Genomic DNA, 60,948 nt, shown 5'->3' on the forward strand with positions numbered 1-60,948 from the left:
CTTCTCTGGATGGACAAGGGGGTGAAGACAGAAGGGAGAGGAGCAATGAAGGTATTGGGGGTGGGGGCTCCGAAAGAGCAAGAGAGCGCTGAAAATACGGATGGTGTGGGGTAAAAAGGGATGTAGGTACTTCAGAGGTGGTGATTTTCCTAGTGCTGTGGGGTCCAGGGCACAAGGAGGCCGGATGGTAGGAATTAGGAAGGGAAGGGAGGCATCGCTGGATGGCTTGAGTCTCAAAAGAGATATTTATTTATTTATTGTCTTCTAGAGAAAAACACTGAAATTTAGGTGTATTTAGACTGTGTTCTCTCTTTTTAAAAAATATATATTTTTATTGATTTCAAAGACGAAGGGAGAGGGAGAGAGAGGGAGAAACATTAATGATGAGGGAGAATCATTGGTTGGCTGCCTCCTGCACACCCCACACTGGGGATCAAGCAGCAACCCGGGCATGCATCCTGACCGGGAATCGAACCTCGGCCTCCTGGTTCATAGGTCACACTCAACCACTGAGCCACGCCGGTCAGGCTATGTTCTGTTTTTTTTATTCATATGTTATTTTTACTCCATAAAATCCCACCCAGTTCTCTTTTCATTCTCATCTCTCTCCTCTCCTACGGAATTCATTCTGGAACACAGCTCAGAATGCTTTACTCCCTGTAATCTTCAGCACAAAAGAACAAACCTCACAGACCGGCAGGAACAAACATCTTCAATCCTAATTTCCGTTACTCCCTTCAGGTACCCAACGTTCTGGCCAATCGACTGAAACAGAATTCCCTAAACACTCCCCACCCCAGGCTTTCCTATCTCAGGCATCTGTTCAAGATCTTTCCTTCCCTGAATTACCTCTCCCTCCCCAGCCTGCCCACATCCCCTTCTTCCTTTCAGATCCTTCTTCCTGCTCCTGAACGACTTCTGTGATCAGAAGTTTTCTGAGCTCCTCTAGTAACTAGAACAAGATAGCAATGACGGAATATCTGACACCAGCTGGCTCAAACAAACAATTAAGCAAAACGTAGTCCTGCGTAGATCCACGTTCAGACATGGTTGGATTCTAGGGACTGAACCAAGCCATCTAGATTCTGTACCTCTACCTCCATCTCTCACTTCCAGTGACCTCTCTCCTCAGGCAGGCTTCCCCCTCATGGCTAAAGATCAGCAGCTTTTTTGAGCTTCATCACTCCAGGGAGTGGGAAGAGAATGGGCGTCATTGTCCCAACATCCCTAGAAGAAGTCCTGAGACGGCCTCTGATTGGACCACTTTATTCCATCACTGGCCAGAAGGATGTGCAGGGCCTGTGGCCGCACAGATGGTGGTGGCTGCATTCACATGGACCAGCTCTCAGACTATGGAAGTCCCCTCATGCTTCTGGGTCTCAGTGTATTCATGAGTCAGGTAAAAAGGTCAGGTTCCTGAGGTTCCTTGAGTCTTACAGATCTACCATGCCCTTGTTCTGTGACTCTCTCAGTTGAAATAACCTTTTATTGGCTTGGCTATGTTTCCGTGAAGAGCTCATGCAAAGCCTCTTAAGCTCTTTCTGGTCTATGGTCGTCCTCTTCCAGAAAAACAAATGGGTGTGAAGTCTTCTTTAAATAAAGCAGTCGAGAAGCCCAAGCAAATTAAGATGCGAAACTAGTACATTCTGAAAATTCTCAGTTCCATGTGGCCACTGGTTGTGTTCTATTTGGGGCAACAAGCTACAATGTGGCCACAACTTGCTGTTTATTATGTGCTCGGTGCTCAATGTTCTGGGTTTATTATCTGATCTGATTGCCCCTATCGACCCCCATGGCATAGATCATGCCGTACTTGTTGCTTCTTCCCATTTTATCAATGAAGACAAAATGAAGTCTGGAAAGATTATGGAAGCTGCCCAGGGCCACACATTTATTGAATGGCAGGTCTGGATTCAAACCTGTTTGCTGGGGCCCAAGTATTTGCTCTGAATCAATATTCTGCATCACCCATTCGTCACTGCTGGAGCTCCTTGGTTCTCAGCCAGAGCTCCCAGTCCCAGGGAGGAATACTTTCATGTGTGCAAGAACATGGACGCTTTAGAGAAAGATTCAAGTTCATAACAGTTTTATAACAAAAATATAGAAAGTAAAATTCAATAAAATATTCTTGGCAAATGGGGATACTCAGATAAGAGATGCTTCTCGATGAATCAGAATCTTTTTATTTTTTTTATTTTTCGCTTAAAGTATTACAAAGGGTATTACATAAGTGTCCTTTTTCCCCCCCGCCCTTGACAAGCCCCTGCCCTCGATGAATCAGAATCTTGGGTGGGGAGTGATCTTCAGATTTTTATGGTTATCCAAAGAAGACATGAGGCTATTTTTGTTTTGTGTTTTTTTGTTTGTTTTTGTTAATCCTCACCTGAGGGTATTTTTTCCATTGCTTTTTGGAGAGAATGGAAGGGAAGGAGGAAGGGGGTGGGGGGAGGAGGGTGAGAGAGAGAGAGAGAGAGAGAGAGAGAGAGAGAGAGAACATTGATGAAAGAGAGACACATCAGCTGGTTGCTTCTCTGGTTGGGGGTGGGGAGGGATCCTGCAACAGTGGTAAGTGCCCTTGACCGGGAATCTAACCAGTGACCCTTGGGTCTGTGGATCGACACTCTAACCATTGAGCAACACCAGCCAGGGAGTTTTTTGGTGTGTTTTTTAAAGCTAAGAAGCACAGATCTATACAACTAGAGGCCTGGTGCACAGGTAGGGTCCTAGGCCTGGCCAGTGATCAGGGCCGATCAGGGCCTTCCTTCCCCTGCTACCGGCTGCTGACTGGGGCCTTCCTTCATTCCATGCCACTCCCTGGTGGTCAGCGCATGTCATAGCAAGCAGTCGAACTGTAGGTCTGTTGAACTCCCGAAGGGACAATTTGCATATTAGCCTTTTATTATATAGGATTATTGCCAGGTTTTGTTTCAATCATTGTGTGTGCTTTCCTTCCATCTCTATTTCACTGCCCATGGCTGTATGTACTCTACCATCCTTTCACAGGGAGATCTGGTTGACCAGAGGGGTCAGCTGGAGATTTGGGGGGAGCCTGGCCTCTGAAGCAGCAGTGGGTGAACTGTGATTCAGGCAGCTTTTCATCACAGCCTCACTTCCTGGTTCTGTGTTCAACCCTGATGTGACAGGAAGCGCACAGAGCAATTGTGATCAAAGAGCCCTTCCTCTGGGACAGGAACTTTTCATCTGAAAGCATTGCATTAAGGAAGGAACACCATGCAAGTCAATGGATGACTATTCCTGTGGCAAAGAGGAACCAAAGTAGCCCACGGCCGGGGCGTGTGGCCGACCTCTTGGTGATGATAGAGGCATGGGTAATATGCCTGTATTCCGGCTGGTCAGTGGGTGGCTCGCTGACCTTTTTATTTGCAGGTCTAGATTTTTCTTTTGTTTTAATTAATCTATTTATTTTTTCTGTAATTTTCACCTGAGGATATGCTTTTTTAAAATTTGACTTTTGTAGAGAGAGAAAGGGGGTCAGGGAGAGAAACACCGATTTACTGCCTCCTGTATGTTCCCCGACTGGAGATCAAACCTGCAACTCAGGTATGTGCCCTGACCAGGAATTGAACCTACAACTTTTTTGGTGCACACGATGACACTGCAACCAACTGAGCCACCCCCAGGGCTGCAGATCTACATTTTACTTTTTCTTTTCTTTTTTAAATATATTTTATTGATTTTTTTACAGAGAGGAAGGGAGAGGGATAGAGAGTTAGAAACATCGCTGAGAGAAAAACATTGATCAGCTGCCTCCTGCACACCTCCCACTGGGGATGTGCCCGCAACCAAGGTACATGCCCTTGACCAGAATCGAACCTGGGACCCTTCAGTCCACAGGCCGACGCTCTATCCACTGAGCCAAACCGGTTAGGGCAGATCTACATTTTTCTGTGTACTGATGGAGACTTTATTCTGGCCTTGGCTGGAACTGATGCTTGCTACTGGTAAATCCCACCTGATTCTGCCTGTGAATTCGGTGGGAGTCATTAGCGTGGTTCTCCAAAGGCCTTGTTTGGAACTAAGCCTCACACCTGACACTTGAACGTCTTTCCCAGTAGTTGAATGTCCTGGGTAAGTGCATGTCTTCAGAGTCAAGCCGCACTGGGTCCAACTCCCAAACCTACTCAGTAGAACCTTATGTAGATGATACAATTGGACTGAACCCTGGTTTCCTTGTCTCTAAAATGGTAATAAAAAGGTTTACCTCATAGAATTGCTGTGGGATCGGTTACTATTGTATCTCTGGCACGTAGCAAGGAGCCTGGCACATGGCAATGACTTAACTAGGTCAGAGCTGAACACACCGGAGGTGCCGAAATGCTGCTGACTGGCACCCTTGTTAGCAAGCTCTTCTAACTTGGGCTCAGGATCCATAGAAACTTATAAGTCTTCCCTTTCAGTTGACAAGTCCTCAAGTATTTGGAGACAGTTCTCATGAACACCCTTAGTCATGTTCTTTGAACATAGCATCAATCAAGGCCACAGTGAGCTAGCACTTCACACCTACTAGCATGGCCATAATAAAAAAAGTCAGAAATAACAAGTGTTGGCAAGTATGTGCAGAAACTGGAACCCTCTCATGCAGTGCTATAGGAATGTAAAAAGTGCAGTCGTTTTGGCAAACACCCAGGTGAGTCCTCAATAAGGTATTATATGACCCAACAATTCAACTCCTAGGTGTACTCATGGCAGAATTATTTATAACAGCCAAGAAACAGGAACAATTTAAATAACATCATCATCCTCAAAGCACAGGTGTGCATGGAAGGCTTTTCCAGCTGTAGAACATGTAGATATTCGTGGAGCATGTATGGTTAGAAGCTTACACCAAAAGGCAGCAATGACTTCTGCAGACATGGGGGATGGGGTGAGCAGCACTCTTCTGGGAGAAGCTGGCTGCCAGAAAGGCCAGTTCGGAGCCTCCCAGGAAAGGTCTGCAGAGAGCAGCCGGGTCCTGAGGTCTCCAGGCACTGAGAGGTGGATTCAGTGGCCCCTCAATTGGAAATCTGTGCGAGCACATTCAGAAGGTTCAGAAGCCAGGTTCTCGTGTGGGCTAACGAGGAAGGCAGGTGGGCTGTAGACGTGGGAGGATGGCAGGAAGGGCAAAGGCAAACGAGACACGTTAGCCACACTGAGGTTGTCTCTGAAAGTCAATGGCGGCCACTCGATGAATAAGCCAGTCAGTGTTCAGTGAACTCACCCCTCTGTGTATTGCAGAGGTATCAGGCAATGCTGGCTGCTGGCAGTTCTCAAAGTATGCTCCTTCGTCACCAGCATCAACTGGGAAAATGGGGGTGGGGACAAATCTGAGATCTAACAAGCCCTCCAGGTGATTCTGAGGCACACTAAAGTTTGAAAGACACTGGTTTATAAGCCTTCTGTTCTCATGTCCTTCTCACTAAGGACCCTGGTTTTGTTTGCGGTGACAGGTGCATGGATTGTCTTGCAGCTGGAGTTACCACATCACATAGTTCTGCCAACTGAAATGCAAATTAAGGTCATTGAGTGAGGTTTCTGAGAAAGCTCTGCTGGCCTGTGGCTTTTCTCCATTGTCCCTCTTCCTCTTCCTCCCTGGTCTGTGGACAAGATGCTGGAGGGTGTGCAGGCACCCTGGGAGCATGAGCATGAGGGCCCACAGCGCAGGGTGGGGAGCAGAAAGATGGAAGGAGCCAGGGCTGCCTTGAACATGAGGGGCCGCTGCCCTCACCTGCATATCTCTTATGCAGACGTGCGAGGCTGGAAAACTGTAACCCCTCATGTTTGTGAGCCACTATTTTTCAGGTTCCTATACTTTGCAACTGAACCCGATCTCAAATTGGTGTACCTGGGGACAGGGAGTTCTGAAAACACCCTTGTTGGAGAAGATGCGTGAAACCTCTCTTGCTGAAACCAAGCACGTGGGCCGTTGTATGGGTGAGGTGCCAAGGTGAAGAGCTAGGTGTCTGGTTTTATTTCCCCAATACCTGCAGTTGGCGAGCTGAAGGCCCAGGAGAGCTGACGGTGTAGTTCCCACCCAAGTCTGAAGGCTTGACAACCAGGAGGCTGGTGGTGTAAGTTCCAGTCTGAAAGCCAACAGCCTTGAGGCCCAGGAAGAGCTGATGTTTCCGTTGGAGTCCAAAGGCAAGAGAAGACCCATGTCCTAGCGCCACCAGTCCCTCAGAAGGAGTTCCGGCTTACTTGTGGGAGGCTCACACAACTTCTACGCAGGCCTTCATCTGATTGGATGAGGCCACCCATGTTAGGGAGAACAACTGTTTCGAACAAACAATGGGTCCGGGCTGCCTGTCTCTACTCGAGCCAATGAAGCAGAGACAGGGTTGAATCATATATGAGGGTTTATTCCAACACTGCTGGCAGTATGGGAGAGCAGCAGGTCAGCCACAGAAATCTGCTCTGCACCCCACCATAAGCCGGCTGCTTATATAGTAAGAGTACAAAGAAAAAGTAGGCAGAAGGGCAGTTTACAGATGTGCAAGAGAACTAGGGGTCTTCCAAGGGCTTAGTGATATGCAAGGACTGGGGTTACATGGGGAGACAGCCAAAGGCGTGCCAGATGGGCAGTTAACAGGTGAGCGGGCTGGAGGTCTGCAAAGGCCTGCAGGTGTGCAAAAAAGGCTGGGTTTCTTCAAAGGGCTGGCGATTCTGGTTTCTGCAGGACAGTTGTTCATCTTTCCATGATAACGGGCAGCACCAAATGGGGAGGAAGGGCTGCATCTGCAGGTCAGCTCCAGCCAGGGTGGAATGTGCCTTCTTTAATCAGAATAAAGCAATCATGGTTAACACGGCATGATTAATATTCTTACAATACTAGCTGGTCCCCCAAATTCTATTGCTGCCCCCTTTCACAACCTGCTTTACTCAGTCAACTGATTCACATGTCAGCCTCATCCAAAAAGACCCTCACGGACACACCCAGAATACCGTTTGACCAAACACCTGAGTACCCCATGGCCCAGGCAAGTTGACATATAAAATTAATCATCACAGTACCTCATGGGTTAGCAGTGATCCATGAACGGTTCTGCCCTTCCTCCACCAAAAACCTGGCCCTCATTCAGACCTTTCTGTCAGCAATAAAAATATATTTTCAAAAGTGTCTAGCCCTGGCCGGGTGGCTCAGTTAGTTGCAGCGTTGTCCCATACACCAAAAGGTTACAGGTTGGTTGCCTGGTCGGGTTTATACAGGAAGCAACCGATTAGTGTTTCTCCCTCTCTCCCTCTTTCTCTAAAATCAATAAAAACGTCCTTAAACGAGGATTTTAAAAAGGAGTTCAGCTTTGAACCCAGCCAGGCCCAGCGGTTAGCAATTGCAGCCGATGGCCCCTCCCATTTCTAACTTGAGGCCGTGCAGGGAAAGCGCGCCAGGCCCTCAGCTTCGAGGCAGGGAGCATACAGCTTCCTCTGATTTCCAAGGCGCGGTTCTAAGCAGAGGCCCCTAGAATACAGGCTAGGTGGGACCTTCAGGAGATCCACCCCATCCCTGGCGCACAGGAGACTGAGCTGGAGGGCTGGGGTGATGTCAAGACCAACTTATGGTTTGCTCTTTCCCGTTCCCTAGCCCAAGCTTAAATTTGACAGTGAGGAGTGCAAAAGCCGTTTGAGCAGAGGCCTGGCACCACCCGACTGGGAACATGTTGCTATGAAGACAGTAATGGAAAGAAAGATGCGGTTCATGGCCCAGCCCTGCCCATGCCCGGCTGGAGCCCTGCCTTGGTGATGTCAGCACCCTGGTCACACTGGCGAGCCTGGCAGCGCTTGCTTGCTTTTTGCCTTAAGCCCTGCCATCCTGCTTGCTGCCATGCCGACTGGCTCCTGTGTGCCCACCACTCCCTGCCACCTGGGCTGTTTCTCTAGTGCTCCTGGCCGTACCAGATACTAGTCTGTGGTACCAAAGACCCAGAGTGGAGGCAGCGGGAGAAGCTGCATCCAGCCCACTGTTTTTCAGATGTGGAAACTGAGTCTCAGAGAGATGCTGTGACTTGCCCAAGATCTCAAGGCTAGTCGGTGGCAGAGCCTAAGCAAGGCCCCCATCTGTGGTTTCTTCCTCCTTGTCTGACTATTGCCTTCTATCCAGCTCCCTTCTCTCCCTAGATGTGGAGATACCGCCCCCCCCACCACCATCCATGCCCAAGGCCCCACACTCGTCCTGCCCACCATCCCTCCTGCTCAAGGCAGCAGCGACCTCCCCAATGCCTCTCAGCCTCCTCTCTGCCCCCTCCACTCCATTCTCCACCCTGAAGTCGGGTGAGCCACTGCCCTGTTACAAACTCCCGCTCACCCTGTGGATGGGTCCTTAGCATGGCATCTGGTCCTCTCCAGCCCCGTCCCAACTACCGCAGCAGGTTCATTCCCGGAGCATCCCTTGTGCACACCTGACATCCCAGCCACACAGCTCACCTAACTTCAAGCTGCCATGAAAATTAAATGCTGCCCTACTGTGCACAGCACCTGAGCCTAGTAAGAGCCCAGCAAACATAAGCTGCCCTGGTAGCCAGGCACTGCCCCACCAGTGTGGCTTCTAGAGCCCACAGCACTGGCTGAGGGGCGAGCTCTGCTCTGCTCTCCAAGACAGGAAAAATGCCCTTCCCTGTGACCCTGGCCAGGCCCTCGACTCCCAGATCCAGGTCATACCCTCCAAGACAGAGGCAAATGAAGAACACCTGCCCTGTCCAGGTTTTCTCAGGGATTTGGGGGGGCGGGGAGGAGGGAGGTGGTAGAAAAAAGTTAAGGTAATGCATATGGATGGTCACACAGTTCATTGTTTCTCATGCCCTGAGAGCAGGAGAGACACATCTCCGTAGGCCCTCCAGCCACAGCTGCCTGTCTCAACTCAGGACTGGGGAAGAAGGATGCCAGGAATGTTCACCCCGAGGCCCCAGGGGGGATCGGCAGTAGGTGCTCTTTGTGTTCTAACTACTTTACCACATGTAGGTACTTGTAGTTTCACAGGAGAAAGCTCAGGGGCCTAGCTTCATGAATGCATTGCACTGTATTACATCCAGAGGTGAGCAGTGAGCAGCCCATAGCCACGGGGGTGGCCTCTGTGAGCCTTCCTGATGCGGGCAGATTCCAGCCTGCACCAAGAACCCGGCAGCCATGGCTCATTAGGTTGTTCATCCATCCATCCACCCATCCATCCATCGGACATTTGGCTCTATCCCTGGTTTGTTGCCAAATAAATTATAAACCGAATATTTGTGTCCCCACAAGTCCATATGCTGAAGTCCTAATCCCCAAAGTCACGGTATCTGGAGGTGGGGCCTTTGCAAAATGACGAGGTTAAGATGGGCCATGAAGGTGGAGCCCCCATGGTGGGATTCCTGCCCTGATAAGAAGAGGACACAGTAGGATGGTGACCATCTGCAAACCCAGAGGAGGGACCCTCACCAAACAGGGACTCTCTGGCACCTTGATATTGGACTTAACTACGTGTTGTTTAAGCCACCCAGAATAAGGAAAATCAGAACAGCAAACCAGCTCTCCCAAACTCATTTTGATCCTTCCTTCCTTCCTTCCCTCCTTTTTTATACCTGGAGGATATATAGGGACTTGCTATAAGATGATAAATTAGAAATAAGGTAAACGTTTACATTTATTGCAGTTAATGAGTTTATGAAATGCTTTAAACATATGGAAAATTATGAAGAATAACGTAACAGTCGCCCAAATAACATCACTCTCTCCAACGGACATTAACCTTTTGCCATATTTGCTTTGAGGTTTTTTGTTTGATTTTCTTTTTCCTCTGAAACAAGATGTTACAAACCCCGTTGGAGTTCCCCCCTGGACTCGGCGGCGCCTCCCTTCTCTAACAGCTCTCCCCACTAGTGTGTAGTGTTTGGGCAGGTCTGGGGCTTTTACGACCTCGCTGTAGCCCCATAAACAATACATAGTATTATTTTTTAATAGTTTGGGATTGTATATACATGATATCATTCCACATACATCCTTCTGCAACTTGCTTTTTAATTTTATTAGATTTTTAAAAATTGTGTGTTTAATAGATACTGGTTGCAACAAGTCAAGCAACGCAGATGGGGATAACGAAAAAGTGAATCATCCAACAGACGCCGCCCGCTGGTGCCCCAGAGTGAGAGGAAGGGCGTCCGAGGCTGCAGAGGGACGTGTGCAACTTCCCTGGCTGTTAAGCCACAGCTGCAGGTTTCGTCACTGCCCCCACCCCCCCCCCACCCCCCCCCCCCCGGCCCCCTTCTCACCCTGTGGCCTGACAGGCCTCCAGGTCAGTTGATAAGCAGTGTCCCTTCCATTCAGTGTCCTTGGGCACCTGGGCCGTGGGAAGGGTCTGCCACTGTCCGAAGGGCAAGCCCCGTAATCTGTGATGAAGGGACCACAGGACCTCGGGATCGTCCCCCAGGTTGCTCTGGCCGAGAGCTGAGCTGCCGGCGTCTGATCACGGAGAAGCTTTTGGGAGGCCGAGCGGCCTGAGCTGTGGCCGAGGGGGGTGCACAGATGATTTGCTTGCTGACCGCTCCGTGAACCTGGAATGAGGACACAGCGGGCAAGAAAGTTTCCAAGTTGGTTTTTTCTTAAACTTTTAAAAAGTGAATAGGACCAGACATGTTATGCTCAGAGTTGGACTGGAATTTTTTTCTCTTGCCAAAAGAAAGAGTCAATAATTAGAGCTTAGGTTTCTTTGAAAAAAGAAGTTTCGGGCCACTGCAAAGCAGTAAGAGAATGGGAAGCCTGATGGAGCTCCATCGGGAGGCTCAACTTCTCCGCCCTCGGGGCCGCCATGGCCTGGAGAGAAGTACAACCGTTGTTGGGGCTTGGAAATCAAGATGTGAGATGGAACCTAAGGACCCCTCCAGATGTTAAACTCTGTAGTTCTATGCTTCTCCTGCCCGCCACACCCGCCCCCCCCCCCCCCCGCCACACACACACACATTTACTCATTCAACATTTTTTTGTGTGTGTAAATACCTACGATACTTGACTACAATAAAGGTAAAAGTGTACCTTATTTGTCATTTATCATCTTATAGCAACTCCCTATTCATCCTCCAGGTTTAAAGAAGGAGGGACGCAAAGAGCTGGGACTGTCAGTACAAAACCGGACAAAGCTGTGCCCTCATGGAGCTCAGGTTCCTTACAAACAATCTCAAAACACAAAGACTCCCACTCTGTGCCGATACCCCGCCGCCAAGCCCCTCATGCCTGCGGACAGGACAGGCATTCCTAGCCCCGTTTTCCACACGGCCAGACCAGGGCCTCATAAATATGCGAGAGGAACATCAGTGTGAACGTTGTGGCCTTTAAGGGAACACAAGCCGGGGTGGGAAGGCCCAGCTCTCACGTCCTGGAACATCTCTCCAGCTCCTCGCAGTCTGGGGAGAAACTTGAATGTGCACATAGTCCGGGTTAATGCCAGGAAAAAACCTTGTTTCCAGACCTGACTCAAGAATCAGGTGGTAAGTTCTAAAAAGTGATACTGGGGTAAGAGAGGCACGATTCCCGGCTCCTCTGGCAAATAACCGCTCCCTGCCCTGCTCCATTTTCCCAACATGTTTGAATCCTCATTTGGCATCCCAAAAGCTGGAAACGACTCTCTCTTCATTCTTTTCTGCCTCTCATTTCCCCTGGCCTGGTGTTGGCCCCAACGAGGCCGACCTACAGCCCCCACCGAGGCTGGGAACCAACACCTCCGCAGGCCCCACGGTGGCCCGGTGGCCATTCAGTCCCTTCCATGGATGCCGTCCAACAGCCAGCCAGGGTCTCCCTACACTGCCAGCCGGGCTGTCGCAGGGTGCTTAGTAACTTAGCCAGGGTTCTGGTTCCCAGCTCCAGGCTCCCGGCCAAGTTCTGCAAATCGTTTTCATGGGCCATGAAAGGGCTTCCAGTCTTGCAGCAGGAAGCAGGGGCTTCTCTCTCTGTTCCTTGCAGGGCCTTTCAGGCTGCTGCTCTGGCCCGTCCTGAATGTGGGCCTGCAGGGGCAGAAGGTGGCTCCCAACAGACTCCCCCGGCGGCCTCAAGTTGGCAGTGCCGCCAGAATGGGTTACCCGAATCTAATCTGTTCCTAAAAATATGCTGGAGATTTAGGATAGCAGGTGTCTAGTTCATTAGTTAAAATGGGGAAATGATAATGCATTTCCAACCTAACCCCAAACCCCAACCGATATCCTCCCAATCGCTAAAACATGCAAACACATAAGCAGCCCACCAGGGAGCTCTAAGTCATACACACCCGTGGTTCCCAGCGTGTGGTCCTGGCCCAGCAAACATCAGCATCTTGTGGGAACCGAAAATGCCAATGGTCAGACCCCGTCCTAAACCTGCTGAATCCGAAACTCTGGAGTGGACTCCAGCCATCTGAGTTTTAGCAAAACCTCCAGGGGATTCTGATGCATGCTGAGGTCTAGGAGCCACGGACATAAAGCACTTACCTAATTATTTAACATTTAATGAACCCCTGGGTGAGTATGTACCTTTGTATGTTAGACATAACACTGGATTGAATTTGTGGGTACGAATTGCATTTTTCTTCTCTATTACCACAATATACGGTAATATAAAGAAATAATGAAGTTATACGTAAAGATACAAAATTAATGCATAGAATGCACAGAAACGAGTTGCACATGTGGTCGACGGGCGGTGCCTTCAGGTCTCTGATGTTTTCACCTCTCACAATAGATTGTATCACTTCTCAACTTTTCTTCTTCTAAGTGTCAGGCTTCTTGGGATCACCTACTTAATTCACAAGCTTTTCAACTTTCTTACACGACATCTTCACAATACGTATGAACTGTAAGCATAAGAGGTGCTTCTACCAGGGGAAGAACTGAGATGTGTCTATAGCTCACCCTCCATCCGGGATTCCAGAAACCTTTTTTTTTTTTAATGTTTGTATTGATTTCAAAGAGAGGAAGGAAGAGGGAGAGAGGGATAGACACATCAATGATGAGAGAGAATCATGCTCCCTACTGGGGATCAAGCCGGCAACCCAGGCATGTGCCCTGCCCGGGAATTGAACCATGACCTCCTGGTTCATGGGTTGACACTCAACCACTGAGCCACACCGGCTGGGCCAGAAATCTCATTCTTGTTGAGCAACAACAATTCTGTAATGGAATGATTTTTTTATTCACATGGTGACTTTGAGCAAAACTGTTGCCAAGTCTTTATAGCAAAATCTAGAGAGTGAGAGTTCAGATGGTGAGGGACATCGAGCCATGGAGAAAAACAATGGGTCTCTCTTTGAGGAAACCTTCTCGAACCATTGAATGGATAGATGCTGGCCTCGATCCTGGGCCTGGCCGTGTCCAACGGGCTCATTTCAGGAGCTAATGCCCACTCCCCGGAAGGATGAAAGAACTTATTTGTTCACAAAAGTCTTCAGGCAGCTGTGCCTCCCTGGTCTCGTTTCAGATGCAAACATCACAAGGCTTCCTCCGCAGGCCCGCCACGAAATGTTGGGCAAAGGTTTTATCTTCACTTGGGCGCTTAAATGAAGAACCAGGAGTAGAAAGAAGTTAATTTGCTGAATCATGATGGAGGCCTATAGTGTATGGGGGAAGCGGGGGAGACACAGACAATTAAGACTGGGGACGCTGACTTCGTATTATAATTTAGAGGAGTTGTAACAGAAACTCTGTGGACTCAACTCTTTATCGCCTGGGGGAAGGGCGTACTCACCACACGATGCCTCTTATTTATTATATGTTAAAACAAATAACTATGGTTTAACACATAGTCACTGAGAATAATCATTATAAAGAATGCATTGCATTCTTTATCCAAAAAACTCCCGTGCTGACCACTTCCTGTAGGAAGCTGCATAGAGGTCCTTACCCAGACACTGCTGCTCTCAGGGAACCTCTGAGGTGAAGTACTCTGCGGGGGTCTGGGGGGCGGTCCATGCCAAGTCTGTGGTCTGTGATCTGGGTGAACGCCTCCCTGTCCTTTCTGGGGTAGAAACACTGTGAGGGGCTGTACACACTGGTGGCTTTGGCGGCTTCTCCTGATGACAAAATAAATGGTGCCTTAGTTTTCAAGGTTCATTGAGGAACAAATGGTACCCACCTTTCCACCTATCCCCACGCCCAGGCCTTGTCCTAGACATAGGAGCTTCTCTTGCCTCAGTTCATAGGTTTCTGTTTTCCTAAAGCTCAGGCTCAGGTTGCAGAGGGGTGAGGCGAGGCTAAAGGCTGAAGGACAGATCTGACCTGCCCAGCGGGAGACAGGAACTCTGGAGATGGAGGACCCTGGGGAAGAGGCGGCGCCACAGTAATGAGACTGCAGCTCACTGAGGTGCAGCTCTGGGGCCTTGAGCCCTGTGAGAGATTCTTGAGAGCCCCAGAAGTCATGCAGTGTTTCTCTGAATCCACTCAGGACAGCAAGTGGTGGGACCAGCTCGTCAGCTGTATCCTGCAGCAAAATAATTTACAACATAATTTTAAACATAAATTTAAAGATATATTTCTACGGCATGTGATGGTTAATTTTGTGTTGACTTGGCTGGGCCACAGTAGATGTGTGGCCAAACATTTTTCTGGATGTTTTCGTGAGGATATGGTTGGATGAGATGAACACTGTGACTTTAAGGAAAGCAGGTTGCCCTCCATAATGCAGATGAGCCTCATCTAATCAGCTGACGGCCTGAATAGAACAAATGACTGATCTTCCCTGAGCAAGAGAGAGTTCTGCCAGCAGACGGCCTTCCCACTTGAACTGCAACATTGGCTTTTTCCTGGGTCTCCAGCCTGACTGCCTTCAGATTTGAACTGCAGATTTTGGAGTGGCCTATCTCCGTAGTCACATGAGCTAATTCCTTAAAATAAATATACACACACACACACATCCTATTAGTTCTGTTACTCGGGAGAACCCTGACTAATACACCATGTCATACTTTTTTTTGGTTCATTTTGTTCTTTTCCTTCACAGCTAAACCAAAAAGTCAACCACCATAATTGAAACATTTCCAAATTGAGGTGAGCTATTCCCAGACTTCAGCATGGCTAACCGTTTCCATCTTTGCCTTAACTGAATCAAGCTTGAGTTCTTCCTTTTTTATCACTAGGATGAGCGTTTTCATTTTCCCACTTCACGTTTGTTTTATAAAATGACCGCTGCACATATAATAAAATACTTAACTGTCCCCAAACGGCCATGCTGACGCCAAGGATGAAACTGCAGACCAGAGCCGTGGCTGGCAAACAAGTCTGCTGTGTGCTGGCTGGAAACCTTCATTTTGTCAGCGGGGGCGTGAGAGTCTGGATCTGGGGAGTGTCAGTTAGAATGTAAAAAGAGGTCCAGGTGGTTTGAAAGCCCGACCATTAAAGCTGAGACTAACCTCAGCTATGCAGCCGTGACTGACGTATAGCAAGTACACACCTAACTCTAAAACCAAAACTGACAAGTGACTGAAGCAAGGCAACAAAGGACGGCAGTGCCTGGAGCCAGGACAGATCAGGTCTGATGTCAGGGCGTGGGAGTCTAGGCATGGCATTTGGCCTGGGACTTAAAGGCTGGGGAAATTTTTCATGCATAGATAGAGATTAGTGGGGCTTTAGGAAGTCAGAGAAGTACTACCCTTTTATTTTCTGCCCCCTGGGTCTTGAACTATTTGAGATGCAGACACAGGAGTCTGGCAGATGGAAATTAAAATACCACTCTTGCCCTGGCAGGTGTGGCTCCGTTGGTTGCAGCGCCAACCTGTACACAAAAAGGTGGTGGTTTGATTCCCGGTCAGGGTACTTACCCAGGTGTGGGATCAATCCCCAGTCGGGGCGCATGCGGGAGGCAACTGATCAATGTCTCTCTCACATTGATCTCTCTCTCTCTCTCTCTCATTCTCTCCCTTCCTCTCTCTGAAATAAATATAAATAAATAAATAAATAAATAAATAAATAAAATATCACTCTTATTACCTATACAGCTGTTGAGATAACATAGCTAAGGTCTGTGACCGGGTGGTTTTATGAATGGAGGTTTAACCTCTGAATTAGACACACTCCCCAGTCCCAGGCCCAGTTGGGTGAATGCATTGTACTGAGATGTGGACAAGAACACAGGTCCATCCCGAAACAGGAAGGGGCTAGGGCCAGCATCCCCAGATCTTTCTCTCGGAGCCACCAACCAGCTATCAATTCTGAAAGGAAAATGAAAGGAGAGGAGAAAGCCCAGGAGTGTGGCCCTGGGTAGATGCTTTCACAGGAAACGTGAGGAGTGGGGAACAGGGTCTCCATCATAGTACCCAGCTATTTGTTCTCTCTGCATGTTGGGTTTCTCTACTGAGTCCGCCAACAACCAGGGATGTGGCAATCTTCCTCAGGAAAGAAGAAACAGCAAACCAAGTAGATGCTCTTGCTCCTGCCTTCTGACACTGAATGATCCTCTGGCCATCATATAACAAGAGGGAACATTCCTGCCTCCACCCTCCCAGTTTGCCTGGCGGGGGTGGGGGCAGCCAGGTGGTGAGCAGCTCTGTGCCCATTGGCCATTTCAATGTAGACATTTAGGCAGGAAGAGCGCTGGCTCGATGGGGAAGGACCTGGCAGTGGGGAAGGGCGAAGGATTGCTGCACGGTCAGTGTCACTCTGCTCAGGGACACCCAGATTCCTACCTCCTAGAAAACCTGGCCTTGTCACCTGGAATGCCTCATTGGCAGCAAGGCAATGTGCCAAGCCATCAGCTCCCAGACTGAGATTCTACTGTGTGTTGCCCAGCAATTATCAACAGCACAGTCCCCAACATGTAGGTGGTGACCAGTGGACCCTGGGCAGCAGCAAGGTGTGGCCACCAGCCAGGGAGGCAGACTGGGAGCAAAATGGGGAACAGGGGCAGAGGGATGAAGTGCTAGCCGGCTCTAGAGGTCCCCACGGTGTAGGGCTGGATGTGGCTCACGGCCTGAGTTTGCTGGTGTTGGTAACCTGTCAGGTAAATTCTGTAGTTAGCAGGGGAGGTGGAGAGTTTAGATCTAGAATCAGATGGACAAGATTTGAATCCTGGCTTCATTATCTATTAGCTGTGTGATTTGGACAAGTTAATTTATCTCTCCAAGACTCACTTTCCTCATCCATCATATGATGATCTTAAAGGTGTCCATCACATAGGATTGCTGAGAAAATGAAGTCATATAAACCTCGATGCCTTGTACATTGTAAGACCCTAGTGAAAGGTAGTTATTACTATCAATAGCTTTGATATGTGGGTCATGTTGTAAAAATGACTACAGGTTTGCTGGTTTAGGGGATTCCATGTCAACATGAAATAATTTATGTGGTAAGATAACTAAATAACAAAGAAAAATAGGTTAGATGGACCTTTACCCAAATCTTATTATAATGGATAATAATTTGATAATAGTTGAAAAAAATGAATGGTTTGGTAGAGATTCATCAGAGGGGCTAAGAACCAAAATATCAGCAACAGAAATAAAAAACTTACTGGCTAAACATGCCATCAGTATTTTACAACTGCTAAGTAAAGAAATATAATGCCTAGTCAACATAAAACTCTGCTTAGAGTCACATTCCATCATCAGAGAAGTCTGATATTAATAATAACACTTTCTATGAAAGGAAGCGAATATGACACTTTTTCTCCATCCTTCACAAGCTCCCATGGGCAGGCTTCCACTTGCCTGGGCCAGGCTGCCACACAAGTGTCTGAAAGGCCCACGGGGCACAGAGCACTGGGGCTGACGCAAGCACTTGAGGGAGCCTGGGACTCCAATCTAGACCAAACCCACTGGCATGCTGAGCCACAAACCCAACCCCAACCCCACCAAGCTGCATTCACCTCTCATTCAGAGAAGGGAAGTGATGTGAGATGTAGTGTGGACACTGAGTCTTCTGTCTCCCTGTTTCACATGAGGGACCCTTGTGACCACACCTGTATACTCCAGGGAAACCTCCCTATTTAAGGTGAGCCAATTAGCAACCTAATTGCTCCTGCTACAATCACCCTCTGTCAAGAAAGGTAACATGGTCACAGGTTCTGGGGATTTGAACTCAGACATATTTGGGAGCCAAATATGATGAGCATCTTAAAGTGAATTTTTTATTTTAAAACAACTAGAAAATATAGTGAGGGAAGAGTGGAGGGGGACAACAATGCAACCCGTATTGGACCCCAGATGTTCTCATTCGTTGAGGCAGCTGTGAAATATTTTTGATTTCCATCAGGCACATTTTAGAATGAACTTAAAATAACAAGGTGCCTGTAAACCATTATACACTTTCTTATTTACTATTTTTATCTGATTTGGTACAGCTTAGGAAACCAGATAGGTTATTCTGGAAGTGTATCAAAAACGAGAATAACGAATATTTACACAATGCTCACTCGGTGCCAGGGGCTGGTCTAAGGGCTTTCATGTATTAGCTCCAGGCCGCCCAAAAGTCAGCAAAATGACCCACTCAGCGGAATTCTAAAAAGGCCCCAAATTAATCATGTAAGTGCTTATATATCAATATGGAAAGCCATGTAGGTATATTAAGTGGAAAAAAAGTTGCAGAAGTATCTATAATGTAGGCTGACCAGTGTTTCGGGTTTTTCAGAGACTACCACATCTCTTATATGTACATTTTTGCATATTAAAAATACATATGCATTTTAAAACTCGGTAAGAATATAAATGATGTTCATAGTTACCTATGAGAGGGAACCTGTGCTAGTTAAGATAAAAATGTGATTTTTATTTTTTTTACAAAGAGCTTGTATTATTTTTATAACAGGCAATACTTTTGCATAAAAAATGAAGTCATTCAGAACTGAATGCAGGAAAGGATTAACGTCACAAAGGACCTGGATCAGTGTAGGTGGAGGGTAAAAGAAGAATGACTGGGGCAGGGAAAATGCCGAAATAACAAAGCAGATACGAAAAGGATTCAGATTAACCGGTGCATGTTCACGCTTTTAGAAGAGTTTCCCAGGAATTGTACAATGTGCTACTATTTATCCATATCTGTCATTCAGAATAGGGTATTTCTATGAGTTAGGCTAGAATTTTCTAAATTGTTCTCTGTAGAAATTTAATATGTATTTCATGAAAATAATTGATGGTGATGCTATTTTTTCTAGCAAAATTTATTGTAGAAAAACATATATGTAAAAAATCAAATTAACAAATATTGATATTTTAAATATATAATAATTATATAATAACCTACCTAAATTTATTATGTAATTAATATACTTATATTAGTTGTGTTTATTAATTTTATTATACAATATGTAATTATAATATAAGTATAACATATAATAATAGTATGTAATTAAAATATGTCAATTATGGCCCTGGCTGGTTTGGCTCACTGAATGGAGCATCGGGCTGGAAACTGAAGGGTCCCAGGTTCGATTCCGGTCAAGGGCATGTACCTTGGTTGTGGGTACATCCCCAGTAGGGGGTGTGCAGGAGGCAGCTGATCGATGCTTCTCTCTCATCGATGTTTCTAACTCTTTATCCCTCTCCCTTCCTCTCTGTAAAAAATCAATAAAATATTTTTTTAAAAATATGTCAATTATGGAATTATACAATTAAAATATAATGTTTCAATTATATAATAGAATCACATAATAATTATAGAAGTGTATTATATTATTACTAGAGGCCCAGTGCACAAAATTTGTGCACTTGGAGAGGTCCCTCAACCCTGCCTACACCCTCTCACAGTCTTAGAGCCCTCGCGGGATGTCCAACTGATAGCAGGGGGAGCAGGCCTAAGCCATCAGTCGGACATCCTTAACACTGCTGCAGAGGTGGGAAAGGCTCATGCCACCACTGCTGTGCTTGCCAGCCGTAAGCCTGGCTTCTGGCTGAGTGGCGCTCCCCCTGTGGGAGCACACTGACCACCATGGGGCAGCTTCTGCATTGAACGTCTGCCTCCTGGTGGTCAGTGCACATCATAGTGACTGGTTGACTGGTCGACTGTCTGCCCCCTCGTGCTGAGTGCACGTCATAGCAAGTGGTTGAGTGGCCTTAGCATATCATTAGCATGTTACGCTTTGATTGGTTGAACGGATGACTGGATGACCAGACACTTAGCATATTAGGCTTTTATTATATAGGATATTGTACTAGAGGCCCGGTGCATGAAATTCATGCACGGGTAGGGTCCCTAGGCCTGGCTGGCCATCAGGGCCAATCAGGGCCTTCTGGCTGCTGGCCGGGGCCACTCTTCCCTGGCTACCGGCCTGGACCTCCCTTTGTTCTGCACTGCCCCCAGGTGGTCAGCGCACGTCATAGCCAGCGATTTGTATTCCGGTCAAACTCCCAAAGGGACAATTTGCATATTAGGCATATATATATATATATATATATATATATATATATACACATATATATATATATAGATAATGATTACTTCTATAATAATCCAGAACAGCTGGGACAACCCCTGGAGGACACTGGCTCTGTGCTTTGAAGCAGGCGCAGCATTTACCAACTGACTTGTAAGCTCCTGGTGGTGGACCCTGAAATCACCTACACAGTCCCACTCTCCTGCCGGCCTTGCCAGAAGAACCCTGATGCTGTTCCGGGTGCCCAAGGCCCAGCCTCAGGACTTGCTTTTTCTCAGCTCCTTTGCAACTAGTAGTGGCCATGCAACAGAGTTCGGGTTAGTGAGATGTGAGGGGATGTGGTAAATGGGCTTTTGGTGAAAGGGAAAGACTCAGCTACTTTGCACCTTTTGCCTTTTGCTTTGTCTTTCTTTGGCCTGAGATACATATTTGACATCTGGAGCTGCAGCAGCCCTCTTGTGACCATGAGAACAAAAGTCACATGCTCAGAATGGTGACCCAAGGAGCCAGACCAAGTTGGGCTCCTTGATGACATCATAGTGTCACTGTCCCAGCCCCAGTCTGCTCATCTCCAAATTCCTTGCTCTGGAGGAATAAAACCTATTTAGTTAAACCATTATTGTCAGACTAGGGCCCCTAGTCTATTTGCATATTAGCCTTTTATTATATAGGATTCCTGTCACAAGCAGCTACATGCAATCCTGTTACCTAGCCATGTACATAAGCTATTGATTGGTTATCATAAATGTCACACACCTTGTCGTGTAATTTCAGCATATGTTAATATATTAAGCAATGTTTATTCAATATTAAACACTAACACAACACTTACATGTTTAACTTTGATCTGTGGCCAAAATAAGAAAGCTTTAAATGAAAAGAAGGGTCTTGGAGTTCTAAATGAACCCCAAACATATCTAGACCAAACATAAATTTAAACGACTTTAAAGTGAAGATGAGCAACCTGAGCTTTAACTTTCTAAAAGAAAAAACATACCTAGATGCATATTGCCCAGGGTGCAACAATGAACGCTATTTGGAGTAGCCAAATTTAAGAGGACACAAATACCATACTGCATAGAGCTCACATCCTTTGCGCCTTTGCTTTAATGTATCTGGGCCAGGTGTGACTTTTTAAATATATATATATTTTTATTTATTTCAGAGAGGAAGGGAGAGGGAGAGAGAAATAGAAACATCAATGATGAGAAAAAAGCATCGATCGGCTGCCTCCTACACGTCCCACACTGGGGATCGAGTCCACAACCCAGGCATGTGCCCCAACCAGGAATATAATCGTGACCTCCTGGTTCATAGGTCAGCACTAAAGCCCGGCCGGCATGACTTTTCACAGCACACTGCACCGAAAGCATAGACCGGAGGCTGTGTCTGATACACCTTTCAGCTACAACAAGGCTGTTTCCAATAGAGAAATGGGTGATTTAAAAAAAACACCAAATATTTAAAACACAAATATATAAAAGACACAAAATATACTAAGGGTGTGTATTATGCATGTGATTTATCAATGTTGATGTTGACCCTGGCTCCCATGCAGATTTAAGGATTCCTCATTTACTGCCCCGTGTAGTCCCTCTGCCTTTCATGTCAAGACAGCGATCTGGTTCCAGTTCATAACAGACATGCCCACGTTAACTTGGATTTGGGCAGGCTAAACATGGAGAAGGTTCAAAAGAGAGACACATGACCTTCACACTGGCCCTGGGCGTGGGAGGACGGTGCAGGGTAGAGAGGAGACAGAATGACCTGCCCACTCCTACAACACGCCAACTGGCGGAGAAGGCTTGTGGAGAGCCAAGGCCAGCTGCCAAGCAGGGCCAGCTGCCCAGTTTTCTTCCTGTTCCCGGGTGATGCTCTTTCATGGTACAGCTTGGATTTCCAGCCCCCTCTCTTCTGAAAGGGCCTTCCTGGGGGTGGTGGCTCACCCCCAGCACTGTCGGGGGCAGTAAGCGTCCAGGAAAGCCAGGCCAGAAGACGAGGGGGAGGAAAAAGAAAGCAAAGGGTTACATCTGGCAAGTTGACCAGGAAACGTTTCACCTGCCTCTGTTACACTGCAAGGGTTTGCTGGATTCTTGTTTGCAATATTCAGATAAGAACTTAAATTCTTTTCTCTTGGATGGAATTAGGATTTGGAATGTTGTTTCCCTTTCACCCACCTTTATTCTGACACATGAACTCGCTCAAGTAACTAGACCACATAAAACAATAATAAAAGTATGTTATATAATTATTATTTAAATTCTCACCTGGGGATATTTTTAAATTTAATTAATTTTAAGAGAGAGCGAGAGAGAGAGAGAGAGAGAGAGATATACATTGATCAGTTGCCTCTGGTACATGCCCCAACTAGGGATCTAACCCACAGCCTGGGCATGTGCGCTGACTGGGAATCAAACCCACCACCTTTCAGTGTACGGGACGACACTCCAAACAACTGAGCCACACCAGCCAGAGCTATAATTATTATTTTTGTTGCTATTTATTAAACATTCTACCACGGATCGGGAGCCATGCTAATTATTTTATATGCACAGTACATTCAATCCTCAGCAACATCATAAAGTCGTTAGCTTCCTTTTTTATAAGATAAAATGAGGCACAGAAAGGTTAAGTAACTTGCCCAAGACCACATAGCTAATAAGTGTCTGGGAAGGGTATAAACATAGTCAGACTCCTCACTCCATACGTTGTACCATTTTACAAACCACAGCTCCATCCTGCTACACCATTCAACAAGCCACCACCCCGTGCTGCTGCACCATCAACAATCCACCACTCCAGCTGCTGCACCATCAACAAGCCACCACTCCAGCTGCTGCACCATCAACAAGCCACCACCCCAGCTGCTGCACCATCAACAAGTCCCTATACTGCACACTAGTGTCTGCAAAGCTCCCAGCAGCTTGCAATGTGCTGGGAATGGGCAGATGAATAAAGCAGGGTCCTGGCCAGGAGGATCTCACTGTTGGTTCACTCATTCCCAGAAGTTCCCACATGCCCAGGGGCAGACTCGGGGGTCCGGAGAGTTGGCTGTCTGAAGGAGACCTCAAGTCAAGATAAAGAGCTTTAGCACGTGGTGACTTTGAGACCAAAAGAAATGGCATAGAACATGACCATAATCCAAAATTAATAACAATATTCAAAATGTTGAGCAATTAGTTCAGTCCCAATCCATCAGAAAAGACCTATACCCAGCAAGATGGATCATAGGCCAGTCAGAACAGTGGCAGCTATGAACAACTGGGAGGGGCTGGACATTAGCCCTGAGACATCCCCCACACACACACATCAGATGGAGCAGCAAGTTCCTGAGGGACCCCTGAACCCCCACAGGATCACCTACCAGTGGTCGGCAAACTCATTAGTCAACAGAGCCAAATATCAACAGTACAACGATTGAAATTTCTTTTGAGAGCCACATTTTTTAAACTTAAACTATATAGGTTTTGTTATTAACTTAATTAGGGTACTCCTAAGCTGGCCTTTGCTAAAAACATCCTCAATCTGATTGAGGTACATTTGCTGAGGTCGACCCCCTTCCAACTCTCCCATCCTCAACTCGTGCACGAATCTCGCGCCTCCCCCGCGCTGTGTATCTGCGGCCCGCCTGCGCCACGTCTCCCGTTGCCCCACCGACTGACACCCCCCACTTCTTCTAACGCCACTTCTTCAAAATAGACTCGCCCAAGCTGAAAAGCAACTTCTGCGCATGGGCCACGAAGTTTCAATCGCACTGTACGTGTGTGCGCCCGCACGTGGTATTTTGTGGAAGAGCCACACTCAAGGGGCCAAAGAGCTGCATGTGGCTCTCGAGCCTCGGTTTGCCGACCACTGACCTAGGCGGCCCTCCAGGCCATCTTGAGCACCAGGAGGAGGAAGACAGTTGATTGGGTTCTTAGCATTCATGGGTGTTATTGTATGTGGAAAAACACACACCAGGTGTTACTCATGTTTTCATTAGTATTGTATTATAAACCTATATAAACCTATTTTTTCTAAAGCCTCTAAGCTTAACACACAGATTTTGTTTACTTATAAGTCTAGTAATTTTTGTGTTTAAATGAAAATACTTTCACTTTGTCTTTGATTTATTCTTACTAAGCCTATATATATGACAGACTCCCTAGACCAGTGATGGCGAACCTTTTGAGCTTGGCGTGTCAGCATTTTGAAAAACCCTAACTTAACTCTGGTTCCGTGTCACATATAGAAATTTTTTGATGTTTGCAACCATAGTAAAACAAAGACTTATATTTTTTATATTTATTTTATATATTTAAATGCCATTCAACAAAGAAAAATCAACCAAAAAAATGAGTTTGCATGTCACCTCTGACACGCGTGTCATAGGTTCGCCATCACTGCCCTAGACATTGAACACACTGATTAATTAAATTCCTTTAGAGATTTCAAACCACAGTCACAAATATAACATGGACTTCAAACACTGCACCGTGGACTTATAAATCTAAAAAGTAAAATATTCCTAATCACTCAAATGACTTGGGCATGGACTTACCTTGGCCAAGAAAATGTGAGTGGAAGCCCTGGGCCACCTCGAGGTAGAAGCATTTTGTTGAGGGGGTGAGCCTCTCCAGCTCTTTTTCCCTCTTCACAGCAACAGTCCAGATAGTGGAGCCTCTGCTAGTCTGAATTCCAGAGAGAAAATGACATGGAACAGAGACCTACGTGTAAGAAATCAACTTTTGTTGTGTTAATCCAGTGAGATTTTTCAATTGTTTGCTACTGCAGGCTAGCCCTGTCCATCCTGACTAACGTTTACAGCTACACCTACCTCTCTGCTGAACTCCAGACACGAGTCCCACATACTAACTCAACAGCTCCCCTGGAGTACTAGACATTTCAAACCACGCTGAATTTTTTATCTTCCCCCTCTAAAAACCCTCCTGCACTCAACTAATTTGGATGTCAGTTCCGTCCTTCTAATCGTGTAGGGCAGAAACCTCAGCTTCATCCTGTCTCCTCTTTCTCTCACATCCTATACCCAATCAATGAGCAAATACCTTTGGCCCTATTTTCAAAATATATTCAGAATTGGACCATTCACCCCTTCCTGTGCCGCCACTCTGATCTAAGTCAACATCGTCTCTGACTTGGATAATTACAATAGCAGGTCTGGCTGCTTCTATTCTAATGTCCCCTTTACAGACTTATTCCTAACACAGAGATCATTTTACACCAGCCAAATCGTACCCTAAACCCTGCAGCAGCTGTCTATTTCACTCACAATAAAAGCCAAAGTCTTTATAATGACCTATGAGATCCCTCACGATGTGGCTCTCTCGTCACCTCTCTCACCACAGTTCCTATTATTTTCCCCTTTATTCATTTCACTCCAACCACACTGGCCTCCTTCTAATCCTTAACCACACCAGGTACCTTTCCAAGTTAGGGCTTCTGCTGTGGCTAATGTCTGTGCCTGGAATATTCTTTCCCCAGATAACCTCTTCATCTCCTGCAAGTTTTCGCTCAAACCTCACTTTCACAACGAGGCCTACCAATTTAAATTGGCAAACTTCCCACCTCTGGATCTCCTCATTCTTTTTACTCTGTTCTACATTTTCTTTTTAGCACTTACCACCCTCTAACCTATTATATAATCTACTTCGTTGGTAGTCTTATTGGGCACTGACCTCTCCTACCTATAATGTAAACTTTGATATCTGCAAACTCTATTCAAAATTCATAATTGTCTTTTCTTGAATGTACTGTATTTTAGTTGCTTCTTGTGAGTACCATCATGTACTCATGTTTTCCACTGAATATTTTTCTGTCTAAGATGCTCAAGTTGTCACAATCTGGCCAATGGGAGTCCCGAGATCTTTACAAGCATTTTTTCTTTTTTTGCAATAAGATTTTCTAAACCATTTCTACTTTCTCTGCCCCAAACACAGAGCCATAAAGTTGTGCGCTAGGGACACAGGTGGAGGCACCATCACTATCAGACCACTTTACTGACAGGCAGATGTGATATATCCTTAAAAGATTTCATTAGTCCGGGTCCAGTCAGGAAAACAGAAATCACGCAAGGAATTTCCATCGGAAGAGAGATAATACAGACAATTGATCATAAAAATGTTAGCTGGGGCTCTTTTCCTCCCTGGATCCTAAAAGAGCAGCCACCAGGATGAAAGACACAGTAACTATCCAGAACAAAAAGTTCGTGACCAACGGACTACATTAGCAAAACAAATGGTCATTGACGTCTTTCACCCTGGGAAGGCAAGAGTACCTAAGACAGAAATTCAGGCCCGGCCAGCATGGCTCAGTGGTTAAGCATTGACCTATGAACCAGGAGGTCATGGTTAGATTCCCAGTCAGGGTACATGCCCAGGTTGCAGGCTCAGTCCCCAGTCGGGAGTATGCAGGAGGCAGCCGATCAATGATTCTCTCTCTCATCATTGATGTTTCTATCTCTCCCTCTCCCTTCCTCTCTCTGAAGTAGATCAAAAACATATTTAACAAATAAAAATTCAGGAAAAACTAGCCCAAATGTACAAGAGCACATCAGATGTCATTTTTGTATTTGGATTCAGAACCCATTTTGGTGGTGGCAAGACAATTGGCTTTCGCATGATTAATAATTGCTTGTATTATGCAAAGAAAATGGAACCCAAAACATAGACCTACAAGACATGGCCTGTATGAGAAGACCTCAAGAAAACAGCCAAAGGAACACAAGAACTGAATGAAGAAAGTCAGGGGGACTGCAAAGGCCAGCGTTGGTGCTGCTAAAAGTGAGCTGGAGATCGGACAACAGCAGTAAAGATTCTTCAGGGGCTTTCTCTGTGGTGATTGTGCATGAGAGAATGAATAAACTACCAACTTAAAAAAGTGTTAGCTGGGTTGGGGACAAAAAAGAATGCTTAGCCTGGCTGGTGTGGCTCAGTGGTTGAACATCAACCCATGAAACGAGATCATTGGTTCAATTCCCGGTCAGGGCACATGGCTGGGTTGTGAGCTCAATCCCCGGTAGGGGCGTGCAGGAGGCAGCCCATCTATGCTTCTATCTCTCTATCCCTCTCTTCTTCTCTCTCTAAAAACAATAAAAACATATTTTTTTTTAAAAAAAGGAATGCTTAAGTAAACCAGAGATGAATAACTGAGGGATGAATAACCCAGCAGCGAGCCCTGGATTGGGGAGCAGAAGGGAAGAGATGATATACTTGAAACCAGGACTTCAGAGCAGACTCAGCAGAGCTGACTCCGGGCCTCTCTCCACAGTCCCGGCTCCGTCCTGGATGAGCTCTGGCTGCTGGGGAAGGGAGTCCCCGCTGACGCTGGCACCCCCAAGGGGCTGCAGACAGAAGATAGAAGCTGGAGCTACGGCTCTCTGCTTCTGCTAGCTATCTCCCGGCAGGAGGTAGAAGCAGGAAAGAAGCTCTGTTTCCTTTCCTCCACCCTCATGTTTCCCACCAGTGCCTCCCAGAACCAAGGATGCCTCTGGCAAGGGAGTGAGAGCACCACGGAGCAGAGAAGGGTGGGCCTAGGGGGGCCACAGTAGGTGGATAACCTGTGCAAAGGTCATGCAAGCACCCAGACTTTCCAATGAAACTCCAGCTTCTTTAAGTGTTTCTTATTATACCTTGCTCTGTTATAAAATACTAGAAGCCTGTTGCACAAAGATTCACGCAATAGGCCTTTCTTCCCCTAACTAACTGCCGGCACCAGTTTTCCTCCGGCACCCAGGACCCAGGCCTTTGGTCCGGCCACAGGGGAGAAGCCACGCCTCTTCAGTCTTCAGCCTTCAGTCCTCAGTCTTCACTCCGGCCGGAGCCTTCAGTCTTTGCTCCATGCCTGCATATGCAAATTAGCTGTCATCTTTGTTGGGTTAATTTGCATACTCACCTGATTGGCTGGGAGGCATAGCAGAGTGACACCAATTTGCATGTTTCTCTTTTATTAGTGTAGATTGTCTGAGTTACCAATTTCTTCATGTGTCATATCATTTCTTATCAATTTTAATGATATCAAATATACATGACTATACATTCCTATAAACCTATGTATTTAAATGTCAACATAACATTAATGGGCACTGTTACACACTAATATCCATTCATATTTAACTCAGAGTCTGACCTGGATTGGAATTACATTGTCTTGTTCTCTCTTTCTTTCTTTCATTGTGGTAAAAAATGCATAACAGAACATTTACCATCTTAACCATTTTTAAGCATACAGGTCAGTGGTGTTCAATATATTCACAGTGTTGTGCAACCTATCGTCAGAACTCTTTTCATCTTGCAAAACTGAAAATCTATACCCATTAAACAACAACTCACTATCCCTCCTCCCCCAGCTTCCAGCAACCGCCACTGTGTATTCTGTCTCTACAAATTTGCCTACTGTAGGGAAATGTGTGGAATCATACAATACCTGTCATTGTGAGTGGCTTATTTCACTTAGCATAATGTTTTCAAGGTTCATCCATGTTGTCACACGTGTCAGAATTTCCTTCCTCCTTAAGGCTTTTTAATGCTTTGTTATATATCACAATTTGCTTATCCTTTCATCTGTCAGTAGACTTTTGTGGTACTTCCACTTTTTTGGTTATTCTAAATGATGCTGCTATGAACACGGGTGTACATTTCTTTTCTCTTTTATAATCCTATAGCTTTTGATCTTCATTCTACAGGAGTGTTGTTTTTTCATTTTTTTCAAATTGATTTTTTTTTCTGAGAGAGAGAGAGAGAAAGAGAAACATCAATATGAGAGAGAAACATTGATCAGTTGCCTTCTGCACCAAACCTGCAACCTGGATATGTGCCCTGACCGGGAATCGAACCTAACACCTTTTGGTGTACAGAACGACACACCAATCAACTGAGCCACACTGGCCTGGGCAGGAGTGTTCTTAACTATGTCAGACCTAGCACCTTCTTTCATCCTTAAATGAAGTTCATAAATAATATAGCCTACCTAACACATACTTTCAGGAAAATCAATATAATAAAATAAGATATGCTTTATTGTGAGTAGGTACCTGTGAATGATCACATAGGGAATATGATGAAATGACCAAGTATTTGCACATTGTACATGGTGGCCTCAGCCACAGATGTAGACTGCCTCAGGAGCTCTGCATTGGTGATTCAAATACCACAAGTAGTGTTGCTTGGTGGCATGATTTCCTAGTATGGGTAACCAACAGTTAGTAAAGTTTGAAACAAAGCAATCTTTCTTCAATGTCCATAACTATTATAATCATAGACATGCAGTGCATTTTTATTTGGGGCAAAAAAAAATGATGTTTCTATGTAAACAGAATTAAGTCTTGACTCAGATAATTTTACTTCACAGACTTGTTCATCTAATTGGCCAATTAGTGTGCTCCGAAGTCCACTGCCAAGTTTGTGCCAAGGCCATGCTTCCCACCGGTGGCTCCAGTGTAGTGGAGATACTTCAGCAGACCTGTTTGTGGGAGGCTCCAGACTCCTCTGAAAGCTGGCTTTGGCTTGAGGTTCCCTGTAGCTTTAATGAACCTTCCTTAGGCTGCACAACAATCTAGGATATTTCTCCCCTATCTTCCTGCCCTCTCTCTTCACTTGGGGTAAGATCTGCATTGCCTTCCAACAGCTCTGGGAGCTTACATAGGTATTGCTCAAATAAAATCCTTGTATGTATTATCGCATCTTGGCATCTGCTTCTTAAAGGACTTGGACTAACACAGTAACAAAGAATCATAAAACCTCCGTGGCACACAACAATGACCTTTTATTGCTCACATTTCAGAGAGAGGATTTGGGGACGTGACTAGACAGCTCTGTTTATCTTCGCTGGGCTTGTTCCCATATCTGAGGCTGACTGGCTGAGAGTTGATGTAGGATGACCTCTGCTATGGTGACTGAGGACTCAGCGGTACTGCATGTCTCTCCTCCGCCAGCAGGTTAGCCCAGGCCTGTCCTGAGGGCAACGGCACAGGCACAGGATAAAAGCCCAATCAATGTATAAGCCTATTTAAAACCTCTGCTTGCCTAAGGTCAGCTATGTCCACTGGCTAAAGAAGAGCATGTGACTGAGCCCAGAATGAGTTGGAGGGCTCTAAAAAGTAACATGACAAACGTCAGGATGCAAGGACAAATGAAGTAGGGGACTGTTTTCATAATCGGTCACAATGTCTATGTATTTTTCTTAGTGAAGTACCACTCTTTCTCATTAAAAAAAAAAAAATTGTAACTTCTCTTAAATTTTTCTATAATCACAACATTGTAGAGTCATTTATTAATAGAGAGAAATAACTTTACATTTTAAGGAACTTGAAAAAGAACAACAGCCCAAAGTCAGTAGAAGGAAAAAAAATAAAGATTAGAGCAGAAATAAATAAAATAGAGTCTAAAAAAAAAAAAAATATATATATATATATATATATATATGATGAATTAAACCAAGAGCTGGTTCTTTAAAAAGTTAAACAAGATGGACAAACCTTTAACCAGACGAATCAAGAAACAAAGAGAGCCTAGTCAGTTTGCCTCAGTGGCTAGAGCGTTGGCCTGGGGACTGAAGGGTTTGATTCTGGTCAAGGGCACATGCGCGGGTTGAGGGCTTGATCCCAGCAGGGGGCGTGCAGGAGGCAGCCTATCAATGATTCTCATCATTGATGTTTCTATCTCTGTCTCCCTTTCCCTTTCTCTCTGAAATAGATATATAAAAGAAACAAAGAGAGAGGACTCAAAATCAGAAATGAAAGAAAAGTAACAACTGACATCATAGAAATACAATTGATTACAAGGAAATATTATGAATAACTATATGCCAACAAATTGAACAATCTGGAAGAAATGGATAAGTTCCTCTTAACATACAATCTTCCAAAACTGAATCAAGAAGAATCAGAGAATCTGGACAGAAAAATTATAACTAATGAAATTAAAGCATTAATAAAATAAAAATAAAAACTCCCAACAAACAAAAGTCCTGGACTGGATGGGTTCATTGGTAAATTTTACCAAACATTCAAAGAAGAATGAACACCTATCTTTCTCAAACTATTCCAAAAAATTCAAGACGAGGGAAGACTCCCAGGCACATTTTACAAGGCCAGCATTATCCTAATTCTAAAGCCAGACAAAGACACTACAAAGAAAGAGAATTACATGCCAATATCCCTGACGAACATAGATGCTAAAATCCTCAACAAAATATTAGCAAAACGATCCAGTTATACATTAAAAAGATTATACACCATGACCAAGTGGCATTTATTCTGGCAATGCAAGGTTTCTACAATATCCACAAGTCAATAGATGTGATACAAAACATAAAATGAAATATAAAAACCACATGATCATGTCAACAGATGCAGAAAAGGCATTTTTTAAAATATATTTTATTGATTTTTTACAGAGAGGAAGGGAGAGAGATAGAGAGTTAGAAACATCGATGAGAGAGAAACATCGATCAGCCGCTTCCTGCACATCTCCTACTGGGGATGTGCCCGTAACCCAGGTACATGCCCTTGACCGGAATCGAACCTGGGACCTTTCAGTCCACAGGCCGACGCTCTATCCACTGAGCCAAACCAGTTTCGGCCAGAAAAGGTATTTGATAAAATCCAGCACCCATTGTTTAAGGTGTTTGTATAATTTCATACTTCTACATCTAGAACCTAGAGAGACCCAATGTGTACGGGAGGCAGCCGATCAATGTTTCTCTCTCACACCCATGGTTTGTTTTTGTTTTTTTCTTTCTCTCCCTCTCCTTTCCTTTCTCTCTAGAATCTATGAAAAACATATCCTCGGGTGAGGATTTAAAAAATAATAAATAAATACAGGGATCAATAATTTTTGGTACTACATACCTACACGCAGGAAGCATGTGTAATTATGAAAAGACAAAAGAAATGAAATAGAAGACCGAAAGGAGGGGAATTTTAAATACAAACAAAGGAGAGAAGAAGGCAGAAAATGAAACCCTGTACCAATTGTTGGGGGGGCCAAGGGCAGACACCTGTTTCTTGGTTTGCCTCACGTACAGGGCAGTCAGTCCCTGAAGGAGCCCGAGACCAGCTCCTCCTTAAGGAGAGGTTTTGCTCATTCAATAACAGATACATTCAGCATGGCCCAAGGCACCTTCAAACACTGCTCTCCCACTCAGCACCAGACTTACGTCCAATGAAAGTGCCAGTAATGCAGAGCGCCCACTCCCAGCTGAGGGTTAACCATTACCACGGGTCTGGGGTGCACCGAACAGCACAAAACCTGGGCAGCAAGCAGAGTTGGAGCAAGGGGGATTAGGATAAGCTTTGAGAGAGAAGTGGTGTCGAAACCGGGATTGGATGCAGAGTCAAGAAAATGTGGAAGCAGCCCTAGCCAGTTTGGCTCAGTGGATGGAGCATCGGCCTGCAGACTGAAGGGTCCCATGTTTGATTCCAGTTAAAGGCACATGCCCGGGTTGTGGGCTCCATCTCCAGTAGAGGGGGTGGTGCAGGAGGCAGCCAATCAATGATTCTCTCTCATCATTGATGTTTCTATCTCTCTCTCCCTCTCCCTTCCTCTCTGAAATCAATAAAAATATATTTTAAAGAAATAAAATGTGGAAGCAGCACACAATCCCATTTTTTTCTTTTTATTTGTTTTTATTACACAGTCTCATTTTCACTGCAAACATAGAGGGCACTAGGCTGGAGAGTGAGCTGGGACCAGATCATGGCGGGTCTTGAATGCCAGGGTGAAAAGCATACTCATAATTCAGCGGGAGTCACTGGAAGCTTTTGAACGAGAAGTGACATGACAGAGCCTTGATATTTAACTGGATATATGCCTGTACGAAATAAAAACTGCATTTCCTAACGTCTCTTGCAGCTAGGTGTGGTCATGTGCCTAAATTCTGATTAATGAAATCTAAAGGAAATAGGACTGTATCGCCAACTTTTAGGAAGTTTTCTTAAGGGAACAGAGAATTGCTCCCCCCACCCCACCCCCGCCGACCCCCCCTCTGTTGGATAGAAGCTGAAACTAATCCTAACATATAAATTACTTATTAGAAGATTGGCCCAAGGCAAGGCAAAATTTAAGGTGGTTGGAACAAGAGGAGCATTGGAGGTGGGAAGACTAATTAGGAAACAATTCCACGGTCAAGATAAGCAGTGAGGAATGAAAAACTGAGCCAATTATGGTAGCAGTGGAAATGGACGGGGGTGGTGGATGTGATCTATATTGTGAAAACAGTCTCTTTGTGAATTAGTAATGGAGGAGAAGAGACACCAGAGAAGGGAGAATCAAAGGTCACTGTGAGATTTCAAAGAGAGGTGACTGGCAGTCAACAATGTTGGTAACAGAACAGGGGGTTCAGAACGAGGAGCAGGCTTGAGGAAGGCACAGAAATGGGAGTCAGAGGAGGAGCAGGCTTGAGGGAGCCAGCCACGAGGCAGTGTTTGACATGCTGAGTTGGAATGCCTTCGGGATGTCCAGGTGGAGATGTAAAGCAGGCAATTGGGAATTCATTTCTGGAGCATGATACGAGAGTCCTTGTATAAAAACGGCAGTCAAAACAAAGGAAGTTGCTGGTTGGCAGAACAGAGGGTGTCTCTAGACTTGCCTCTCCTTCTGTGCACAATGAGAAATAAATTGTGTAATGAAAAATCAGATAAAAACATGTACAACTCTTCACTTGACATGCGCCCCCCTCCCTCTCTCAAAAATAACAACCAAAAAACACCACTACCACCACCACAAAAAACCCTACAATGAGACAGTAATGGAAATCCTCACTGTGTCAAAAATTTGAATAGCTCCTGAAAGTTCCTTAGGAAGGCATTTTGTTTGATTTGTACAAATATCTGTCGTGACATGTTTTAAGATGACTCCCTTTCCAGCAAGAGAACTATAGCAAATTGCCTTCCTCTTTAACTCATGTAAGACTTCCCTTTCACAAGTCTTGAAAGAACAATTCTTTTCAAAAGCAGAATGAGAAAATATAAAAACCCAATAAATGTGAAAAGTCAAACGACTACCTAGAGCTTTCTCCTGTATCCGCTGTGACCAGAGCAAATGTTAAATAAAAAGGAAACGAATCAAGTGTGAACAGTAAGGAACCAACTTCAAAGGCTGGCTAAACAGTCATCTGCACTGTTTTCGCGGGACGGCTTGGGGATGGAAGAGGTGAAAATCCAGCGGCTGGTGTGTCAGCGGAGGTGCGCTGGAAGTAGCGGTGTGGGAGCTCTGTTTTTTCCTAGAAGAATTTTGCGTCTTTACCGCAGACAGCTGCAGGGGAACCGAGGCGCGCTCCTCGGGGCGCGCAGTGGCGGGGCCGGGCGCTGGAGTTGATGGCACAGTGGACCCGGGTTTCACTGGGGGGGTGTCAGAGCCCTTATTGCACGTGTGCATGAGGCTTTTCTCATCCGCCCATGCATCCATCTTTTGTCTCAGGGCCAGGGCCTGCGCTGGGCATCCCGGCGTGCTTTACCGCACAGAACCCCACGGGACTTCATGGGAGGAGGAGATTTGATGCAGGAGGACGCGGCGGGAAGATTACCGTGGGGTCCCTCAAAAGAGACGGCCGAGTTATCGGATCCGGGTGGTGCGGAGCGAAAGCAATAACCCTGAAGGAAAGCCCTCCCCTCTCCCAATCAGGACAAGGAACGCAGCCCCACTCCCCCTTCTCCCGGGCCCTCTGGCTCGGAGCGCCCAGACCTCGGCCCGCCCGAGAGGCCCCGGCAGTGCCAACAGCCTGCGCCGTCCCTCAGACCGCGCCTCCCCACCGTAGCCTGGAGCCCGTCCCCATTAGAGGGGTCGGGAGGCGGCCGGGGGCGCGGAGACTGACCGACTGTCTCCATCTGCCCGGGGCTGCGCCCCCATCCGGGACGCCCCACCACCGCGCCCGGGACCCAGCTGGGGGTGCGCGCGGGTGCTGATTGGCCATAGCCGTGGAGGGGCGGCCCAGGCCCGTCCCTCTTTCCCATGGCGCCCACGTTGCATCATCTTCTGCCCGAGGCTGGGCGTGGCGTGATCCACTTAGCCGGGAGCTCCAGCCCGCTTCCAGCGCCTCTCCTGTCCCTCCGCACACCTGTTCCTGCGCCCAGCCGGGCCGCCTCCCGAGGGATGGCTCCCAGAACCAGACACAACTAGTGGATTGCGCCAGCTCGGCCTGAGCCATTCATTCAGAGTTCAGTCTTTTACTAGAGCCCAAGTCCCTCACCTTCTCCAGCTCCGAGCTGCGGGCAACGCCATGGATAAGAGCAGTGAAACCAACGGCTACCTAGACAGCGCCCAGGCTGGGCCTGCAGCGGGGCCTGGAGCGCCCGGGCCCAGCGCAGGACGCGCGCGGCGCTGCCTCGGCTTTCTCCAGCACAACGCGCTGGTGCTGCTCACCGTGTCTGGGGTGGTGGCGGGCGCCGGCCTCGGCGCGGCGCTGCGCGGGCTGGGGCTTAGCCGCACGCAGGTCACCTATCTGGCCTTCCCCGGGGAGATGCTGCTCCGCATGCTGCGCATGATCATCCTGCCGCTGGTGGTCTGCAGTCTGGTGTCGGGCGCCGCCTCTCTGGACGCCAGCTCCCTTGGGCGCCTGGGCGGCATCGCCATCGCCTACTTCGGCCTCACCACTCTCGGTGCCTCTGCGCTCGCCGTCGCTTTGGCGTTCATCATCAAGCCTGGGTCTGGCGCGGAGACCCTTAAGTCCAGCGACCTTGGCCTGGAGGATTCGGGCTCCCCTCCGGTCCCCAAAGAGACAGTGGATTCCTTCCTCGACCTGGCCAGGTAACGACAATCCTCCCCTTCTCCCCTCCATGGAGACGCCAGCTCTTCAATTACCCTCCAGTTCATTCATAAACACACACCTTCATATACTCCTAAAGAGTTCATTCTTAATTGGTTGCTAATATTTTTAAAATTCAAAGTGATGTCTGGAGCTTTGCATGCTGACGACCCTTTTCAAACATCAGTCTTGATGCACCGGACAGTCTGAAGGAGCAGGGCCACATTTTTTTTTAGCAAGAGCCAGTCCTACCTTTAAGTGTGAGTGTGCGTTAGGGCAGAGGCAGCAGCCTCGCCTGTACTTGACTTCTTACGCTCTCTGGCTATGTTCTAACCACTCCTGGATAGCTTCACCCTATTTTCTCCAACAAAGTCCCCGAAAGCTTCCGGGCGCATTGGTTAAATTTTGCCTGTTGAGCCATCCTGGCCTGTAATCTATGGCCTTCTCTGCTTCAGCCCTTTGGCTGGGAGGAAGCTGGCAATTTTTTGAAGAGTTGGTCAGAAGACCCAAGGATAACAAGGCTGGGCTTAGGTGTGTGGGGCCCGTTGCCCAGACTAGCCTCTCCTGGGGGCTTGGAAAAGATTGCCCTCCAACCCATAGTCAGGACCACTGTACAGTATTGTGAGTTTCAAGGGGCTTTATTTGTGGGAAGATGTGAGTTCCAGAGCAGAGGGAAAGAGTCACTTTCTGTGACGCTTCCAAGTTGCCTTTCAAACCCTGAGATTAGGGTAGTTTCTCTGTTTTACCCAAGTCAGCCTCTCCTGCTTTCTCCATTAGCTCAGAGTTCACAGACGAAAAATTGCAGCCTGGAGGCATTTACTGACCTGGCCAAATGCAGCTGAGTGAGGAGCTCAGCTGGCTCCTGCTCCAGGTTTCCGATTGGGAGCCTGGTAGAGGTCTGTTTAGTCTTAAGTCACTGAGGCAAAGTTCCTCATTGCTAAGGCTGTGAAAAAACAGCAAACCCTGGGCAAAGTGACTGGACTTCCTGCTGTTTCCATTTCTCCCTCTGGAAAATGTGACAACGGTCTGCCACTGAACAGACAGAGTGTTTATTTGAAACTACAGCAATGACAACCAAAAAAATAAAAATAAAAATAAAAATCTCTGATGAGGCGGACCAGAAAGTTCATACCAAAATTTCTTCCCTAAAAGGCAGGTAGAGGTAGCCTATTAGGACTTTGATGGCATCACAGCCTTTGCTTAGTGTCTGGCAGCTTGATATTTGGAGTCTTGAGAAATCCTTAAAGTTTGGGAACTCACTTTGGTGTTGAAAACAGTCTAATGAGGTTGAGAGTGCCTTTGGCTCTTCAGTGTATCTGTCATCTGTCCCAGGAGCGAAAGCGGATATTGGGGTGAAAGGATTATTTTTTGCAAGGATCAGTGGTCCAGGGAGGGAGTTGTACCCCCATCGGAGGCTCAGTAGCATTCTCATCTCCAAGAGAGGGGCAGTGGCCAAAAACAGGGGGTGGGGTGATCTGAGGGGTCCCTTATTACCACCAGCCCCAGAAGAGATCTCTTATTTTCTGATCGTGGCTACCTAGTTTTAGATCCAAGCCCCTTTAGCTCCTGCTTCTGAAGTGAATGGTGACCCAGTATCATGGCATCATGGTCAGTGTAGGTGCAGACTTTTCAGTGACTTGGGATTACAGATACAGGGAATGACTAAAAGAACCTTGTTGGGGATAGGTAGTGTTTCATAATGTGTCCAACAGCCAACCTCATTTGATCCAGCAGCTCACAGATAAGGTGGTCTAGGTGGTGTGATCCTGTTTTACAACTGAAGAAATTGAGCTACAGAGGGATTAAGTGATTTGCTCAAGATCATGGAGTAGTTGATCAAAAGAGGGATTATAAGAACCAGGGGACTCTGGACTCCATAGTTCAGGGCTCTCTTTCTCTACCCTCCCCTCCCCCAAGTCAACATGCAATAGTAATGAAACCAGGCTCCCAGTCTAGTCCCACAGTCTCAGAAATGTTTGCTCTGGGTCAAAAGAGGAACCAGGTAAGGGTTTGACGGGGTCGAGGGAGATGGCCACTTCCTCTAAAAGGAGATGAGCCCCTTCGGTGTCGGTGAAGGAAAGCACGTGTGCAGCTGCTCAGACGTGGCTTTCACGGTGAGCAGCTTGTGAGAGGAAACAGTCCTGAGCCACATGAAAATACTTCCTGGGTCTGGAAAGACTCTGGGTAAAAATTTTAAAACTGCTTCCTTTAAGGGATCCGTACAGGTGTCCATTTTAAGTGACTCTGGGCATGTTCCTTGGCAAAGGCGGGGCGCAGTTCTTCCTGCCTGTGGGCACGTGAATGAAATGAGAATCTGCCAGTAAATACCTGAGTCATGCAGCAGGCCCTCACCTGGTCACTGCCCACAACTGAAAACACCTGGAAGGAGTGGGAAAGGTCTCTGGTGACTTCGTGCAGTGCAGGCTTTGCCAAAGTCCATGACCTTTCCTGGTCGGGGAGTGGCCCCAAATCCCACGGGGTCTCTCTGCCACAATTTCTAATTTGATTTTTGAAGCTGTAAGTACAAGTCAAAAAGAAATGAAACCAATCGATTCTCATTATGCCTTTGAGAAAATCCAGAATGCCATGACCAAGTGGTTTGATTTCCTCCCACACAATGGATTAGAAATAACAAAGGAGACGGGAGTGGGTGTGAGGTGCCTGCACTAGGAGCAAGCCCTTTGAGAGCTGAGAAAGGACAGTGGATAGTAGCTGTCAGGTGGCAGAGTTCCAGACAGTCCCTTCCTGAGCAGGCTGCAGCTTTTATACCTGAGGTCCCGGCACAATACAGGACTCTCCAAGCTGGGTGTGACCCACGACGTTTCATACAACACGAAATATTTTGGCACCAAAGACACAGAATTAGCTTATCAGGAACCCAGTCATGGTGGAAGTTCGTAGTCCCTAACAATGCTTATTTCAGAGTCCTAGGGCATGCCCGTAACTTCCTGTGCCCTGGCTTCCTCATTTTCCTAATTGGGATCATGATAGTACCTACCTCACAGAATTGCTTTGAGGATTAAATGAGTTATGTCTGGCCCAATGTATGTTTGCTCTTGTTATAAATGGAGCCATGTTACAGAGCGATTGGGGTTTACACAACGAATGGGGATGGCCCTGTTTTTACAGTTTGAAGTAAATGAGAGTAAATGGGGGGCTGGCAGAGGCGAGGGGTGGGTAGGAGAGAATGTTTGAGGGAACTCAAGGTGCCTTGCAGCTAACGTAGTCTTTAGGTATATTGGGAACCACGTGGAGCCTGGAGAAAAAGAAGTGAGCAGTGACGGACTGTTTTGGACTAATAGAATCAACACGATGGGAAATTTGGAAAATGGAGAAAAGTCAAAACTAAACACAGATTTCTGAAATGGGGCAGAAATCCTCACATGTGCTCCGTGATGTTCCAGTTTCTTTTCTCCCTGCCTTACCTGTACGGTCTCCAAAATTGGCCTCAGCTGTAGATGGAAAGCACGGAGGCAGCTGGCTTCTCAACCTTCATCTGGATGCTAAACTTTGTAGTTTTTAAATGGGAAACCAAAGACTTATCTGCAAAGGAGGCAGGTAGGACAGCTCCTGGGCTGAGGCTCTGTGTGCTCTGGCAGAAGAACCGCCCTGGGCCTTGTCTTTTGCGGAAGTATAGCAGGCGCTCCATGTGCCTGGTAAGCACCACTGAGATTTTTCCAGTTGCCCTTTATTCTAGGAGTTATGTTTTTTCTTGTGCTCATTTTATCAACAATGGACTGTGCTCTGAGTCCTTCCCTTCACCAAGGGAGGCATGAGGGACTTAATTTCCTCCCTCAAGGACTAGTGTGAATAGGATGCCTCTCAAGCTGCAAAGAACACATTTCTCAGTAGGTGCAAAGATGCAAAGAAACCTATTGGGGGATATAATATTAGCCCCTAGGTCACAGTCAAGAGAGTGAATAGTGCATACTTTCTTTTAAATGTTGGCCATGCAGGTTGTTGGATCTATGCCTACGTATCTCTATTGGCAAGATGAAGACTCTTAGCAAATCTAACAAGGATCCAAATCCATGGAGGTTTCTCAGCCAAACTACTCACTAAAATAGGAGCTTGTAATTAAAAAAAAGGTTTTAACTTGACACCATTCCTTCTACTCAGGAGACTACCCGACTAGTTCAAGTACTGAAAAGAACATGCGCCCAGAGAGACAGTGTGGGTAGTGATTGAGAGCAGACACTGATGGCAATTCCCTGGGTTTGAATCCAGCTCTACCACTTACTAGCTGTGTGGACAAGTCATGTAGCCTCTTGGTGCCTCGGTTTCCTTATCTGTAAAATAAGGCAAAAAATAGTATCTACTACCTAGACTTGTTATGAGGATAAATATTTGAGTGTCGTGCTAATATTCTAGTGTATTCCAGCCTCTCAGGCTACTTGATACAGAGAATGAATGTTGTTCTTAGCCTTATTTCCTAAAATGTCTCCCACTGCAGAGGCCCGGCATTAACCTTTCCAGCTGGAATTTAAAACTGGATGTGGGCCTTAAAAAGAGGGTGGATTACTCCCCCCCACCCCCACTGTCACAATAGTGTGAGCCCATCACCGAAGCCCTTCCTCTGCTCCCAGCCTTGTCAGGGGGTACCAGGATCAGAAGGAGCACATCCTGTTAACTGGCTGTAACAATAAACACCAGGGGTAATAAGTATCAGATGTATATAGCGTGAGCCATATCCTGTTCTAAGGAGTCTTTGAAATTTTCACAAATAGGGAAAGAATTTTGTAACTTAAAGGGAATACTCTGGAACAAAAAATACACCCAAGCAAAAGTAAATTGTTTTACATTCTTCTCATATAGAACAGGGAAATGCATACCACCCTTGACAATAGGATCAGAAGAGTAAAGAAGGAACACTGAAGTTTTGCATCCTGTGAGCTGCATGAGTCTGAACAGTACCGCTAACTAAAGTTCTACCGTCACCAGATCAACTTCGGCTCATACCAGTTTTTCTGTCTATGTATCTAGAGATTCCCACAGCTCTGGAAAGACATGCCTGTTCATTCTTTCCCAATTTGGTCTGATTTGTGTCTCTGGATTTAGTAGTATGGTCTTGGTATTTTTGCAAATGTTCTTGATTTCGACCCACTATAAGAAATATATTTTTTAACCAATATATTTTTCTGGCCAGTTTTATTAAAGAAAAATTTTGCACGATTTACTTTTCACCAGTCTGTCCTAGCATGTTTCTAATGATGTCAGAATCATCTGGATCACTGACAGCCAGTGTGCATACTCTGTAGAATTTTCCACATGCTGTGCCCAGTTCAGTATTGTTGCCACTATAGTGATGGGCACCAGTCTGGGCCAACATGGCATTGTACGCTATTTCAGATTTCCAAGGCTGGACAGGTGCTGGCAAAGATGATCAGTTTCGCTTTGCCTTCTCCGATCCCTTCAGAATTTGCTTGTCCCCCAGCATCCACTTTCCACTTTTCATAACAAGGTGGATCCTAGAGGTGATCGATTCCAGCAACATTTTTGTCTTCTTTGCAGCCACCATCTTCCTGCCTTAGGTGCAGGACAGCCCCCAATCAAAAGCAGCCACTGAGATGACTGGTGAGTGACAAGGAAGAAATACATTTAAGATTATGGCATCCAGCCCTAACCGGTTTGGCTCAGTGGATAGAGCATTGGACTGCGGATTGAAGGGTCCCAGGTTTGATTCTGGTCAAGGGCATGTACCTTGGTTGCAGGCACATCCCCAGTGGGGAGTGTGCAGGAGGCAGCTGATCGATGTTTCTAACTCTCTATCCCTCTCCCTTCCTCTCTGTAAAAAATCAATAAAATATATTTTTTTTAAAATTATTTTAAAAAAAGATTATGGCATCCATACATATGCACCCCGACCACACCCTGAAGTACCTGTTTCATAAAACAGTGTTGTAAATGTGATACGTGCTGGTTTTTTCCATTCTATCTCATGTTTTACACCTTTCATAAAATGCTGGTGAGAGCCCATACATTTGATTTCATGGACTACTGATGTTTGAGAAACTTTGGTCTAATGTGTATCTGGTCTTACGTAATTCAAGTAAATTTCTCAGGATCAAATAACAGAAAGAGGAAATATTTGAGAATTTAAACAAGATGAAGATCTCAGTAGTTAGAAGCACCCAAACAGCCAGTGAGGCTGAGTGCGGTGCAGCAGTGAGCATTGGCCTCTGATTTCCAGACTCTGATCTCTGTACTCCAGACCTGCACTGTTCAATCTGATAGACACTAGCCCCAAGAGGCTAGTTAAATTCAAATATGTCATTTAAATTTTCAATGTAAACAAAATTTAAAATTCAGATCCTCAGTAGTACTAGCCATATTTCAAGTGCTCAATAGCCACATGACTACCATATTAGCACAAATATAGAAAGTTCTATTGGACAGTGCTGGTCTCAGAGCTGTGGTGTCACCATGTGCTAACAGTGTGGGGGAGCGGAGAGGAGGGTTGAACTTGGTCACCGCTAAAATTCCTTCCAGCTCCTTATTTTAAAAGCCCGCAAAGTTATTGTGTGAATGTGAGGAGTTGAAGGAAAATGCCTAAGACAGAGCTCTGGGAAGCAGAACTGCTTGGATGATGAGCAGCTGGTCCTTGGATACAGGAGAGCTCAGGAGTAAAAAAAGTCCCGAACTCACAGCAGCGTATGTGTTTGAAAGGAGAGGGGGTGAGAAGAGTGCAGACATAACAAATCTGTAGAACTGACACTACCCGACCCTAACACTTTACAGTGATAAAGCTACTGTAATCACGACTGTGATTTTGGTGGAAGAATAGGCAAATAGATCAATGGAACAGAATAGAAAGCCAGAGATAGACTCTCATAAATATGGTCAACTGATCTTTCACAAAGGAGTAAAGGTGATACAGTGGCACAAAGATAATCTTTTCAACAGATGGTGCCAGAACAGCTGGACGTCCACAGGCAAAAAAATGAATCTGGACACAGACCCAGCACCCTTCACAAAAATTAACTCGAAATGGATCCCAGACCTAAATGTAAAATGCAAAACTGTAAAACTCCCAGGAGATAGCACAGGAGAAAAATGGCAATGACTTTTAGATACAATACCAAAGACACAGTCTGTCAGATACTTAGCTTGACTAAACCACAGCCTCAGCTCTTTGCCCCTTGGTATGGGCAGGAGGGGCCTGCTGCTCTTCTTCTTGGTCTGTGGCAAACAGAGGGACCAAGGGAAAGGAATAGGATTGTGTGGGTGCATGAAAAAAAAAGCTGAACTGTATAATCTAAAGAAAGTTCAGCCATTCCATTGAATGTAAATTTTTTTGGTTGTAAAATCCCCTTTGCCGTTAGCACTATATGTTGTTGTTGTTTTTTAACTTTTAAAGCATTTTGACTGATTTACATACAATGAAACACACCTCTTCTAAGTGTGCATTTCAGTGAGTTTTTACCAATAGAGAACTCCCTTAACCATCACCACAGTCCAGACACTGAACATTTCTGTCACCCATGACCCTTCTCAGCAATGCCCACTCTCCGCCCCTGGCCGGAGAAAGTTTTGCTTTCTGTCACTGCAGATTAGTTTTGCTTTTACTAGAGTTTCATAGTAATAGAATCATTCAGCATGTGCTTTTCTTTGTCTGGCTATGTTTGCCCAGCACAATGTTGTTGAGATTACCCAGTTGCATATATTAGTAGTTGGTTTCTTTTTATTGCCAGGTAGGATTTCATTGTGTAGGTTTATCATAATCAGTACATTCATCTGTTGGTGAATATTTGGGTTTGGGGCTATTATGTTTAAGATTAACCAGGGGTCCTCAAACTTTTTAAACAGGGGGCCAGTTCACTGTCCCTCAGACCGTTGGAGGGCCGGATTATAGTTTAAAAAAAAAAAACTATGAACAAATTCCTATGCACACTGCACATACCTTATTTTGAAGTAAAAAACAAAAGGGGAAAAAATACAATATTTGTATTTGCATGTGGCCCGCGGGCCGTAGTTTGAGGACCCCTGTTATTAACCATACAGGCCCTTTTTGCAGACATATTTTCATTTCTCTTGTAAATATCCAGAAATGGAATTGCTGGGTCATATGCTAAGTGTATGTTTAACTTTGTAAGAAACTGCAAGAACATATTGTTTTCTTCTAAGGAAATTGATTTTTTTTGGGTGGGGGGGTGACAGGGACAGGAGTTGTTGTTTTGCCTCTAGTATTGTCTGTACCTCTCTGTTCCCATTGGATTTTGTAGACTAGATACTGTAGAGCAGGGGTCCTCAAACTACGGCCCGTGGGCCACATGCAAATACAAATATTGTATTTGTTCCCGTTTTGTTTTTTTACTTCAAAATAAGATATGTGCAGTGTGCATAGGAATTTGTTCATAGTTTTTTTTTTTAAACTATAGTCCGGCCCTCCAACGGTCTGAGGGACAGTGAACTGGCCCCCTGTTTAAAAAGTTTGAGGACCCCTGCTGTAGACTGTCTGAAAACAGGTCAGTGTGTCAATGGCTGTTTGGTCTAGAAGTTCTGGGTGAGGGTCGTGGTCTATGTGGGTGAGACAGTATTGGGTTATTGCTCATGCTAAGGAGACCAGGCAGGCTAACTAGCAAAGTTTAAACAAATAGCATGTGCTCTTTGGAAGAGAGTGTATTTCAAGGCTGTCAGGAGGCTGTACTTGTACCAATTGAGGAAACTGCTAATCCTTAAGGATGCAAGGTACATCCAGCAGAAGTTGTTCCCCATAGAGATTGAGGGAGAGCTTCTAACCCAGCTCGTTCTTAACTTCCTTGCCCTCTTAGGGAGAGAACCTAGTGGCCAGCTCAGTCCTGGAACTATTGAGGGTTGTCATGCGGTGCCGGTAGAATAGGAAATCCTTGCCTCAGGACCGACTTCTGCTTCTAAGTATTATAGCATATGGAAGTGAGATACCAAACCTACCCTATAAGTTTGAAATATGTAAGAAAGGTGATTGGTGATGGAAATAACAGGCAAATGTAAGTTGCTATTCATCTATACCCTAAGAAATAGTACACATTGCTAGTCTTTTCTACCTTTTTTTTTTTAAAGTAAATATACTTGTGATAGAACTCAAATTTCTGATCACCATTTCGTAATGGTTAATTTAACTGATGATCACATTTTGTCTGCTTAAATGCAGGTGTGTACAAGCTGGTATTCTCTAAATATGTTCAAAGCAATTCTGGTTTCACAGACAAGTAAATTTGGAAAATGCTGTGTTGCAGTCTCTACATACTGGTTGTCTTGTGGAAGCCAACTTTAGTGTCATGAAATTTTCTATCTTATTAACCCTGTTGGCTAGCACACGAGTTATCTAATGCACAAATTAATAAGTTGCCCACAATTTAGCAGCTTAAAATCACACACATGCGTTATCTCACCGTATCCGTGGGGTAAGAATCCTGGCATGGCTTAGCTGAGTCTTCTGCGCCAGTCTCTTCCAGAGCTGCAAGCAGGTGTTGGCCACAGCTAAGGTCTCCTCCAAAGGCTTGACTGGAGAAGTGTTCGCTTCTGAGGTCACACAGCTGTTGGCAGAATTTGGGTCCTTGAGAAGTTCAGTCTGGGAGCCTCAGCTCCTAGTCGGCTGTTGGCCAGAGGCCACCCTCAGTTTCTTGCCAGTTGGGCCTGTCCAACATGGCAGCTTGTTTCATCAAACATGCAAGCCCAGAAGGCAGTCAAGAGAGTCTTCTCGCATGTTGGGAGCCACAATTTTATGTAACCAAATCACGAAAATGGCATCCATCACCTTTATTCCATTCTTTTGGGTAAAAGAAAGTCATAGGCCCCCACCCACACTCAACGAGAAGGTATTACACAAAGGTGTGGCTTCCAGGGACCACGTGTTTGCAGAGGTGGGTTGCAGTCAGACCGGCCTCCCTCTGAAACCAAACACATTGCAAATAGTTGCCTGGAGATTCCAGTGTTAGGCAAACAACTCAACCACAGATGTAAAAATTAGTGCGTAAATTTGGCTCACATTGTAAGGATGATCCAGAGTTGTTTACGCTCCTAGACTTATTCTTATAGGAAGTGGTAGAACAGATGGACTGTCAGTGGGATTTTCTCACATATTAAGAACAGAATCTTGCAAGAGCCTGACCCAAAGGAGGCCCTCAGAAAAACTGTTTGCACGAGTAGACTTTGGTTTCAAAACACAGCTTAGCTCAGCCCTATTGCCCTGCTTTTGTAACAATATTTTATATCCTTCATCTTGAAATGAAATTCATAAACAGAATTTACCTATTTGCATTATTCAAAACATTGATAGGACTTAACTGTAATATAAAAGTAAAAAGAGTAATTTATAATAAAAATAATGGTTTTTAATATGTAAATGCTCTAAAATGAAGTGCTTGCTTCTGAATTTAGATTCACTGTTAATGACATAGCTATAAATACAGACTGACACTTGATACCATGTGTGCAGTTAAGGACTCAGATCTTACCATTTGCCTTGGGCAATGTGATTTTTCCAGAAAGATGAACAATTCTTGGAAACATTCTGAACAAAACAAAAGAATAGTTATCCCACATTTTATACAATAGTTGCACTCCTAGAAAATTCAGAGTAGATTCAAATTAGGCAAAAACTGCCTTGTTTGGGGGTTAGTTTAGGCTCAGGTAATTATAAGGTTTCATCTGCAGGTATAAGATATTGGAAGACATGAGGGTGAGGGCCTTGGGACCGTTTATTGTACAGGACTTTGCTGTACTTAGCACAGTGAATGGCTGGCACCCGGCACTTTCCCACACACTCCCCCAATTCCAGGAATGCCCTCCAATTATTTCCACAATAAAAACACTCCCGTGGATTTCACTGTGGAGCAGCACCACCCCCCATGGAAAACCTCTGCAACAGGGCTTACCCTCTTGGGGAAAGGAAAGGGATGCAGTTCCTCTGGTTTGGTTGAGCATAAATATCAAATAGTACCCCAAAGGAGAGGAAATAAAAATTGGGGCACTCAAGTTTCTATGGTGGCCTAGCAGCTGAGGCATAGGTGGGTGTTTGGACAAGCAGAAGACCATAGTAATTGCTGGAGGTGGAGAGAGGAGGAATACTGTATGTGAGGCTGTCAGGAATGGGCAATCTTAAAGCACATACGTCGCTGAATTTTAAGAATACTGATGAAATGCTTCCTTTTCCAACAGAAACCTGTTTCCCTCAAATCTTGTGGTTGCAACTTTTAAAACGGTAAGGTTTCATGCTTTGTTAAAACTATGAACCTTTGATGGGGGTGGAGGTTGTATAAAATATTGCTATAGAATTAGGTAAGGGGTTAACAAAACTTGGTAACATTGGTCTAAGTTTTATAGATGGGCCCCTGGAATCAAACAAACAAAGCAAAACTCAACGTTTTTCTAAAATACCCCACTTGTTCCAACATCTTTTCATATCACCTGAGAAATACCTTCAGATCACATTTTGGGGCTCTCTTAAATATTTTAGAATATTTTTCAAGTATAATGTTATCTTTTTTCGGGTTATAAAGGAAGTATATGCTCATTGCAAAAAGAGTAAAAGTAAAGTACAAAAAAGTGGAAGAAAATAAAATAATCATCCATATTCACCACCTAGAGCTACCGATGAACATTTTGATATACATCCTTCAGATCTGTTTTTCTCTATGCATGCCCACATGTTTAAAAAATAATCATACTAAATATGTTGTTTGTAAACTCTCTTTTATAATTTTATTTTTAAGATTTTCCTTTTAATTTATTGGTTTTAGAGGGAGGGAGAGAGAGAAACTTCAGTTTGTTGTTCCACCTATTTATGCATTCATTGGTTGATTCTTGTATGTGCCCTGACCTGGAATCAAACCCACACCCTTGGTGTAGTATCAGGATGATGCTCTAACCAACTGAGCTACTGGCCAGAACTTTAAACTCTTTCTCAAAGCCGTATATTGTGAAGATTTTCTCACGTCAGTAAATAACCCCCCTGCACATGTTATTGGTTGTATTCCACTGTATGAGTGTACCATGATTTTACTCCATCGGTCTCTTATTGATGGACATTCAGCTTGTTTTCAGTTTTCCCTAATTTTAGCATTACTCTAAGTAACATCCCTGTGGCCATGCTTTACACAGAGAAGAAATATGAAGGTCTAGATTAGATGGACTAACCTGATTGCCCTTAATAAGCAAAGACTTTTCTGTTTCTAATTATAGCCTCTCTCTTTAAAAAACACAAAACAAATCTGCATATAAGCACAGCTGTGGCTTCATACAACATGAGGTAGGAGAAAAAGAAAAGGCATATGGGGTTTCAGTGCCTGTCACATGTGGGGTGAGTGTTGTTTTTCCTGCCGTCCTGATCACAGGACCACTGAACATCTCAGCGTGTGTGAAAGCTCCATCAGTCAAAGCTGAGAGAGACCAGAGCTCCTCAAAGGCGGGCACAGAGCAGGCCTCCGGGTCCGGGCCTCCTAACACACTGCTCTTGACAGTGCAGAAGCCAGCTGTCCTCAGAACAGGCCAGGAAGGGTGTTCCATAACAGATTCCACTCGATCGTGCCTGCTGCCACTGGGAGACACCTGTGCAGAAATATGTGCAGTCTGCTGTAGGCCAAAGCTGGAGACACGGCCTACATGGCCAACATGGCCAAAGGCTAGTGTTTCACTTTAGAGAAGTGGGTCTCCCAGAAGACTCAGCCAGGAAACACCAGCTCGCCTGACATCCTTTGTTTTGCAAAGTAGCGGCTCAGACCCATTAGAAATAGATTCTGAAAAGCAGTCATGTTCAAACAAATTCTGGAACCAAGTCGAGTATAAATAAATGAATACAAAAGACTGTAAGTATAAAAAAATAAATAATAAATAAATAAATGAATACATATAAATGGACACATGGAAAAGTGAACTTGGGCATTATGGAATCAATACCAAGGTTCTCTAAATGCTGTGAACTCTCGGGTGTTTGAAATATCAAGCTCTCAGCATGCAATTGGGCAGACCTACCAACCATTGTCCAAGGGCATAAGGACATTCTCCCTGGTTCCCTATCTAACCCAGAGGCCTCTTGAAGTACATGCTGCCTTGGTCTTAAGGTCAGGCCAACCAATGGAGCAATGCCCCCAACACTCAAGGTGAATAATGACAGACTAGCAAGAGGCTCAGCTATTCAGTCCCATCTTCCCCTGTGCACTGACAGTGATTTTTCTTTCTCTCACTCACAGTATGCAACTGATTATCAAATGGACCCCCGCAACATGAGCAATGGAAACATAACCCTTGAAAAGGTAAAGCTCTTTGTAATATCACTTGTGATGAATACTTATAAAGTAAAGAATGCTTCTTAATTGCAGGAGCCCACACAATGCATCTTTTCCCAAGCAGGGCTGAAAACTTTGGGGTTTGGGTGGGCTGTTCAAAGCACATGGTCTTGGTTTGTTTCTTTGGTTATTTACCAACATGGCCAAAGTCTAATGTCTGTAGCTTTGCAATCTTTAGTGGATCTACTTCATTGAATTGGAACTAACGTCCCCTCTCCTAAAACATCTATATATATAAAAGCCTAATATGCTAAGTGTCTGACCAATTGGTAGAACACCAGGGGGCAGACGCTCCAACCAGTAGGTTAGCTTGCTGCTGGGGTCTGGTCGATTGGGACTGGGCAAGACGAGCTGGACACACCCTGGAGCCCTCCTGCGGTCCCTCCCCAGCCAGCCAATCTCCCACGGTCCCTCCTCGGCCAGCCGGCCCCCATTGGCCCCAATGATCGCCGGCCAGGACAAGGGACCCTACCGGTGCACGAATTCATGCACCAGGCCTCTAGTATTTTATAACACCCTTCTGCTATCCTGAAATATCATTAATAGGTGATTTACCCTACCCCCTACACCTAGAACTTGTTCTAGGGGCTTAACTTACTCTAGCCATTATTCATTCACGCATATATTTTTGAGTACCTATTGTTTCCCAGACACTGAGCAGGAAGGGACAAGGGACCTCAAAGATTATTCAGTCCAGCCCCAGAACTGTCTGGGAAGAAGGGGGTACTTTGCCTTTTTCCACATATATACCTCCTCAGGGCTGAGGGACTCTGAGTACTACCCGCCTTTCTGTGATTGAAGGAAAAGTTCCACTTAAAAAAGAAAGTTGAAAGCTACGAATTAAATCCAATTCACGTCATCTTGCAGATGAAGAGCCTGAGGCTCAGAGAAGTTATTTAATGCCAGAGCCGGGACTAGAAGTCAGACTAGAACTCTGGTAAAAATGCTCTTTGTGCTTTTCACCATGCTGACCGGCATGTTTCCTGTTCAGAATTTCACAATGTGTTTGATGGAGTAAAATGCCTGCCTAACATATACTTGCAGCCGTGAGATTCAGCATTACTGGAAAATAAAGAGTGCATTTTACCTATACATTTAAAGTCAGTGATTTAGGAACAAATATCCTGAAGAGATCCATGTCAATCCTGAAAAATCTCGGGACTTTCATCAGCTCAGAGGCCATCCTAACAGCTTGGCAGCAAAGAATTATTGACATTTAGGAGGTGAAGGTATAGGCATCAATTCTTGATCTGAAGGAACTTTTCAGCAACAAGCTCTTCTTTTAAAAGCAACCCTTTGAAGTGATTGTTTGTTCAACCTCTACCTGAATATATCCAGTAACAGGGAGCTCACTGCTTTCTGCTTCAATCCATGCCGCCTTTGAACAGCTTTTAGAGTTAGCAACTAGGTGAAATTTTTGTTGACTTTCTGTATTCTTACACTCCATCTCCCTCTTGACTTTCCTACCCCTTGATTTGCGAAATCACTTAAGGTTAAAGAAAATACAAACCTTTTCTCATTCTGGGTATAGTGTTTCAGCCTGGTGGAGACACAAAGCAAATGCATCTTTACAATCATATGTTGTAAACTTGGACCCTGTGTCCACTCTGATCCTGCAGATCCCATTTGGCACCGAGATCGAAGGGATGAACATTCTGGGATTGGTCCTTTTTGCCCTCATGTTAGGAGTGGCCCTAAAGAAACTAGGCTCTGAAGGAGAAGAGCTCATCCGTTTCTTCAATGCCTTCAACGAGGCGACGATGGTGCTGGTGTCATGGATTATGTGGTGAGTCTTGCTGCCCTCCCCACTGCTGCCAACCCTCCCTCTTATCTCTCCTCCATCCGGAAAAGAACCTGACTCTGCTGTTCTAGGTCACCTCTGGGTCACCACCTGGCCCAGGGCTCTGTATGTGGTTGATGCATCCCCAGGTGGGTCCTGGTGTGATAGAGGTGGAGGCAGTTTCCCCTGCTGTCCAGGACCTCAGAGAATCAGGCATGTACCATAGTTACCAGTTATTTCTTCAGCACCCACAGTGACCCCTTATGGTTCTACTAGAGACCCGGTGTATGGATTCATGCACCAGTGGGGTCCCTCAGCATGGCCTGCAGGGATCGGGCCGAAATCAGCTCTCCAACATCCCCCAAGGGGTCCCTGATTATGAGAGGGCGGTTCTCAGGTGACGCACCCCAGAATCAGGCTCCCTCCTCTCTGGTTCCTCTAGGGTGCGTCACCCTAGAACCACAGCTGCCAAGTCACCACAGCTCAGCAGCTCCTGCATTGAGCATCTGCCCCCTGGTGGTCAGTGTGCATCATAGCTACCGGTCAAACGATCGGACGGTCGCTTAGGCTTTTATATATATAGATCATCAGTGATCTACTTATGGGTTCACACCATCATCCCATATTATATGTGATGCCCATATCATCTTGTGGAGCAATGAATTCCATAAGTTTGCTATCTGCTCTGTGAAATAAGGCTTATTTATCTTAAACTGATAGACCTAAAGCTTCAGAGGGGCCCTTTACTATCGTATTTCACTACATGGAGGACAGATTCATGCATATGTAAACTTGGAATAGTCTTTTTTTTTTTTTTAACCTAAATGTTTCTGTAGGTAGTATCGATGAAAGTGTAATTGTTTAATACAAAATTATTAGATTGATTTTTGGCTAAAAGGTAAAATTTTGACCTGATCCCTCAGAAATTATACTAATTCCAGTGGCCATCCCTCGTCAGCTTCATCCTGCTGTTTCACTCAAGCCAGATTTCTGTGGATTTTAGTGTCTATCCATTCATTGTCAGGAAACTAGTTTATCCTTTCATGCACAAAGCATTTTCCTAACTGTCAATCCTTAAATGTCCCAGGACTTCTCTCTCTCAATGGCATTGAGGTGGCACCTGAACTGACCAAATTCCAGGAGAGAAGCCTGGAATTTGGTAGGAAAGTTTGGAATTGGGTGGGAGGCCAAGTCCAAAGCCCCCACTGGTGGTGTTTCTTTTGCTCAACCAAATTTTCTTGCTCAACCAACATTCCAGAGGCTGACTCTTATCATTGCAAACATGACACTTTGTTCGTATGACTGTTGTTCTGGGGAGAGAAATAGTTCCAGGAAGGAAAAAGTGTTGTCATCACAGGTCAGTTCCTTTCCTGGGTTTTTTTGTTTGTTTTCTGTTGTTTATTTTGTCTAAAATCTTCCCAAAATTTGGATTAAAAGAAAAGACATGGTCACTGATAGTGACTAGTAACCACTACACAGAGGTAGGTCTCCTGCCAGGTCCTGCCCCCAGCCTTCACTTTTTTTCCCTAATGAAGTATTACTTATGGAAAAGTACTTAAAACATGTGCACAACTTAATGAATTATCACTATCACAAAGCAAACACTCATCCAGATCAAGAAACAGAACTTGCCAGCACTTTCAGAGGTCGCTCTTGTGCCCCTCCAACCGCTGCCCCCTCTCTCCATCTGAAGAAGGAACTGAACTGACTTCTAACCCTGTAGACCTGAAAGGTCACAGTTTTGATTCCAGTCAGGGCACATGCCCAGGTTGCAGGCTCGATCCCCAGTAGGGGGCATGTAGGAGGCAGCCAATTGATGTTTGGTTCTTACATCACTGTTTCTCTCCCTCTCCCTCTCTGTCTAAAAATCAATTTTTGAAAATCTTTTAAAAATAAATAAAATTTATCAAAAAAAGCCAATGGTTATAAAATTCTTCCTCAGTTTAGATTAAATTCAAGACAACTGACTTTGGTTCTTTGCAGCTCCCCTGGTTTGCTCCTTCCCTTCCTTCCTCTCGTCCTGCCATTAAAAAATATCTTCCCGCTCCGGGAGTGTCCCCAGAGGGTCATTGTTAATGACTTTCTCCCACAGAATCATGTTTTCCAAATCACAAAGAATGTTAAACCTCACAAAAATCCCAGCTTCGTCTCAGTTCTACGAAATAGGTACTAGTCTTTTGTGTTGCTAAGTTTTCAGAACAAGCCTGAGCAAAGCCAAAAGTCAAACTACATTCCCAGAGGCTTTGATCTCGAGCAGTTCCTTGCCTTTCCACTTGGGAGTCCCTGTGGTTGGTGACATCCATCTGTGAAGAACATCATATCCAAGGGGAAAGAAGCCTGGGTTCTGATCCTGACTCCGTTACCCATGGAGATGTATCATGTCAATTTTACTCAGTTTCACAGCCTGTAAAATGGGCCCATCCCTTTCATTCTCAGAATCCTCCTAGGGGGGAGATGAAGGCCGCCTCGTTGAAAGTCCCTGTGTTGAGTGGGGAAGGGCCTGTGTCTCCCAGCCCCTACATCACATCACTCTTACTGACAAGTACCTTGTGCTCATGCCCTAGGTATGTACCTGTGGGCATCATGTTCCTGGTTGGAAGCAAGATTGTGGAAATGAAGGACATTGTCGTGCTGGTGACCAGCCTTGGGAAATATATCTTTACATCTATGTTGGGCCATTTTATTCATGGAGGAATTGTTCTGCCGCTTATTTACTTTGTTTTCACACGAAAAAACCCATTCAAGTTCCTCCTGGGCCTCCTCACGCCATTTGCGACAGCATTTGCCACCTGCTCCAGGTGAGTGGGTTTCGGGAGCCCTTGATGGCTCTGAGCTGTGTTGATATGAAACCACATGAGCCCAATGGTAGATGCACAGCTGGCATCTTAACATATTTCATTCTTTGAAAACTCTTAATTGGTCTTATTTGTTGTGTTATCAGCCCCACGGCTCTTAGGGAAATGGACTTCTGGGATTGCCAAAATGAGGAATTGCCTTATTTCTTCTTCTTCTGGCTCCTTGACAGTCAACCTGATCGTTATTTAGGCGATAGGAACTGTGGGTCCTCACCCTAATTAATAAGCCCTTTGCCTGAGTAAAAGAAAGTAGCCACTTAACTCAAAATGCATTGCAGGGAAGTTGCTAGAATGTTACCTGTCCAGCTCTCCCTCTGGATGCATGACTAGAAAATAAGACCAAGGCATCATGGTGAGGGATGCCTGCTCAGCTCTCTAAGATTATCTAATTTAGCCAAAACCGGTTTGGCTCAGTGGATGGAGCGTCAGCCTGCGGACTGAAGGGTCCCGGGTTCGATTCCGGTCAAGGGCATGTACCTGGGTTGCTGGCACATCCCCAGTGGGAGATGTGCAGGAGGCAGCTGATCGATGTTTCTCTCTCATCGATGTTTCTAACTCTCTATCTCTCTCCCTTCCTCTCTGTAAAAAATCAATAAAATATATTAAAAAAAAAAAAAAAAAAAAAGATTATCTAATTTAGCATAAAAGATGTACCTGTCGTTATTGGAAATCTTCCCCCCCCCCAAAAAAAAGAAAGGTGGGGGGCTTTCTAAATACATTAAAGAAAACTTTCCAAGGATGGCAGCACGTTGTTTCACTCTCATGTTTAGCTTTTGCCTCTCTACCGCATGCTTCCTCCCATCCTGAAGGGCTAGTCATATGACCAGGTTGTGGTGGTACAAAGGATTGGGGAGGCGAGGTTCTCTGGCTTCGACAGAAACAAACCTGCTCCTCAGCTGCGCCAGCCACCCTCCTCTGAGGCCGCAGAGGCCGCTGGAGAGAACAGGTTTCGTTTACCCAGTTATCTGTGAACACAGTTACTCTTTCCAAATTCTCAGAGCCATTTCTGCTTCTTGGGGGTGGGGGTGGGGGAGGTGGAATTCAAGAGAGGAGGTGCACATATGGAGTCAACAGTTCTTTGTTCTCTTGAGAACCTTTTGTACCACAAGGTCAAGTGTGGTTCTTGAGAAATTTGGAACAGGTGCATCCAGGTAAGCAACACAGCAGGTCAATGTGAGTCGGGTTCTGAATGCTTCGGGAGTTGACAAAAACCCACGTTGTGACAGAAACTTTGAAGCCGTTGTGATTTTCCTTGTATTCCGGGGGAGAAGGCCAGAAACGAGGGTGGTGCTCGTGGTTCCGTTCCAGGGCCTGAGCCGAGCGGTCTGTTGCCCTTGGAAGCACTGTTCTCAGGGTCGGTTGTTTCTCCATTTCCAGCTCAGCAACCCTTCCCTCCATGATGAAGTGTATCGAAGAAAACAACGGTGTAGACAAGGGGATCAGCAGGTTCATTCTCCCCATCGGGGCCACCGTGAACATGGACGGCGCGGCCATCTTCCAGTGCGTGGCCACCGTGTTCATCGCCCAGCTCAACAACGTCGAGCTGAAGGCAGGGCAGATCTTCACGATTCTGTGAGTTCATTCCTCCCTCCTAACTCTAGGCCTGGGTCAGAACCTGAGGGATTTCTTGTGTTTTCCTTTGAAAAATCCTGCTATGTACCAATCTGGACAGGACACAGCGTCTCATTTATGAAATGAGCACAGTGTGAATCCATTACTTGGAGAGAGTGCATTGTCTCTCGCAGGCTCATTGGGTGGAATCTAGGATCACGTGGTTTTCCGTTGCCGCGCCATGGCTGCCATGTTCTGCATTTCTCTGTGCCCCCTCCATGCTCTGTGTTCATGGTGACCCTGCTGTGCCATCCCTAGAGTGACAGCCACGGCGTCCAGTGTTGGAGCGGCAGGCGTGCCGGCCGGAGGGGTCCTCACCATCGCCATTATCCTGGAGGCCATTGGGCTGCCCACTCGTGATCTCTCTCTGATCCTGGCTGTGGACTGGATTGTGTAAGTAGCAAGTCCTAAGGGCATCGAACAAAGGAAAGTCTGTATTGAGCTCCCTAGGGGCTTGGCACTCCCCTGGACCTGAGGCGTGTGGAGAAACTTCAAACGTGCTCCCTGCTTGTGAAAGAGCCCACAGTTGAGCTGGCAAGACAAAACTTAGAGCTAGGAAAAGTTAACAACATGAGTCAGAGGCTCATGAATGACCATGAAATATTATTACCGAGAACTTGCTTAGAGCATCCGGGAAAGCATGGGTCGCAGGCCCCGGGGGACGGGGGGAGAGGGGGGTGGGCAATAAAATCTGTGGAAGGTGTTGGTTCCGTAGGAGTCATAGCCATGGGTGCAGTGAGCCTTTGGGAATGATAGTCCTTGGCCAGAAATGCCCAGAGAGTGATTTCTGTGAGGAGAGGGAAGATGATCCCGGTTAATGGGAATGCCTTGGGCTCGGGGGAGGAGGTGTAGGAAGGAGGTGTGATTCGGACGGCCATCGGCAGAGCTCCTGTAGACACAGAACAGTTTCTGAATGTTGATTTCTTGAGTTGCGTGATACCTTTTTCAGGTAGGGGCGATACCTATTTTATAGGGAAGGTTAGCTGAAGTACTAGTGTTGGACAGCAGAGCATGTGGATAAGAAAATGAGCCTTAGAGTCCAGGCACCTGGGTTCAAATCCCAGCTTTGCCATTACTAGCTGTGTGACAGGACTGTTTGCTCACCTGTGAAATGGGAATAATAATAGAACCTGCACCAGAATTGTGGTGGAGATTGAGTTCGCAGATGCGCAGCGCATGGGAGAGCTCCAGGCCCGTGAGAAAGCACAGCACTTCCTGTGAGCTCCAGGGAGGGAGGACGGTTATCGGGCTAATCCAGGGGAAGACAGGCTTCTGGAAAGGCCAGTGCTATTCTCTGTGAGGGGGTGTTGCCACGGCCACGGAGTGCATCTGGAGACTGACATTCAGCAGAGATGCAGTGTTGAAATGAGTAGGGGAACAACTGGACACAAAACCATATCTACACTATCCTCCATCTCGGCTCTATGTAACTTAGATGATGGCGCCTGTTACACCCAAAATACATGCATAGAAAGAGACTGGAAGGAAACGATCAAGATGTCAGTGCTGGCTCACTCAGAGTTGTCAAGTGGGGTGACTGTTGTTTTCTACTTTATATTTATCTTCCCCCCCCCCAAGTTTTCTACAATGAGTATCTATTACTTTTATAAGAAAAAAAATTACAAGAAAGTCCACCTAGACTGCAGTGGTTCTCAACCTGTGGGTCGCGACCCCTTTGGGGGTTGAACGACCCTTTCACAGGGGTCGCCTAAGACCATCGGAAAACACATATATAATTACATATTGTTTTTGTGATTAATCACTATGCTTTAATGATGTTCAATTTTTAACAATGAAACTGGGGGTCACCACAACATGAGGAACTGTATTAAAGGGTCGCGGCATGAGGAAGGTTGAGAACCACTGATAAAGTGAAGCCTTATGCCCTTAGGAACATACACTCTGGGAAAGAGCAGGGGCCCCGGAGGGTCACAGCTTCCCCGTGGCCTTGGCCCCTGTGACGGGGCTGCCCCCAGGTGGCTGCTGCCGGTGGCATTGGCTGGACCGCCTACCTTTCCTTTCCCACCAGGGACCGGACCACCACCGTGGTGAATGTGGAGGGGGACGCCCTGGGCGCCGGCATTCTCCACCACCTGAATCAGAAGGCCATGAAGAAAGGGGCGCAGGAACTGAGCGAGGTGAAAGTGGAAGCCATCCCCAACTGCAAGTCAGAGGAGGAGACGTCACCGCTGGTGACACACCAGAACCCGGCGGGCGGCCCTGCTGCCAGCGCCATGGAACTGGAATCCAAGGAGTCGGTTCTGTGATGGGGCTGGGCTTCCAGCTTGCCTGCCATCGGTCATGCCCACCCTGTCCGTCCAGCCACCGGGCACCGGGCTTCGCCCACCGCCCTCACCGACTTTAGCCTCCGGGCAATGACCCAATCACCGGTTTGAGGATCACTTCTCAGCACAGGCAGTGGGCTTCCCAGCCAGAACTGCTTCCTGGGGACTAGGACACTGACATTCAGCTTGATCCCCGTCTAGATGCAACCATGTGCGCGCACCCGGGTCTGTCTGAAACACGCCATGGAGCTGCCAGGCTCGGGGAAACAACAGGCTCGGTCAAAGCTTGGGAACACGCAGATGTGCCCTTCACTGCACCCAGTCACTGCGGTGGGTGCTTTCCAGGCAAACTTAGGGGGTTTGCAGTCTTCTGTCACATTGCCTTGCGAGCCTTAGTGATTGGAAAATTCCCAAATTCTTCGCCTTGAATGGAATTCGCTGAGCTGGGACTCCGGGTGTTAGAGTTTGTGCTTACAATTAGGTACAGCTGGCTTCTGGTTCAAGGGTTGTTGGTGGACTGGCCTGCTGCACATTGTCAAGTTAGAAATACTCCAGATGGTGGTAGGGCTGCTGGCTTCTCTGGTCAGAGGCATTGAGTAAACTGTTAAGTGCTGAGATCAAAGAAAGGAGCAGGAATGCAGCCTGCAGGGGAAAGGGAAGCATCTTAACCACGACAGGATGCGCACACACACACACACATTCCCATTCTCCTCCCAGCCCTGGGGAAGTTTGCAGCTTCGTGACCTGGGCCTCTGACAACACTATAGCTTCCTCGCCATCCACTCTGCTGCAGGACCCTGGTTGGTTTCTCAATCTACTATTTTTTGTTGTTAATCCTCCTGAAGGTCTATCCCCCTTCCTTCCCCCCGCCCCCCCCCCACCCCACTGATTTTTTTAGAGAGAGTGGAAGGGAGGGGGTAAGACAGAGACACATCAATTGGTTGCCTCCCACACTCACCCCAACCAGGGCCAGGGATCAAGCCTGCAACTGAGGTACGTGCCCTTGACCGGAATCAAACCCGGGCCCTTTCGGTCTATGGGCTGACATTCTTACCACTGAGCCAAAACGGCCAGAGATATTTTTATTTTTATTTTTTTTTACCTAAGTGATACCTCTCTCCAAAGCCCTTGGTCTCCTGGTGAAGACAACTTTTATGAGCGGGGCTTTGCTTTCTGTGCATTAGCCACTTCCTCACGCCGCTCGTTCTCTGTGTACTTTCTCCACAGCATCAGAGGCAGCCTCTCCTAGGTCCTCCAAGATTTCATGAACTAGCCATCTCCCCTGTCATTGCATTTCCAGGTACCGGCTTCCCTGTGACTCCCAGGCCCAGGCCCCGTTTCTGCCACCCCATCAACCGGCCATCAAAGCTCCCAAACGTTCACCCCCGGCCATTCCCTTGTTTTCCCTGTTGCTGTGGTTTCGCTGTCACCCAGGCCCTGCAGAAGGGACACATGCCTTTGTGATGTGTGTTCCATTGCGATGAGTATGGGTGGATGGGACAGAGACGGTCAAACTCCTCTGTTATAAAATCAGAGGCCTGAGCCTAAGCAGAAGGGGTGGGTTGGGGAGGAGCCATGAGGCACAGAGCTGACCCAGCTCCCCCAAATCTTTAAACCAGTGAAGCCACGCCCCTTTCCTGTGACGCCTGGAGTGATCAGGAACTGAGCTGAGGTGTCTCAAAACCTTTACCCCCTGGCTAGAGCTTGCTGATACCCTTCTGTTTTCAGAGGGGGAGACAATCACATTGATTATAAACGGCAAATGGACATTCACTGCTTCTAAGGCTTTAGCATAGTTCGTCTTTCCCTCTTCCACAGATTTATGGCTGTATGTGCACACACATGTGTATGTGTGTGTGTGTATATATTGTTTGAGCTCCAATCCAGGCACGTTTGAGTTTGGATAGAGGTGACCTACTGCAAGTTGAATGGCTTTGGCATCCTGATTTTCCTGTTTCTAATGGTGAATTCCACAAAACAAGGACATTAGAGCTGCGCAGTGAGACCCAGTGACTGCAGGTTGTCTATGCTGTACCTGGAAATGCAGTACAGAGAGTGCGCGGCCTGAAACAGGGTTCTTCCCGATGGTGATCACCCCCTCCCCTGCGAGGGAGTAGGTGCTGTTTTTCTGTCTGTTTCTCCGTGCACAAGAGCAATCAGACCAGGAGTGACCTGGCTGGGAAAAGTCCCACTTTCTCACTGTCTGAAGATGTCTCCCCCACGATTCTCTTGTAACTCGTCGTAAATACTGTTCCGGTACCATTCATCTCTGTTTTGTATGTATGACATTTGCCTTAAACATAGCAGTCTTCAACAATGAATACAGGGTTTCTACGAGGATCTGCGTTCCTTTCTTCCTTTCTTGTGTTTTGAACTGGCATATACCGATGGAGCTCTTACTAGGCAAGGACCTGTGGGTGACTGAGGTGACTTATTTTCTAGCTGTTGGCCAGCAGGACCCCTGAGGCAGGTAGGCCCGCTCAGGTGAGCAAAGCTGCTGCAGGGCCGTCACTGATTTGGCTTCCGGCTGGTGATGGCCAGCTGCTTCTGGGCGTCTCCCATTCAACACTAGCAGGGCTCTTGCGAAAAGCGGGCAGTTTTGCCACCTACCTCCATAAAGTTAAGGTTTGTTAGGACAACTAGCTCAGCGGGCCTGAATTACTCAGAAGGTCCCTGCATCAGGCAGCTGCCCGAGCCTCTACCATCACCACCACACCCAGCCCATTCTTTTATGTATAATCCCGTTTTAAGTGACACCACATTCCAGCACAATTAGGGAATTAGAAACCTCTCATAATGAGATTATCCTACAAACTCACGCTGGAGGCTAGTTTCCACTCCCTGGGGCTCCTGATGAAACAAGTCCTCATTCTGGCCAGGACATTTCCAGCTCTTCATACTGTACAGACAATATGATTTTAATTTCTGGGCAAGGCCCAAAGGGACAAGGAGGGAGTTTGCCCAGATCAAGGGCCTGATGGGGCTTGTTGCTAATGAAATTTAGGTTCCCAGCTGCCCTGATTCTCTGTTATGGAGAGTGTTTGGAGGCTGAGATGAGTACTCGCTGGTTCAGCTTTCACACGGCCATATCAAGAGGAGCAGTTCTGTAAGCTGCCTCTTCCAGGTTCGCA

General features: G+C 46.2%; 1 protein-coding gene and 1 pseudogene across 1 annotated transcript; one reads left to right on the forward strand and one right to left on the reverse strand.

Moving 5' to 3' along the window:
- Positions 1-35,277: 35,277 nt before the first annotated feature.
- On the forward strand, positions 35,278-60,155 carry SLC1A4 (solute carrier family 1 member 4). The gene is made up of 8 exons (XM_070429348.1): positions 35,278-36,023; positions 47,161-47,203; positions 49,191-49,253; positions 50,906-51,072; positions 53,631-53,864; positions 55,299-55,493; positions 55,791-55,925; positions 57,562-60,155. Exons 1-8 carry the CDS (start codon positions 35,497-35,499, stop codon positions 57,797-57,799), a joined length of 1,602 nt encoding a protein of 533 aa, XP_070285449.1. The 5' UTR covers positions 35,278-35,496; the 3' UTR covers positions 57,800-60,155.
- Positions 41,194-41,560, reverse strand: LOC139019951 (large ribosomal subunit protein eL30 pseudogene; annotated as a pseudogene).
- Positions 60,156-60,948: the final 793 nt, after the last annotated feature.

The sequence above is a fragment of the Myotis yumanensis genome, unplaced genomic scaffold (assembly GCF_028538775.1).
Source record: "Myotis yumanensis isolate MYYU_CA2020_CCGP unplaced genomic scaffold, mMyoYum1.0.hap1 SCAF_11, whole genome shotgun sequence".
Lineage (NCBI taxonomy): Eukaryota > Metazoa > Chordata > Mammalia > Chiroptera > Vespertilionidae > Myotis > Myotis yumanensis.

Excerpts from the sequence above, each read along its gene's own strand:
- SLC1A4 (XM_070429348.1), top strand. The coding sequence starts at position 35,497 with ATGGATAAGAGCAGTGAAACCAACGGCTACCTAGACAGCGCCCAGGCT. Across the intron at positions 36,024-47,160 it reads TCCTTCCTCGACCTGGCCAG|AAACCTGTTTCCCTCAAATC; the intron begins GTAACGACAATC and ends CTTTTCCAACAG. Across the intron at positions 49,254-50,905 it reads GAAACATAACCCTTGAAAAG|ATCCCATTTGGCACCGAGAT; the intron begins GTAAAGCTCTTT and ends CTGATCCTGCAG.